Genomic DNA, 72,089 nt, shown 5'->3' with positions numbered 1-72,089 from the left:
CTAAGTCCACTCAACTGTCTCTGAAACAGAGAACTGCTCGATTCTTCGGAGATTGTTCTCTCGGGAACAAAGTAAGGCCTCATCCTGGAATCTTGCCTCTTAGGTGCAAACATCGAAGGTCTGACATTAAAGCTCTCGTGTCTGCGAAAAAACGGCTCTCTGGGTTCGGATGTGAACTCCTCTTGAAACACATCTCCCTTAAGGTCAGGCTTCTCCTCGCTTGAGTCATAAGGAATGTCGAAAGGGTTCCGCCTTTGTAACATAACAGAGGGAGCTGAACCAGGAATGGGAGGCAGTCCTGAATCGTCATAAGAATCTTGAGGGAGATCAAACGGATTCTGTCGTCTCGTCGAAATTGGAGCAATGTTAAAAGGGAGATCGGTACTCTCCAAGTCTATCAAATTCCTCTCTGCAAACAAGCTCGCACTTGTGTTTTTCCTTGCTCTCCTCCTCAAAATCAGATTCTCCAAACGTTGGTTTCTCTCTATCTCAGAGCTTCCAAGATCCATGAGATTCTTCTGGTCCTGCTCTGTCCATGTAATGACGGATTTGGTCTCCTCATCCTTATCTCCTTGTGCATCTTCTTCATCTTCGCCGTCTTCATTTTCATCATCACCAGCTTCCAAGTGCTCATGATTCTCATACTCATCATCCGTCTGATGACACGATTTTAGTGACTTTTCCGATGCTACATCTGAGCTACTACGGGAGAGACGAGCATTTTGAGGGCTGCCCTCCTCATCCAGCAACGGATGGAGCTCATCAAGCATCGGGATTATGTCAGCCATTGAGGCGTCAGGAGAGGAGCTCTCAGCGCAATCAGACCCAGAATCCGAGCCCTCCTCCTCATCCTCATCTTGCTCCTTCACTGATTCTTCCTCTTGTTCCTCCTCCCGCTCCTCGACTTGTGCCCAAGGAGAGGGAGGGGGTGAATCCAGAGAATCCACATTCACCTTTTCGGAATCGAAAGAATCTGCTTCTGATTTGTCATCATCTGATTCAATAACTTCACCATTCACCTTTGCATCCCCATTGACGAGCCTGTCTTCAATCCACTCATCTTTCTCCTTATACCTCGACTCACCCAACTCTCTCTTCCTTCTCCTCTCCTCACCATCACTCGCCTCACTTCTCCGCGATCTTTCCTCAATCAGCGGGGCAGCATCATTCAAATCCTCCCTAATATTCTCATCAAATCTCTCAACAAAGTGGCTCTCATTTCCCTCAACAACAGCAGCATCACCCAAAACACGACTCTTAATCGACAGAGCCTCTACAGTTGTCTTCTCTTCTACTTCGATTTCGGGTATATTTGGTTGCCCGAAACTTAAAAGGGTTCCAAGCAAAACAGCAGTGCACACAAGGATAGGAGATGCAGACACCAATAATTGAAAAATCAAAGGAGATGATCTGTACAAATATATCAAGAAACACAGCATGCCCACAAGAAATGGATGACTCCAAACTGTTTTAAAGCACCCCCTGATTGTAAAAATCGCACCTTTCCTCACTTTAACTCCAATCTCCAACAATTCAACACCCATTTTTCGCTTCTATTTCCACCCAACTAAAGGAAAACAAGTGTATTTCAAGCTGAATCTGCCAAAAACCCCATCATCAGATCAAATGAAATCACAACTACGGATGAGAATTTAAAGAATCAGACAGTACCTGAAAATTCAAAACAAGAAATCCCAGAAGGCTCGCAGAAATCTGAGACTGATTATGAAGTTGTTAATGAATACCAACTTGGAAAACAGAAATCTTGAATTTATTTGTCTGCTGTCTATTTTCCCTTTTCACTTATTCAAATGGCTTACTAGTGAAAGTATGTGTCTGTTTTTCAACAAGGAACATTAATGAAAAAGAAGAAAAACCTCAAATCATTTCACATGGCCTTAAAATGAAGAAGTGGAATTCTAACTTCAAATCTCCTGTTGTAGTAAAAATCAATCAGTGAAAGAGTCAATTTTGTCGATCATATTTCTCAAAGATGAAGTCAAATATTTTATGTAGCTAAATCTGATCTGATGCAATGGATTGAAGTGATTATGGAATTAATAGAATTAGACAGCTGTGAGGCTGAGTTCACGGATTTATTATTGTTTAATTGCGGGTCAGGAATGATTATGATCATTGCTTTTCTGGTTTTATTATTCCACAACAGAGGACCACAATCACTTTACAGAGCAATTGAGCATTTTTAGCACTTAATATTTCAAATATGTTTCTAACTTTGTAATTATATTTCTTGTGTAGTTAATCCCAGTTATTATCTAATTTATTCACCTCGACAAATGGTTTTATATACATGTTCATCCATTATTGTGATCTCGATTTGAAGGAGACAGGATCCTATAACAATATGTGAAGCAGATCCTCTGTTTTTTGTTTTTTTTTTTTGTTTTTAGTGCTTTTTTCATTTGATATAATATTACACAATACAATAATTGAAATGCATTACTCCATATCCATCAAGTAAAATTATCACGGTCTAAGTAATAAAAATTGAAAATCAATAATAAATTTTAAGTTGATAGAATTTAATTAAATATATAAAATAAAATAAATAAAGCTAATAAATACTAACATTCGTAGTGTTTATAGCTAATTGAGGTATATAGCATAATATTTTCTCTTATAAGATAATGACATATATATCGGCAGTATTGAATTTAAGTGATTAATTATTCAGTTTGTTCTAACAATTTAATTAAGATAAGAGTGGTAGCTGAAGCCAACTAATAAAAAAAAACAGTATACGGGTTTTGTATGAGAATTTTTGGGATATATAATTGTTGGAAGTTATCTATATGACGTGCGATGGAGTAGTAGTATAAAGAGAGTCGGCATGGGCATAATTTGTAATCAAAAGGTGATTAGGATTCAATTAATTTGCAAATATATTTATTCTTTACACGGCATATAATTATTAGCCTATCAAGAATGGAACAAATCCTCCTATTCCCCAATAATTATCCACTTTAGTTTCGATACAAGTTTTTAAAAATATATAAAAAAAAGTGAATTAAAAAAGTTAGTGAAATAGCAGTCTCACTTTTATATATTAATTTTATAATAAAATGTGAGTTAAATGAATTAGTGGAATATGTGACTTACTTATCATTTATGATAAAAATGAAAATACATAATTAATAAAGGACGGATGAAAATGACAAAAATGGATAATTAATGGGGACATGGGGAGTATAATAAGGCTAATGGCGTGGGAGTGTATGGGCATAATTATTAGACCTGTTTTTTGAAATAAATTGAGGCTTAGTCCATGAGGCCTGTTGATACTTTAATTACAATTTCCCCTTAATTATTTTCTGCTTTTTGAAATAAATTGAGGCTTAGTTTGAGGCCTGTTGATACTTTAATTACAATTTCCCCTTAATTATTTTCTGATAATCATTAGAAGTAACTGATCAGAAATTAAGCATTGAGTAAAGTGTGCACATGTACTAGTGCAAATTTTCCCTTATGGGCAAATTGCCTATAAAGTCATAAATTTCAAAATAGTTTGGTTTTTCTTGTGAATTTTAAATATTGCATAAAAAGTCATAAATTTTACTGGACTGTGTAAATTTCCTATCTGACCTGACCCGATAGATTTCCGACACAAAGTTATACTACGTGACGCGCCGAAAACGTGACTTGGCAAATGACAAATTTAGAATTCAATTCGAATAGTGGAATTAATGTTACTTTAATGCCGAATTCGATTCGTAAGTTATCGATTTGTTGAATTCAATTTGTATGTTTTTCCTTTGTGCTACTTGTATGTTTATAATAAGTCCAGGATCAGAGATTGCAAAGATAAAAGAGAAACAATAAGAATTAGTGGAGTTTTGCCCACACATCCGACGTGTCACATAGGATAAGTTTGTCTCGGAAATCTATCTGGTTGAGTCGGATGAGAAATTTACATAGTTCGGTAAAATTCATGACTTTTCAACAACATTTAAAATTCATAGAAAAACCAAACTATTTTAAAAGGCAATGAGTTTCCATACAATTTGCCCTAAATAATAAACATAGCTTATCATTATCTACATTAACTTCAAATCCAATGGTGACGATCTCGAGTATTGCATCAAATTTCCAATTATGGAGAAGTAAGCAAAGAGTGAGTGAATACGATGGATTGAAGGGAAAAACGAGATGTATTGTCTTGTCGCTGCTACATGCTTGAGAATGTATTTTCTCTCGTAAAAAAAATACCAAAACATACTACCACAATTCTAAACTCGAAATTTGTATTCCCAAATATAGTTAACTAGTGCATTTCAAAGTTCCAAATTAACATTCTTATTTTCTATTGCGTTATGTCTAGATAGATACTCTTGAAATCAAGTACTAGCTCCATCCTATATTAAGTGTCACATTTGGTGTGAACGTGAGTTTTAAGAAATGTAAAGAAAAGTGGGTTGAATAAATTAGTGGACTATGGATCTCACTTATATAAATTTGTTTTATAATAAAATATGAGTAGAATTGATTGGTGGAATATGAGGTCTACTTACTATTTATGGTAAAAGGGAAATATGACTATTATTATGGGACGGACCGAAATGACAAAATGTGACATTTAATATGGGACGAAGGTTGTATATATCCACAGTTGTCGTCATCTTAACTTCCAAAAATGATATTGTTCCAAAAATATGCTCATATAGCTAGTATTGTACTTTGTAAAATCGTGTCGAGCTCAGAGCCATGAAGATGATATTGTTTTAAAAAGATGCTTTTAACAATGTTTTATTGTACAAAAATCTAGCTAGATGAAATTATTGATTATAGTAAAATCTAGCTCGACCACGGACAATGAAGCATCCCTAAAAGTAGTCGATTTGTATGCTTAAAACAACATTGTTTCCAAACAAATTTCACGCCCAAGTGAAAGCTGACCATAGTGAAAGCTGATCATAGTACTTTGGAGAAGATTGAATTATACAATTTGCTATACATCATTTAATATAGTAACTCCTCAAACAATTTCCTATACAAAATACTAATTCTAATAGGAGTATCTTTTTTATGATTCTTCTTTTCAATAATCGTGAAGTTCACGAGACGCAGAGTTAATTTATACCAATGAAGCTAGGATTAGGAAGCTACTCATATAACTTAAGCAAGCTTAAATGCTTAAATAGAGATTTCCAAGAAATTTAATATTTTAACACTTTTTCAATTTTGAATTTTGTTTTTTGAGCAAGGCATAAGGTTTTAGCAATTACTACTTCATGAGTATACTACTATTATGAGAATAAATACAAAGTTGTACTATTAGATTAATTTTGTTGCAAATAATATAGTAAGTATAAATTTATATTGCAAGATATCGATATTAAGCATAAAGGAAATTATACAAAGAAGGGAATTTTCTCTTTAGCAGTAATTAATTAGTACATCAAGTATTTCGCCCAAAAAGAGTGCATGATTTTATAGTGAAATGGAATCTCACCATTCAAGATTCCAATAGCTAGTTCCCGTATAAAATTATATTCCACACACTATATATTACATCTATACTATACATGAAATTTATTGCCAACCGTAATTAGCACCTATATATATGTTTCACGTCCTTGATTCTATTCACCAGAATCACAATCACACAGAGACACACACACACACACTCATAATCAACTCTTTTTAGCATCAATCAATGGCTTCCCTAAGAATATCTCCCATCGCTTTCAATCAGTCGAAAAGAACATTCGGCAGCTCTCATAGTCATCGAGGCAAACACGATCCTTATTTGGGAAAACATTCCCGAATAGGGTTTTGAATGAGAATCGGCAATTGTTAACAATCTCAAAAGTAGCTGCTTCAGAAGTTGTTGCAAAGGAAGAAAGTAATGAGGAGAAGACGCATGTTGCTTTTACTAGTGTTAGGCAAGAGAGATGGCAAGGAGAGCTTCAAGTTGAAGGAGAAATTCTTCAATGGCTAGTATGTTATGTATATATATCTACTTTTAATCTTGACATTGATTGTTATCACTAAAATAAAATAAAATAGTAGTAACAAAATCCAATGTTCAATTAAATTGATTTAATGGGGGTTGGACTATATATTACTATACATAAATATATATAGTGAGAGAGGCATGCTATTTTAGTCTAACTATTAATTACAATGTACTAAAATGTTTGATGGTACAGAAAGGGACATATCTAAGAAACGGTCCGGGCATATGGCACGTCGGAGACTACAACCTCCAGCACCTCTTCGACGGGTACGCGGCCCTCGTCTGCCTCAACTTAGACAGCGGGCGCCTCGTAATGGGGCATCGACAAATCGAGTCTGAAGCGTACAAAGCCGCCCAAAAGAATAAAAAAGTTTGCTTCCGTGAGTTCTCCGATAATGGCCCCAAAAGCAGAATTTCTTAGTCTACATGGGCGACCTAGCTAAGCTCTTTTCAGGGGCTTCACTTACCGACAATACCATGACTGGTGTCGTTAAGCTAGGCGATGGACGAGTCCTATGCTTGACCGAGACCCAAAAAGGTTCTATTCTCATTGACCCCAACACTTTAGAAACGTTGGGGAAGTTTGAGTATACTGACAATTTGGGCGGGCTCATCCAAGCGGCCCACCCAATTGTCACTAATACTGAGTATATTACTTTGCTACCCGACCTAATCAACCCGGGCCGCCAAGTCGTCAGGATGGACCCCGGGACCAATGAGAGGAAACTTATGGTGCGGGTCAATTGTCGGGGGAGGCCATCCCCCGAGTGGGTCCATTCCTTCCCGATGACCGAGAACTATGTTGTGGTCCTGGAGATGCCACTTGGGTATTGCCCACAGAATTTGCTAAAGGCTGAGCTCACAGAATTGTATAAATTTCAATGGCTCCCTGACTCCAAAGCCTACATGCACGTTATGTGCAAAGCTACAGGCAAGACTGTAAGTACTACTTGGTAATTGTCTTGTTTTTTTTATGTATTAAAAAGTAAAATTAAAAGTACTAATTAATGTTTTCTTGTTTAATTAATTATAAGGTGGCGAGTGTTGGCAATTGAAAGTAAAAATATAACATATAACTGTCCCACATCGGTGTCAAGAGAAAACTGAAACTAGTATATAAGTCTCATGGGCCCCTCCTCCTATCACCAATTGGTTTTAGGATGGAATCCATGGATTTCTATCATGGTATCAGAGCGGGTCGCCGACTGTGGGTCAAATTTAACTGACCCAGCAGTATATCTGGGCCGAAACCGAAAAAATGACTGACCCAGCAGTATATCTGGACTTAAAAATTTGGGCCAAGTGGTCCAACCGATCGAAAAAAATTGGGCCGATTGTCCAATCGATTAGAAAAAAGTCCAACCCCTCCAAGGTTCACCTTGAAGGGTTTGAGGGAGGGTGTTGGCAATTGAAAGTAAAAATATAACATATAACTGTCCCACATCGGTGTCAAGAGAAAACTGAAACTAGTATATAAGTCTCATGGGCCCCTCCTCCTATCACCAATTGGTTTTAGGATGGAATCCATGGATTTCTATCAGCGAGCGTGGAGGTTCCTCCGTTTGTGACGTTTCATTTCATCAATGCTTACGAAGAGACTGATGAAGAAGGAAGAGTGATGGCTGTTATTGCCGATCGTTGTGAACATAACGCTGATCCCGCAATTCTTCCAAACCTTTCGCTCCATAATTACACGACCAAGATGTGTTGCCTGATGCAAAGTCTGATTAATATCTCTATTTAATCCTTTAATTAATTTGTTATTTTATGGAGTACTAACTAGAACATTAAAATGTGTTTGTGTTTGTGATTGTGAAGGGTTGGGAGATTTAGGATTCCAATTGATGGGATCCCAAATGGGACATTAGAGGCAGCATTGGATCCAAATGAGCATGGCAGAGGCATGGATATGTGTAGCATTAATTCTAACTTTTCGGGGAAGAAATATCGCCTACTGGTGCACAAAGGCCATGCAACTTCCCAAATACCATAACCAAGGTATTCATTAATTAATTAATTACCCTATTTAATTTCCCATAACAATATGTTCACTTGTGTTTAATACAATGTAATTTTGTTTTGTCTTCATGTGTGTAGCTTGATTTAGTGGACAAGAAGGCTAAGAGCTAGTGCGAGGAATGCTCTATCCCGTCCGAGCCCTTCTTTGTGGCTATGCCGGGTGCCACTCGAGAAGATGATGGTTAGTTTTATTTTCTCTTAAAAATTAATTTCACTATTAATTAGTACTCACTTTTTTTTATGAGAATCCAATCTCATTGTTGTATACTAATATCATATGTATGGTTGCAGATGTTGTGATCTTCATGGTTAGTCAGAAGAATGGTGATGGATTTGCCTTGGTGTTGGATGGAACTACTTTTGAAGAGATTGCTAGGGCAAAATTTCCCTATGATCTTCCTTATGGGCTGCATGGATGCTGGGTTCCCAAGAATTAATCATTTAACTAATGTAATATCTAGATTTCACAATATTGTTGCATATAATGCTATTAATTATGTATGTTGTGAAATTATTTGTCATGCATTATTCTGAAATATGAAAAAAATCTTGAGTTTTGTATTTGCATTGCTTCTGTGTCGTTCTAATTTGATTATATTGAATAATTCAAGTTTTTTTATTAGAAACCTTAGTGTTAGATAGTCTTTAAGATTATATTAGTAATATATTATTAAAAAGTTTAATATATAGTTTTATATACATAGATGAATGAAGAATGTTTGAGTGGGGACTGAGAGATAGGTTATGTGCTATATGCCGAACGAAAGTGTGATAGTATTTTATAATGTACTCCATTATTTTTTACTTTGGTAATTATCAAGGCCAAGGGTATCTAGTGGCCCACTGACTATTTCCTGCACTCATTATGAGTACTATTTTAATTAGCATGCCATCTTAACTATTATTAAGAGCTACTACTAAATTATTTTTAATATTTTTTTTTCTCTCGAATTATACCTAAAGAAATAAATTAAAAAAAATAATATTTCTTGTCTCTCGAATTATACCTAAAGAAATAAATTTAAAAAATAATATTTCTTTTTCGAATACAAGATACACTTTCCGTTCTCTCATAGTTGAGGCGAAACTTTTTGGCACGGAATTTAAATAGATGTTAAATGTGTTAAATAAATAGATAAAAAAGTAAGAGAGGGAAAAAAGTAGAGAGAATAAAATAAAAAGTAAATAAAGTAGAGAGAATAGAGTAAGAGAGAGTAAAGTAAGAAAGTGAAAAAGATTATTATGTATGGAAATGACTCAACTATGAGGAAACTTCAAAAATGGAAAAATGACTCAACTATAAGGGAATGGAGGGAGTACATATTTCCTCTGAGTTGGTGAACGGCGAATCTTTAGGGGCCGTTTGGTAGCTATGTTTCGCCTAGATAAGAGATTAATATGTGTTTATTTGTGTGTTTGGTAGTTATGTTACCATATTAGCCCGTGTTTTGTATCCGACCCGCACAAAGCCCACTGAAAATCTTATGTTTTAATCATATTTGTAACTACCCAAAATCCTATGTTATTTATCATAGAAGCCTAGTTAATTTAGCAAAATACAATTTTACCCATTAAAATTTCTAACCGATCAATTTTACTTGGTTGTTGTATTGAAAGACATCATTTTCCTATTAAATCATGTTATGATTTTTGTTGATGTCAATTTGTTGTTCTCACTATTTACATTATATTATATTATATTATACTTATAATTATGTAATACTTGAAGGCAATTGCTTTTGTTTTAAACAAAAATATACGATTTTGTTCAATCCACAAACGCTTTAAACTTCAAAAATTTTGAACGTATAAAATTTGACACTTGATAAAATATTTTCATATAGAATTTGTCCAAAATAATCTGTGATTATTCATAAAATTTGTCCAAAATTATCAATGCTCACAAAAATAGAATACCAAAATATTATAAGGAGTTTAGTTTGAAGATATGCTAATTTTTGTAAGGAGTTTAGCTTGAAAATATGCTAACTTTTGTAAGGAGTTTAGCTTGAAAAGATGCTAATTTAAAACAAAAATATACAATTTTATAGGAATTATTAGGGCAAAATGAGGATAGTTTAATAATTAACTTAAATTAATGAGGATAATTTTGGCAATTATAATTTTAATCCTTGCCTGTGACTTATTGTACCAAACACTACAATAAGATAACTCATAATTATCTTAATATACCAAACACCCATTATATGTAAATTAACTAATCGAAACTATGATTACTATCATAATGGTATCATGTCTAGTCGAAATATAACATAGCTACCAAACGAGCCCTTAAGATATATTTATGAAATGATAAATATATAGATACCGGTGGGTAGTATTGAATTTAAGTGATTAATTATTCAGTTTGATTTAACAATTTAATTAAGATAAGACTTGAGAGTGGTCGCCGAAGCCAAATAATAAAAAATTACAGTATATGGGTTTTGTATGAGAATTTTTGGGATATATAATTGTTGGAAGTTATCGATATGACGTGCAATGGAGTAGTAGTATAAGACCATCTCCAGTAAGACTGGACGTCAAATAGCCCTCACATAGCCTTTACACTGCCACATCATCAGCACTACAATTCTCCTGCCACATCAGCTTGCCACATCAACTGGACATCAAATAGCCCTCACATAGCCTTCACACTACATATCCACATCACTAATAACAATTATATAATTTAATTTACACTCGTATCAACATACGGAATTTAATTTACGAGACAAATACGGAAAATTCGAAAAATAATATTAAAACTTAAAAAGTACATTAATTTTAAAAAAAATACAATAATTTTAAAAAAAGTCGGCATGGGCATAATTCATTAATTTGTAATCAAAAGGTGATTAGGATTCAATTAATTTGCAAATATATTTATTCTTTACTCGGCAAATAATTATTAGCCTACCAAGAATGGAACCTATAATAAGGCTAAAGGCATGGGTGTGTGTATGGGCATAATTATAAGACCTGTAGTTTGAAATAAATTGAGGCTCAGTTCATGAGCCCTGTTGATACTTTAATTACAATTTCCCCTTAATTATTTTCTGATAACCATTAGAAGTAACTTATCAGAGAGTATTATACAGGTTGTTTCAGTTTTGTCGAATAATCTAAATGGTGGTAATAGTGTAAATCTAAATTCTAATGGATGCAAGAAAGTAGAGGAGTTGCAATACAAATATACTATTGGCCAGAACTGCGAATATTGCCACTGCCGCGTCAGCATAACTTGAGTAGAGCAGTGGCGGACGCAGAAATAAATTTTAGCATGAGCTTTACTAAAATTTTTCATTATCAATATTAATATATATTAATATATATATATTAAAAATCCCAATAACAATAATAAAATTGTATAAATATTTAATACATAAAGTGCCAACATAAATACTAAAATTCAAATCCAATTCAACTTCTTGCATACTGATTTCCACTAATTCAATAACAATAATTCTAGCACTTAGAGAAGATAGAAGATGAATAATTATTCTTTCGCATTTTTTCAAAAAAAATATTTCATTTCTATATAAGAAAAAATTAATAAATTAATTAAAAATGTAAACTTTACTCCTAGAAATGTGGTTCATTTTCTATAAGAATATTAGAATGTAAGTTTACTTTCTATAAGAAATTAAAATTATGAAAATCACACAAAAAAACATTTAAATAGTTCAATAAACCATATAATCTATGTAAATTAATCTTACGAATGTAATACAGTAACTATGATAAAAAGAAAAAGGGAAAAATGGACTCACCAATTAAAGTGGTAAAGAAGAGCCACAAAATCGTTAGTCAAGTATAATTTTTGAAACGATTTCAAATTTAAGTGCTATACTTATACTGTTATGAAAAGTGGAACACATTTCAATAGAGATAAGAGATTGTCTTTTCAGATTTTATTACTATTATTATTTTTATATTCATTAAACAACTTTTTTGTTATTTCCATCTTCTTCCCAACCCCAACAGCGCGGCGGCCATTGTTATATACATTTTTTCGCTGCAATTTTCAATTTCAGCCCATCCTTCCAGTTAAATTCCAACAATTTAGACATCTAACACATTAACTTGGTGAGGGCTGAAGTTGCTTTCAAATAAAATTTAAATATTTTTGAGGTAGAAATATTTTTTTTAAAATAAGTTTGGGAGGGCTTAAGCCCCTCTCCTCATGTGTGTGTGTCCGCCACTAGAGTAGAGTAATACAAGTGCATCTTCAATCATTTATATTAAGAATATAATTATTTTGTAAAAATGTTTTTCTTGATTTTCTATTTCTATTTCTATTTGTGTTATTTGAATTGATGATATGTTATTTATAGTCTTTAATATCACATGTTTGGTTTGTTATTTAAAGTCACACTATAGTAGGAAATTCCAACACTATCCTCTGACTTTTTCTATATTTCCAAGGCTGAGGGTTATATTAATAAATTCCACGTAATTTAATATTGATATAGTGTTGCACGTATTATTATCACTTATTTTTCCATGATAATAAAACACCTTTATCATCCTTAATTCAACGAGCCCTTGCCCATTGAGCGGGTCACACAGAAAATTTATCTATCAATTCAAACACTAGATTAGACCATTAAATGCACTTTAAATGCACCTATCTACCAATTCAAACACACCCAAACTCAAACTCATTTTAGCATAAATATCACGTCAGATATGATTTTACTCCAACCATTTACACTAAACTCAAATTTATAAATTTTTTACTCACAAAAAAATTTGAAAAAGTTTTTGGTTTTTAATTTAGTGTGGACCTAAAGATAAGTATTTTTTGCTTAAAAACCAAAAATGAGATTGGTTTTAAAATACTGTTAGAGCTAATTACCTATCTCATTTTTGGTTTTAGTATACCCTTGGAGATGGTCTTAGAGCATCCACAACGGTGGCGTCCGTCGCCACGGCGGTCCGCGCCACTGGCACGGACCCGCCGTCGCTGGCACGGCGCTGCTCGATGCATCGAGCAGCTGACGTGGCGCGCCCTCATTCGTCAACGGCATAGCCGTTGTGTTTAATTTTTTTTTTAAAAATCGGTTTTTAATTAAAATAACCGATAAAAAAGTAAAAAAAAAAATTTCACTTCCCAAAAAAATTATATCCGTTTATAACCGTTTTTCCCACTTTTTAATTTTTTTTAATTTTTTACCCCAAAAATACACACTTTCATCTATAAATACCCCCAATTTCACTCCCAAAAATTCTCATCAAACTACACAATTCTCATCATCATTCTCTCATCTCCATTCTCATCTTCAATCTCTCATATCCATTTTCATCTTCATTCTCTCACACCCTACAACACCACTATGTCCGGTCACGACGATAACCCAAGCTGCTCCCACGGTTGGACCCCGAATGGTTCGGTTCACAACCATTTCCTAGTCCGGAAACAGACTATTCGGCCCCTCCTCTCACCCAAGATTCGGGCGTTCCGGGTGGCTACCGGCCATACCCGGTCGACGACCAAGGTGGCTCCGATGGGCGATACGGGTGGACACCGGAGCCTAGGCCTCCCGTCCCTTCCCAAACTCCGACTCCTCCATCTCGCGCCGGTGTCCGCACACCGTACTCACCGGCGGAGATGGATAGATTGTTCAAGGCGTACTTGGAAATATCCGAAGATGCAGTGGTTGGCACGAACCAATCCGGCGATCACTTTTGGTGGCGCATCTCTCGGCGGTACAATGCAAACCGGCCGCCGGGAACGATCGAGCGCAACGAGAGTATGGTGCGCAACTGCATCGGCCGAGCCAATGACGAAATTGGCAAGTTCAATGGCTATTTCCTCCAGGAGTCGCGGAATGCCGGGAGCGGCCGGAGCAAGGTCGACATCATCACTGCGGCGCTGAGCACCTACCAATCCATGAACGGTAAGTCGTTCAAGTACGTAAATGTTTGGCAGGAAACGAGGATGCACCCGAAGTATCTGGGAGGCGTAACATCCTCCTCTAGCGGCTCCTCCAAACGGTCACGGTCGGCATCCCTATCTGACGCCGGTGAAGAAGTGGCTAGCCAACTCGCCGAAGCTAACTTGGGTAGCCCCGACGCCGGACCAAGCGGTTCCCGACGCCGACCGCAAGGAAGGAAGAAGGCGGCGGCCGAACGCCGTCGCGCTGCGACTCCATCTGCCCCCGCTCCCGAACCCGCACCCTATGTTCCACCTCCACCCTTGAACAACTCGTTGTGGGCCCTTTTGGCCCAACTCAATATGGCCGATAGGTCATCTATGACCCCCACGCAACTTCAAACGCACGAGACCATGATATTGGGTCTCCAAAAACAATTGGGGTTGGTGCCGCCGGATGCGTAGTCTTCCTCGGGTAATATTAGCCAATAATTGTGTAATTTTTAATTTTTAGGATTTTAATTATGTAATTTTTAATTTTTAGTATTTTAATTATGTAATTTTTAATTTTTAGGATTTTAATTATGTAATTTTTAATTTTTAGGATTTTAATTATGTCTTTTTTATTTTATTTGTAATTTGTAATATTAATTGTGGTTTTTTTAATGAATTTTAGTATTATGGAAATGTTTTTGTGTAATTGAATTTTAAATTAATTGTGCTCGTCCTTGCGGAAGAGCACAGCTGTGGGTGTTGTGCTCTTGCCAGAGAGCAGACAGAAAAAGTGGGGTCGGGCCCACAACCGTGCCGCTGGCAAGAGCACGGTTGTGGATGCTCTTAGTACCCGACTAATTTAATCATAGTACTTCTTTTTGAAATATCTCAATTAAATTAAGTTTTCTAATAAAAAAATAAAATATTTAATAGTACTTCCTATGTCCTATTATGTCTTATAAAAGTATGCATTTTAGTTAAACATAAATTTTAACACAAATTAAGTGAAAAATAGAAAGAAAAAGTAATTGTATTGTTAATAAAAAAAAGTTTTAAAAATTAGAAAGTACATATCAATATCATGTTTTCCTAAAAAAAATATCATTTTTTCAGTTTTTAATATTATGGTATCATGCAATTGGAATTTCATCAAAATTATCGAACTTATCTTTAATTTGAGAGAGGTATGTTATTTTGTAAAAGTGAAGATTAAAAATTTGGCAATTGCTACTGCTCTTAATATTTATAGTGTTCTCTTCACTACCACAATATTATATTATCATACTCACAAATTCAAATTCCAGAATATGCTATTAGTATTATACCATACCACGAAATCAAAATTATGGATATGCTACTGAAAGTCTGAAACCAACAATATAATCGAGATGGAATTAAGTAAAAGAGTAATATTGAGTCTTTAACATTGTTGAAGTTGAAAAGTGAATCTAGCTACCCAATTCATTTTGAATTTTGATACAGTTACAAAATCCAGCTACCCCAACAATATGGATCATGCTTGTACGAGCTTATAATATTTTGATAATTAAATATTTTTCATAATTGGCCCAGCAAAAGTCTATCCTTTAATCAGCATAATGAATTATATTAAAATATAAATTAATATGCCATAAATTCAACAATTACAATAGAGTAATTAGCAGAGTAAAGTAGAGCCACCACATTTGAAATTGAAAGAATAATTAATATCCTTGAGAAGAGAATATATATAAAAAAGTTAGAAACCTTTAGAGCATCCGCAGTGGTGCTCGCTAGGACGGACGACGTCCGTGCCGCTGGCTCGACGCTGCTCGATGCATCGAGCACGTCCGTACCGCTGAGCAGGCTACGTGGCGCGTTTCTATTGACCAACGGATTATCAGTTGGAAATTCTTTTTTTTTTAAAATCGAAAATAAAACCAAAAATTTAAAAAAAATATATTTTCAGATTCCAAAAAATATGGCCATTTTATTACCGTTTTTCTGAATTTTTTATATTTTTTTATTCCCAAAATCATCTATAAATACACACATTCATCATCCATTTTTCACATCAAATCATCTTCCATTCATCTCTCATTCATATTTTTTCATACAACTCATCTACATCTTCCTCTCTCACTCAAACCCTCTCAAATGGATTTCACCGATATCATGGCGGAAGCGGAGCGCGAAGAACAAGAATACTATGAACAATATCTTGCTGCCTATGAAGCCTATGTCGCCACCACTACCCCCGCCTCTCCTCCTCGACCAACTAGATCAATTCGCCGCTACATCCCTCGTGACCGGGAGGGAGCCAACGAAAGGCTCGTTGCCGAGTATTTTTCCGACCAGCCGCGGTTTCCGGAAGATTACTTTCGGCGCCGTTTTCGCATGTCAAAACGGTTGTTTATGCGTATTGTCAACACATTGTCCGCCCATGTTGAATACTTTTAATCAAGTAGAGACGCAAACGGTTGACAAAGTCTATCGGCGTTGCAGAAGTGTACTTGTGCCATCCAACAACTTGCTACTGAGCAAACAACTGACCTCTTTGACGAGTATTTGCATGTCGGTGAGTCAACTGGAATCTTATGCCTTAAAATTTTTTGCGACGGCGTTCGTTCTGCTTTCGGTGAGGAATTCCTCCGGGTACCCACCACCGATGATTGTCAACGATTGCTTCGTCTTCACGAAACAGCCCACGGTTTTCCCGGTATGCTTGGCAGCATTGACTGCATGCATTGGAAGTGGAAGAATTGTCCGACTGCTTGGAGGGGGCAACACTTAAGCGGCCACAAAGGCGGCGGCCCAACAACGACTTGAACATGCTCTATTCTTCACCACTCTTCAATGATGTTTTGAATGGTGTAGCACCGGCGATCGACTTCACCGTCAACGGAAATGCATACCACATGGGTTACTATCTCGCCGATGGTATCTACCCAAGGTGGTCGACTTTCGTGAAGACGTTCAGCAATCTGCAAGACCCGAGAAAGGTTCTTTTTGCGCAGCGTCAAGAGTCTGCTCGGAAAGACGTCGAAAGAGCTTTTGGGGTCCTTCAAGGCCAATTCAACATTGTGAAGGCCCCGTCTCGGCTGTGGTACGTTAAGAATATTGCCGACATCATGTACACGTGTATTATCTTGCACAACATGATTATAGCTGACGAAGGACCGAGGGTGGCTAACTTTTACAACGAGGATGAAGCCAGAAGCTCAATCGCGAGGTCTCCCCCACGCCGAGGTGTGCATACGACGGTGGGCAAGAGGATCGAAACAAGAAACACAATGCGCGATACCCGAACCCACACTGAGCTACAAGAAGACCTAATCAAACACATTTGGGCGAAATTCGGCCACGAGTAGCGGGTTTTTTTAATTTTATGAATTTAATTATGTAATTTTTAATTTTTAGGATTTTAATTATGTAATTTTAATTTTTTTGTAATTTGTAATAGTATTACGGGTATTTTTAATGCATTTTAATATTGTGGAAATGTTTTTATTTAAATTGAATAATAGAATGGTGGGACCCTTGAGAATGTCCTTGCAGAAGAGCATGGATGTGGGTGTGGATGGGGTGTTGTGCTCTTGCATAAAAGCAGGGAGTAAAAAAGTAATAAAAGTGGATCCGGACCCACATAAGAGCACGAATGAGGATGCTCTTAAGATGAACATTAGGGTATCCACTATAAGCCTGGTGCGGCTATAGCCCCGACTGGGGCGATCTCGGGGCTATCCATAGTGGGGAGCACGTCCGCCCCGAGGCGGACGAAATTTTCGGGGCGGACGATCAATCGGCGTCTTCGGGGCGAGGACGCGCCGGTCCGGGGCGGACGCGGCGAATAGGCGTGACGGCTATAGTAGGGCGGTGCCCGGCTCGCCGGTGGACGGCGAATTTTTTTTAATTCAATTTAATTCACCTATACATACACCCAATTCCATTCATTATTTTCACACCATTCCAACTCTTCATCACTCAAACTTTCTCTGACTAGAATTTGTGGTCTGAAATGGACAATTTGTGGAAAGACGTGTGAAATTCTCTGATTCAACAAGTGCAACACCAGGCCGCCCACGAGGATGCGGCGTGTATAACCGTTTTCTTCTAATTACGTATACTCCGATAAATTTAATTATAATTGAATTAGCATAAATGGAAAAAAGATTGAGGCTATTGGAAGTATCCACCATAGTGGCGAAAACAAATTTTTAGGGCAGTAGATAATAATTTTAGGGCCGTAGATAATAATTTTAGGGCTGTGGACAAAAACTGGGGCGGAGCTATTGGGGTGTCTGCCGCCTTATAGTGGACACTCTTACTTCACCAACCAAGCAGCTACCCATAACCATGGCGGCAGTGTGGCAGACAGTAACGGAGGCGATCAACAGCTAGACGGGGCTGTCACCGACGGCGTTCTTCACTATACTTTCAAAGTGGTGTCCGGCATGTTTTACGCCGCCGTCAAAAGGGCGAACGAAATTGCAGATGGGCGATGTCACCGAAGAGGATTGATTTGAGAGCATACGATGGCTCCGATCCCAACAACCCCTTCCTCATGGCTATAAAAGGACAGATCTACGATGTCTCCCGTTCTAGGTCAATCTATTTCCCTTTCCCTATTTTTTAATTTGGGGATTGCCAAAGTTTTCTCTTCACAATTGCACTTCATCCAATTTGGTAATTGTAATTTAGGGATTTTGCTATGTTCTCAAATACCACATAATCTGAATTTGAGGGTAATAATTTTGATTTTCCTCCCTTCGGTGTTAATGCAGGATGCACTGTTTGCGGGTAGGGATGCAAGCAGAGCCTTGGCTCTCATGTCATTCGACCCCAAAGACCTTACTGGGAATATGAGTGATTCAGAGCTGGAGGTTCTCCAAGACTGGGAATACAAGTTCATGGAGAAGTATGTTAAGGTTGGTCAATTATTTTCCGAGGAGTCCAAACAAACTGAAAACGTTGGTGATGCAAGCAAGCTCGATGACGATAAAGCACAAGAAAATAAATCAGAAGGAAATGAAACGCAGCAGTAAGAGACATTGGTGACCACATACTTCTCACCTTTTTTGGCTAACCGCAAAGTGTATAATGTCATGGATATTCTGTTTAGGTCGAGGTTTGGATTTTACTGATTCAAAAGTGTAAGAGGATACTATGCTGGTCAGTTACATGAAGGAATGACCACTAGAATGCTTTGTATGGTAATAAAATAATGTTTGGGGTTTGGTCTCACCGTTTCTCTATTTGCATCAATGGTTTCACTTATGTTCCTTATGATGCAACCATCATGATTTTACAGTTTCTTGAAGCAGGATGCTAATGTTCGTTGCTCTTTCTACAGATGCGTTACTGCCAGCTAAAAGTATAGAAAAAGGAATCACTTTTAGTGAACATAGGTGACTTGCAAGCAATGCATCTAAAATGTTGCACTAGGAACTGGCATTGTTCATCTCACTAAATACTTATATTCGTCGTTGGTGTATTATAAGTGTAAGGGCTCGAACTCGATTTGAACCTAGAGTGCCCTTCTCAGCATAATAGCATAAGTTTAAGCCTCATAAGCTTGAACTACTCTAGTTTCCATACAAGTATTGTGCATTCTCAAATTACAGCTCCCAGAGTCCCAATTTCATTCTTTCAATTGACCATAAAATCACCAACAGTGAAGTAAATAACAGAGACAAAATTATGCTGGTAAGCAATGAGCTATATTCACTGATCTAGTATCTGATTACAGTTTCAAGACATACATCATTAAAGCTATCAACAAAGATTTTCAGAATCAATGAATGGATCAGACCTGTAATTGCAAGAACTATTCGGGCAGAAGCATCCTGTGAAAGGCATTGAATTCATGAAAGTTACTCATGCTCCTAGAATCATCAGCAAAGTTTTGTAACTCACAGTATCAGAACATCATCAAATTGGTAGAAGCCCCGACAACAAACGGCTCCATGAACAGTCTGGTCAAGAAGTAAAAGATAACCCCCAAAGTAATCGAAATAGGAAGCGCTGGCAATGCTTGACGACAGACGGCCAGCAATATGAGCGTGCATCCAAGTCCTGATATGATTGCGAGATAACAAGCATACACCGTCATCAGATCATACATTGCAGCCCTTCCCACAAGCACGCTGTAGAAGATGAAATCCCCCATGCCAAGCTTTATCCCCCTCGGATTGAAGTCCTCCATTTCAATCCCTTCTCTCTCAGTTCTTCGCGACAACCTACTGTTGTCCACTCGACCGGAATTACTACTACCCCTTTCAGTTGAACTGCCATCTCCCATCAATGGTGCCATCTCCCCTGCTTCTTCCCTCACTTCCTCAATCTCACCCCCACTAGCCCTATCATTTTCATCAATGGGAATGACCAAATCCTCCCCTTGCAGAATCTCCATTGCAGTGCCCCTTTCCCCATTCCTCAATAAATCTTGTAACTCTACAGAGCCATTATGGTTATCACTACTCATACCAACCCCTGCTGCTACGAAAAGCCCTAAATTCGAAACCCTAGCTCCAGAATTCCTCCCTACATTTGGCCTACACTCGTATACCAATGCCGGCAATTCCTCATCCCGGCTAGATGCAAGCTCCACCAATAGCTTCAGCGGCCCGCCTGGAGCCAAGACGGCGGCCAAATCGTACAATGCCAGCGCCACCAGCACAATCCACGTCGTCCACTCCGGCAGCCGCGAAAACCACGCCGCCACAATAATCCCCAACACAACCATAGTGCTTTGCTTCACAATTATAGGAATCCCATCCGAGAACACGGAAATCGTGCCCAATATGGTGAAATTGAACAATAGAATGTAGAATGTAGCAGCATCGATGGGGATGTTGAATCTCTGGACGATGGAGATGAGAATTGAGCTGCCCATGGCGGAGAAGATCATGAAGACGGAGAATCGGGTGTAGTAGAGGAGGAAATTGTTGAAGCGGTAGTAGTAGAGGAGGACTAGGAGGAAGGTGACTAGGGTTATGATGACGACGAAGACGACGGCGTTGAGGATTGCCCCCTCGAGCTTCTGCACGGTGGAATCGGTCGGGGACTCCATGTAGACCAAATTGGCGGCGGTGCGGATGGTGGTGGCGGAGGCGGCGGAGGAGGAGGGATTGTAGACCGTATAGACGAGGAGGACGACGAGGAGCATGCATACGGAGACAGGCGCCATCACGCCGATGATCTCTTGACCGATAGTTTCCAGAACGCTTCCGCTCTCCATTTCCGGTGTCGGAGATCGGCGAGGGCGAGCCGAGTTGGGGGCGAACTGAAGGGGAAATCTGTGGCGGATTGAATTAAAAATGCAGAGGTTTTTGTCACACCGTAGGGGTTGGAAAGAAGACTAGTACACAGTTACTTTATTGGGAAATTTACAATTTGCTTATTTTCTCTTATCTTATTAAAATAATCTTTCATGTTCAATTTATCTAGTTTTCATATTTAGAAAGAAATTAAATGAGAAAATCTATAATATTCTTACACTCAACAAGTGGGAAAATAGATTAAAAAAGAGTCACAATCTTGTTTAACAACCATGCTAGAGCAAAGCATCTACAATTAGAGAGCATACGCCTCTTTGATGTTCTACTGCAGATTAACTTGATACGAAAATCAGCTATGGATACTCCTATTAGAGATATAGATATAAAAAACACTAACCGAGCATAATACAACCCATGTCCAAGATCGAGATCGGGATCGGGCCCGCATCCAAGATCGAGATCGAGATCGGGCCCGCGACCACGGGCTCGGGCGGGCGGCGGCGGCAGCGCGCACGTGTGCGTGCGTGTGAGCTCTTTCACCCATCTTGATCCACTATAATTATTAAGTAACATAAAGTCACTTAATTTAAACACATTAAAAGATGTGTTACTTCTCCAATGTGGGATAATTAACACTAGTTAATTATTCCATAAGCTCAAACTTCAAGCTTTAATTAAAAGCTAATTATGCCCAACTTTAATCCACTATTTCTCACTCACCGGAAATCGGATTAGAGAAAATGAATATACTACATTTATCTACGTAAAATGTAGATCGACGCTATATCATTTAATTTCACAAAATTAAATTTCTCGTCACATTTATTGTTTGGTCAAAATCCATTGACCGGGCATATTTAATCCATGATTTTACAATCCCCCACATGAGTGGAAATAGCCAAATGCATATGCATGCAGACACAAACTCAACCCTCGAGAGATATATAAGCATAAGGATAGGTAGTTGTTGGCTTTGAACCCTCCACAGTCGACACCATCGGATACACAGACGGCTTAGTAGCGCGATGCTTTGAACTAATCCCCCACGGCGTGCACCGAGACAATGGTGTTAACGCTTAAACACCTCAACCTCATTCGTTCTTACGTTTTGTGTCCATTGCGGTCTTGGACACGACTTTGGATTCATAAGTGCGTTTTATGAAGCGACCACACTTCGCACTTACATAGATGATTCTTAGTCAAGTACCTTGCCATACTTGGTCTCTTTGAGAACTCCATCTCTTTGAGATCCTTAAGAACCATTAAAAGTCATAGACTTAGCCTTTACCACTAGGCAAGTTCTCCAACACTCTATTGCTCTCTAGGGAATAGATATAGTTGAGTGTTTCTCATGAACTCTCATAGCTTAGTTGTCCCTTTGAACCAAGTTCTTGGGATCTCCAGTCATCATGGTTGGGTTACCACTATGACAATTCGTTAGTTTGTGGATTTCAAGCCCATTCCCTCTAGCAACTTATTCATTTGATCACGGTTTAACCCTTTAGTTAGCGGATCCGCTAGATTATCTATTGACTTCACATAGTCAATTGTAATCACGCCAGTTGTGATCAAGAGTCTCACGGTGTTATGTCGTCGACGAATGTGTCGAGACTTCCCGTTGTACAAGCCATTATTCGCCCTTCCAATAGCGGCTTGGCTATCACAGTGAATCATCACCGGAGGTACAGGTTTAGACCAACATGGAATGTCCTCGAGGAAATTCTTAAGCCACTTGGCTTCCTCACCAGCTTTGTCTAAAGCTATGAATTCGGATTCCATGGTTGATCGGGCTATACAGGTCTGTTTCGTGGATTTCCACGAGACAACAACACCCCCAATGGTAAAGATATATCCACTAGTGGAAAGTGAGTCTTTATTATCGGATATCCAGTTTGCATCACAGTACCCTTCAAGTACCGGGGCGTATCTTGCAAAATGCAGCCCATGATTTTGAGTATGTTTTAAGTATCTCAAAACCCTTACAAGAGCTTTCTAATGCTCTTTGCTTGGATTACTCGTGTAGCGTGCTAGCTTATTCATGGCGCAAGCAATATCGGGTCTCGTACAATTAGTCAAGTACATAATGCACCCGATAGCCTTCGCATAATCTTCTTGTGCGACAGGTTCGCCTTGTTCTTGCTAAGGTGAACATTTAGCCCTATAGGCGTCTTAGCTGGCGTGTTGTCATAAGCATTGAATCTTTTTAGCACTTTCTCCACATAGTGAGATTGTGTTAAGGTGATTCTCTCGGATGTTCTTAGAATCTTCATTCCAAGAATTTCATCGGCTAGACCCATATCCTTCATGTCAAAATTTCTTTTCAACATGGCTTTAGTTTCGTTAATCATTCGGGTACTACTGCACATGATTAACATGTCATCAACGTAGAGACATACTATAACATATCCGTTATTAGTATTCATAATATAGACACACTTGTCACACTCGTTGATTTTAAATCCATTTGATAACATTACATTATCAAATTTTAAGTGCCATTGGAGCGGCGCTTGTTTTAATCCATATAAGGACTTAACCAGTTTGCAGACCTTATTTTCTTGTCCAGGTACTACAAAACCTTCAGGTTGTTCCATATAGATCTCATCCTCGAGTTCACCATTTAGAAACGCAGTTTTTACGTCCATTTGGTGAATCTCAAGATTGTGCAATGCAGCAATTGCGAGAAGCACTCTTATAGAAGTGATTCTCGTTACAGGTGAGTACGTATCAAAGAAGTCATGTCCTTCCTTTTGTTTAAAACCCTTGACTACTAGTCGGGCTTTATATTTATCAACTGTTCCATCGGCCTTAAATTTCCTTTTAAGGACCCATTTACATCCTAGAGGTTTAGCACCTTCGGGAAGATTAACCAACACCTAAGTGTGGTTTATCAAAATTGAGTCAATTTCGCTTTGAACAGCTTCTCTCCAATGCATCCCGTCTGGGCCTGCATAGGCTACTTTCAAAGACGTTGCTTCTTCATCCAACATGAAGGCAATGTAGTCGGGACCAAAAGATTTTGGTGTTCTAACCCTATTGCCTCGTCTCGTTACTGCCTCATTTGGATCAGGCCTAGCACGCTTGCGAGATTTGGGCTCTTTATCTAATGACTTAGAGCTTGTTATTTCATCCTCAATTCTTGCTTTAGAATTAGATGCTACATTCTCTTGATTTTTACAAGGAAATGTATTTTCAAGAAATACAACATTTCTTGATTCAATTGTTATTCCAACAGTCACAGTCGATATTTCAGACTTATGAACAACAAATCTATATGCACTACTGTTAAGTGCATATTCAATGAAGATGCAATCAACCGTTTTAGGTCCGATTGTAACTTCTTTGGGCGGAGGAACCATTACCTTTGCCAAACACCCCCACACTTTGAGGTATTTGTAGGATGGCTTCCTTTCTTTCCACAACTCGTAGGGAGTGATATCCTTACCTTTTAGTGGAATTTTAAACAAGATATAGTTAGCTGTCAAAACAGCTTCCCCCACATGTTATGTGGTAATCCTGAACTGAGTAGCAGTGCATTCATCATCTCTTTTAGAGTTCGATTTTTGCGTTCTGCAACACCATTAGATTGAGGTGAATATGGAGCAGTTGTTTGATGAATTATACCACTTGCGTTGCATAACTCCTCAAACGGGGCTACATATTCGCCTCCTCTATCGCTTCGAATCGTTTTGATTTTACAACCAAGTTGATTCTCAACTTCGTTCTTATAATTTTTGAACGCTTCTATTGCTTCATCTTTACTTCTTAAAAGATAAATGTAGCAATACCTTGTGCAATCATCTATGAAAGTGATAAAGTATTTTTTACCACCTCTAGTTTGCACCATCTTTAAATCACACACATCCGTGTGGATTAGTTCAAGGGGTTTCGTGTTTCTTTCTACTGAATGAAACGGTAACTTGGCCATTTTGGCTTCAATACAAATTTCACATTTATCTTTAGTCTAAACTTCATTTGCCTTTATTGACTCTAGATTTACTAGTCTTTTAATGGCATTTGAACTTACATGTCCCAATCTGCAGTGCCACAAATTTGTACACTCAGTCAAGTAGGAAGAAGTAGATGCTTCATTCTTATTAGCCAATGGCTTTGGAACACGAAGTGTTGCTACACTAAGCTTGAAAAGTCTGTCGGTTACATAACCTTTTCCGAGTGACTTCTCAAACATATACAATGCAAACCTATTGGATTCAAATACAAGTTTAAAACCCTTATTCACTAGTATTGATCCTGAAACTAGGTTCTTTCGGATGTCCGGAACGTGCAGCGCATCCTTCAAGGTGATTGAGATGCCAGACGTCATCTTGAGGACTACATCACCAACTCCGAGGACTTCAGACGAAGCTTGATTCCCCATGTTAATCTTTCTCCCTTCAACGTTGTTGTAGGTGGAGAACATACTCCTATCTGCACAAACATGTGCAGTAGCGTCGGTATCAATATACCAGCCACCCTTGTTGTTAACAAGGTTGACTTCTTCGGTGACTACGGCGATGAGGTCGCTTTCATCCCAGTCCTTGAACTCCTTCTCAATGACGTGGGCAACCGACTTTTTCTTCTTGCTGCGGCAGTCCTTTGCAAGGTGGCCCGCTTTGCCACATTTGTAGCAGTCGCCTTCAAACTTCTTTGTAGGCTGCTTTCCCTTCCCTTTGTCACTTGGACGATTTGGGCGAGGGCGTTTGTTGGAGGGACCGCCCCGCTCCAACAAGTTGGCTTTTACATCCAGAGTGCCCTTAGACTTTTGATCGTTTTTCCGCACGTCTGCCTCAATGCGTAGCTTTACGATCAAGTCTTCAAAAGTCATCTCGTTTCACTTGTGCTTGAGGTAGCTTTTGAAGTCCCTCCAGCTAGGTGGAAACTTCTCAATGGTCGTGCCCGTTGTAAAGTGGTCGGGCAACGCCATTCCTTCGGCAGCAAGTTCATGGATGATCATTTGAAACTCCTGAACTTGTTCCATTGTATCGACCATTTTGTAGTCAAGGAACTTAGCTATTACAAACTTTTTGTTTCCAGCATTATCACTACGGTACTTTCTCTCTAGGTTTTCCCACACTTGCCTAGAGGTGTTTACAACTGAGTATACATTGTATAAACTATCATTTAAAGCATTTAGAATAAAGTTTTTACAAAGGTAATCTCCTCTGTGCCATGCATCATAGTGGGCCATGACCTCGATGTTCGTCTCTTGGTCACTTGGAGCGGGCGGCTCGTCTTCTGTGAGAAAGTTCACGACGTCCAATGTTGTCAGGTAGAACAACATCTTTTGGTGCCACCTTTTGAAGTCCGAACCTCCAAACTTTGGCGGCTTCTCGGTGGGTGGCATCATTCTTGGTGCCATTGGTGCCAGATTGACCCCATGGAAGGAGCCTATCCCGTTGCCCCCGTAGGAGCCAACAGTTGGGTTGGGCATAGAACCCCCCATGTTCGTGTTGGGCATAGTGACCCCACATTCATGTTGATCCCGAAAGATCCAACACTAGTATTGAGCCCGAAGGCACCAACACTCGATCCATTAAAGGATCCGAAGGAATCACTAAAAGTGGAACCAACCGAACCACCAAAGGTGGAACCAGTGGACGCCCCAAAAGGGTTGTCCCAAACCCATGGGACAGTTGATGACGCGGCTGGGAAGCCAGGAATCGGCATCATCGAGATGGTGGATGCATTGACAGATGCACCGGTGGATGGAGTGGGAAGTGTGACGGCGGCGTTGGTGGCCGGAACAGTGGATGCGGCAGTGGCCGGAGTGGTGGCAGCGGTGGTGTTGACGTTGGTCGACATTTCTAGCAAAGGTTTAAGTTTCGAAAATTTTTTAATTCGTTTTCTGAAAGTCTAAGGTCTTCTGTAGTGTATATCTCGTCTTGCGATTGTTGGAGATATAGCTATAAAAAACACCAACCGGGCGTAATACAACCCTAGAGAAGAGAAATAAAGCAGAAACGAAAATTACAGTGGAAATTCGAAATTGTAAAGATGAACTTAGCCGAGTCGAGGAAGACCTCTTTCCGCAAGACGAGATATGCTCCGGTAGGGTTCTCGGTTTTGGCGTGTCGTCCCTAAAGATAAAACGGCTACGTCTCGTTCGTTGCAACACCGCAGTTGGAACGAGCTCCGGCGAACTGGAAGAGGAAGAGGGCAGAGCTTCAAAAAGACTTATGCAGAGAGGAAATATGCTTGTGATGTTTCTGTGTGTGTAATGGCTAGCCTATTTATAGGCCAAGCCACCATGCAGGGTCAACCAAGCCATTAAGGCTCATCATGGCTCATTCGTAACCGTCGTCGGTTACAAGCTTGTGGCAGGAGTGTGCCTTTCGTGTGTGGAGCGTGTGTTTCTCACGTGGCAGCTTTGACTGTGCAACGCTTGACGATGTGTCAAGCCACTTGGATTACTGACTCAACGGTGGTCTAAAAAGATTAAGTTTGGGCCAGGGACAAGCCCAAGCACCAAGCCCCAAAGACCACCCAAAGACCAAGATCCAAGTCCAAGTCCAAGTCGGGATCGGGCCCGGCCCTGGGCCCGCGGACCGCGACCGCAGGCTCGAGCAGGCGGGCGGCGGCGGCGCGCGTGTGGGCTCTTTCACCCATCTTGATCCACTATAATTATTAAGTAACATAAAGTCACTTAATTTAAACACATTAAAAGATGTGTTACTTCTCCTATGTGGGATAATTAACACTAGTTAATTATTCCCTAAGCTCAAACTTCAAGCTTTAATTAAAAGCTAATTATGCCCAACTTTAATCCACTATTTCTCACTCACCAAAAATCGAATTAGAGAAAGTGAATATACTACATTTATCTACGTAAAATGTAGATCGACGTTATAATATTTAATTTCACAAAATTAAATGTCTCGTCACATTTATTGTTTGGTCAAAATCCATTGACCGGGCATATTTAATCCATGATTTTACAACTCCTGCAAGACAAGAGCCATCTAATGAGACCGGAATTCTAAGAAACAAAACGATAGTGAAAAGCGAAGAAACTTTGTGGCTCTTTCTTGATATACTACATGCAAAGAAAACTTTAGTACGGGGAGTAGCAGATACGGAATCAGTCAGCAAGATTAAGAAGAAAGGGGATGGGGCTTACGTTATTGAGGTGTTTGGTGCTTGCCCTGCTATAAATCCCAGAGAGCCTGTGCAAGAAAAGCATCGTGTGGAGTGATGGATATAATAGGACTGAGTTGGGTTTTAGAATTTTTGAACAGGGGTGAATGTTACCACTGGATGAGTCAAACGAAACTCCACCAGGGACGAAGGAGAGAACTAGATTTTGGGGAAACCATAATTGATTTACTCCATCATCATAAGTGGCTACCATCTGGAGATTTGGCAGAGCTGCTTGCAAAGAGCTCATGTTCCACAACTGAGACTAGATACAAATCATCACATCATTATAGCACCCACGATGGGGCGCCTGATGGCACGTCCGATGCGTGCCATCATCCTTGGGCGTGCCCGATGGCTCCATTGTGGGTGCCCGGACGATGGCACGCCCTAAGCTTCGGGTGCGGAAGAAGCACGTACGATAGACCATCGTCCGCGCCATCGGGCACCATTGTGGGCTCCGCACACGATAGGCACAGACGATGGCACACGTTTTTGATTTTTTTTCCCGAATCTTGTCTATTTAAACCTCGTTTTTCATTCACTTGTTCATACGAACATCTCGTCTTTCTCATCTCTCACATTTCTACCTCTCTTACATACCAAAATGAACCACGACGACGACACTACTAGTTCCTCGGAGGAAGGCAGTCCGACCGGGGATGCCTTATAGATGCAGCCGTTGAAGAGGCCATGGCGGAATGCTTAGCCGAACTGCAGTGTGAGGAGGCGGCGGAGCGGATCCACAGGCCTATTCGACGTCGGACGGTTGTCCGACGCGACCACGCGACAGCTCACCAACGTCTGGTTGCAGACTATTTTGCCGAGCAACCACGGTGGGGCCCGACTATTTTCTGCCGCCGGTTTAGAATGCCGCGTTACCTTTTTCTCAGTATTGTCCGGACGTTGGAGTCACGTGATGAATACATGACGTATCGGGAAGATGGCGTCGGCAGATCCGGCCTTACACCGTTGCAAAAGTGCAGACTGCACTCCGTCAGTTGGCCTACGGCACCACGGCGGACATTTTCGACGAGTACCTCCACGTCGGGGAGACAACAGGCCGGGAGTGCCTGGAGAGATTTTGTAGGGGAATTGTGGAGGCCTACGGGGACACATATTTGCGCAGGCCGACTGCTGTTGATTGCCAGGGCCTGATGAAGATGCACGAGACGGTGCACGGCTTTCTTGGGATGCTAGGGAGCATCGACTGTATGAACTGGGAGTGGAAGAATTGTTCAAAGGCGTAGAGTGGCCAATTCACTAGTGGATACAAGGGCAGCCACCCGACGATGATCCTCGAAGCCGTCGCTGACTATCGGCTCTGGATCTGGCATGCTTACTTCGGTGTAGCCGGGTTGAACAACGACATCAACGTCCTCTACTCATTCACCCTCTTCACCGAGCAATATAATGGCAACGGCCCGGCCATCGAGTTCATTGCCAACAGGCGCCAATACCACATGGGGTACTACTTGGCTGATGACATATACCCACGGTGGCATGTTTTTGTGAAGACGATCAGCTGCCCAATTGGTGAGAAGAGGGTTTTATTTGCGAACAAGCAGGAGGCGGCACAGAAGGATGTCGAGCGGGCATTTGGTGTGCTCCAAGCACGGTGGGCAATAGTGAAAGGGCCGGCTCGTCTCTGGTTGAAGGAAGTCATCGCCGATGTCATGTATGCGTGCATAATCATGCACAACATGATAGTCGAGCATGAAGGTGGGAGCATCACCGACTGGAACGATGATGAAGGTGCATCTAGCTCGTCCGGCACGGCGACCGCGTCCACCGCTAGAGGATTACCGACGGGCTTCAATGAGGTTCTATCTAGACAGGCCTCAATGCGCAACCAACAAGACCATGCTCAGCTCATGAACGACATGATTGAAGAAGTGTGGGCCCGTAACCGTCGTTGCTGAGTTTGCGTATTTTTTTAATTAGTATTATAATGTATTCATTTTTATAAATGAAATGAAATTTTTTTCCAATTTTTGTAGTTATTTTAATATTCAAATAAAAGAAAATGAATAGGCGTCTTAGGGCGCCTCATTGCAGGTGGGGGGTAGGAGGATAAAAATGATGACGTGGCGATGCATAGGGCGCGCCTAAGGGCACCCCATTGCTAATGCTCTTATAGTACACAAACTAAGAGCTAAATATTTGAGGTAAATTGGATATATCAAGATACATGAACAGAATGGTAATTTCGAAATTTATGAAATGCCTCTAATAAACCAACCATACAAAATGCACCAAGTGTACCACAAAAGTTAGTGGATTCACAATTCTAACTGTGTGTATTCATACCAGGAAGATGTATCATAATTAAGAAAGACGTACCATATTTGGAGATTCCATGTCGGAATCATAAGGCAGATCAAATAGATTGCTGGATTTATGATCAGTTGCAACTGAACCCACGCCAGCCTATATTGAAGATATCACGAACGAGTCACGACATGTCTGGACAAGATTATTAAGCTCGAAGAAAGAAAACAAAAGTACCTCTGATGGACCGATGGGGAAGTCATTTAGTGTTATATCGAAATTTGATGATAAGCTGGATAATGATGGTTCACTCTCACTTCAAGTTGTCACCCTGCCGCAGTGGCGGATCCGGAATTTTCTGTTTGGGGTATAATAAATAATTGATTATTTTATTTTAATTATTAAAAACATTATAGATATGTGCATAAGAAGAGATTGGAAAGATAAAAAATTATTACTATATGTTGTGACTGTTAGAAATCAAGGAAGAAATCAAGGGAAATTATGAAAAGATCATGAAATCAATTAGGAGTGATTCTTTCCGGATTTGTAGCTAGGGTAAATCATAGCAAATCATACCATATGTAAATATTCTCTATGCCTATTTAGGCGTGTATTTTCCTCCCTTGCTACATACTTGAGAAATATATGAAAATATTCGTCAACATGGCATCAGAGCCAAATAATCGAAGGCTCAGAAGATAACCTCATCATTGCCCGAATACCTGTCACGACCAGAAGGCGGCGACGGACGACCAGACCTGAAATGGCATACGAAGAAGATGTTAAGACCGGTGATCTCAGAGCAAGCAAGAATGTTACAGTAGCATTCAAGCTAAATGGAAGAAACTATGCATTATGGGCTCGGCTAATTAGAGTAGCCATTGGGAGCCGAAGGGCATTGCGGCACATCACCACCCCAAAATCAACCGACAAAGAATATCTGGAGTGGGAGGAGACCGATTTAGTGGTCTTCTCCTGGATCGTGGACAACATGGAGAGCGAAATCGTCGCAGATTTCGCACACCACCAAAGTGCGAAGGCGATTTGGGATAGCTTGGCCGTGACGTATCAGAGTACGTCGGATTCGTATATGATATACGATCTGGAGGACAAAGCCAGCCGGATTGTCCAAGGGGACACGGATCTGGAACCCTACTGGAGGACCCTGCACGGGGTTTGGATCGAGATTGATCGATGTCAAACCAAAACCATCACCTGCTGCGATAAAGGAATTGGTGAGTATCGAAACATCATCAATCAAAGGAGATTGTACAAGTTCTTGGCGGGATTAAACGCCCAATTTGAAGGAACCAGACGGGACATCCTCAAAGAAACTCCAACGCCTCAGGTAGATGTTGCATACGACTGGGTGAAACGAGAGGCCATACGGCAAAAGATTATGCCGCTGGCAAGTCCCGACTCAACCACTGCAGCAAATGGAGTGAGGCTCGGTTTTGGAGCCCGAAACACCAGATTTCAGACCCAACAGACGTCGATCCGTCCCGGACAACCACTCACTACCACCAACGGCCACCGCGGAGCCACCAAGCCCGATAAAATGAAGTTATGGTGCTCAAACTGAGGGATGAATAAACATACCCGAGAAAATTGCTTCAAGTTGATCGGATTCCCCGAATGGTAGGACGAGAATCAAAAAGGGAGGCCAAACTGGCCATCGGAGTGGAGGAAACCGGCAGAATAGAGAGCGCCGCTCGTGGACAGGGTGCTGACGGTGTCACTCCACGCGGCGGTGGCGGCAAGCGAGCGGAGGAGGTTGGACAGGCGGCATTCGCCGGACGGGTCGGAGGAGCAGAGAGCGGCGGGGTAGAAGGAGGTACTAGGCTAGGGTTTCAAAAACCCTACCCATCTTATACTTTGTTACCTAGTCCTCCGATTTTGCATTATTTACGTGATGCACCCCACACATCTAATTCTGACCCCCATATTTTACATAATCCGAAAAACACCCTCCAGATTGTGATAATGTTTTTTTCAGCCCCAACAGATTTCAAATATTGCATGATATGCCTATTGCGTGTAATGTGCAACGTAAATCTAGTCATAAAGATGAACGGTGGATTTTTGATTGCGGGGCGACTGACACAATAACACATGATAAAAGGGATTTTGTAAATTTTTGTGGTACTATGAAAAGTCAGATACAGACAGCAGATGGGGAATTGACTTCGGTAGAGGGGAGTGGAACGATAGAGATATCACCAACATTAAAACTGTCGAATTGTCTCTATGTCCCTAAATTATCGCACAAGTTGATGTCTATTACGAAGGAATTAAATTGTACACTCCTAATGCATCCTAATTTTTGTATATTACAGGATATCAGGACGAGGAGGATAATTGGGCGTGGCACTGAGCATCAAGACCTCTACTATGTTGATGAGATGGCTCTCACCAAGGCAGTGCCGCAATGCTGGCTCACGGATCTGCCACTCGAGACGCTTGGTTGTGGCACAGACGTTTATCTCACCTATCTCTTGGTTACTTTAACTTGTTTTTTCCTAATTTTTCCCACCTCAAGGATTTTGAGTGTGAATCTTGTGTTTTGGCGAAAAGCCATAGACAATCTTTTAAATCTACTAAAACTCGGGTTAAGAGTCTGTTTTCTTTGGTGCATGCTGATGTTTGGGGCACTGCACCCGTTACTGGTGATCATGGTTTTAGACATTTCTTGTTATTTGTGGATGATTGTTCAAGAATGACGTGGGTATATTTTTTAAAACACAAATCTGAAGTTTATTATAAATTTGTCATTTTTTACAAACTAATCCAAACCCAATTTCAGACAACCATTAAATTCCTTAGGTCTGACAATGGGCGAGAGTTCGTCAATAAAGAAATGTCAAATTCTTTCATAGATAAAAGGTTAGTTCACCAAACCTCCTACCCATATACCCCCGAACAAAATGGCGTTTCCGAAAGGAAAAACAGAATAATTATGGAAATCACTCGGGCTCTGTTTTTTTGACTCTAATGTTCCGAAATTTCTTTGGCCTGAAGTTGTTGCTACATCTGTCTATTTGGTGAACCGTCTTCCTACGAAAATTTTGAAAATGAAAACCCCGTTACAACTGTTATCTTCTCTAGCCGACGTACCCGAACCCCTTACCCTACCAGATATTTGGGTGTTCTGTATATGTTCATGTTTCCAAACACGAGAGAACAAAATTTTCCGCGTGCGCCTTAAAATGTGTTTTTTTGGGATATGGAATCAATCAAAAGGGGTATAGGTGCTTTGATCCGACGTCTAGGAAGATAATAACGACCATGAACTGTAATTTTTTGGAGTGTGAGTACTACTACACCCATCTTAGTGGTCAGGGGGAGAGTAGAAGTAGAACTGTTGATAGGTCAAGTGGCCCTAAACTGGTTTGTGTCATTACCAAACGACTCTGACGTGGAACCAACAGAGACAGTTAGTACTACAGCCGAGCCTGTCTTGTCGACGGTAGAGCCTCCTCAACTGCCTTTGCCTATCAATCATCCTCTAGTGATATCCGAGGTAATTCCTGAAACTAGCATCAATAGTACAAATGTTCCTGATGACTCTGCCGTAGAACCTACAGAAGATACAGAACCAACAGAGAATGCTGTGATCGACGGAGATACTGGACAATACACACTTCCATATCGAAGCACAAGAGGAGTCCCACCTAAACGATATAGTCCGGAACGGATCTCGAAGAAGAGCAGATATTCAGTGGCGAATCTGGCTAAGGCGAATCTGACAGAAATGGCAGGGGCCTTTATGGCGGCCCTATATGAGGAAGAAGAGATGCCCAGGTCGGCGGAGGAGGCAATGAAGATTCAGCATTGGAGAGAATCAATGCTTGTGGAAATGAATGCACTAATAAAGAGCAAAACGTGTGAAGTATGTATGAGACCAGAAGGGTCTAGATTAGTGGGATGCCGCTGGGTGTTCACCATCAAGAGGAGACCATACGGGTCTATTGAAAGCTACAAAGCAAGGTTAGTGGCAAAAGAGTATACTCAAACCTATGGAGTTGATTATGCAGAAACCTTCTCACCCGTAGCAAAGATGAACAATATTCGTGTACTGTTCTCGATTGCTACAACAAAAGACTGGCCACTGCACCAATTCGATGTAACTAACGCCTTCTTGCACGGCGAACTCACGAAACCAATCTATATGGAAGCCCCACCAGGATTTGAGGGATAACTCAAGGCAGGAGAAGTGTGCAAACTAAAGAAAACTCTTTATGGCTTGAAACAGTCACCGAGGGCATGGTTTGAGAGATTTACGGAAGTGATGAAGAAGTATGGATACCAACAGAGTAACTTAGATCATACCCTGTTTCTGAAGAAGAGAGAAGGGAAAATCACCTGTCTAATTATCTATGTGGATGATATGATCCTTACAGGAGATGATGAGGAGGAAATAAGACAGCTAAGGAAGAACCTCTTTGCTGAATTTGAGATAAAAGATTTGGGCCTCTTGAAATATTTTCTGGGCATTGAAGTGATGCGATCCAAGAAGGGAATATTCATAAGCCAACAGAAGTATGTCTTGGATTTCCTGACGGAAATAAGGATGCTAGATTGCAAGCCTGCAGAAACACCAATGATGCAAAACCATGGACTTCAATTGACGGAAGAGGCTGAACTCACTCACCAAACAAGATATCAACGCCTAGTCGGTAAACTTATCTATCTTTCTCACACTAGACCGGATATCACATATGCCGTGGGAATTGTTAGTCAGTTTATGCATAAGCTATCAAGCCGACCATTGGGAAGCAGCGTTGAGGATGTACGCTACTTGAAGGGAACACCTGGACATGGACTCTTATTCGAGAACCATGGAAACTTGGAGGTGCATGGGTTCACTGATGCAGACTGGGCAGGTAACCCAAATGACCGAAAATCGACTGCAGGGTACTTTACCTTCGTGGGAGGTAATCTTGTGACTTGGCGGAGTAAGAAGCAAAAGATGGTAGCCTTGTCGAGTGCAGAAGCAGAATTTCGCGGGATCAAGAGTGAACTGACAGAAATCTTATGGATAATGAAGTTATTGACGGAACTCGGCTTAATGACAAAAAATCCGTGCAAACTCTTCTGCGACAACAAGACAGCAATCAGTATATCTGAAAATCCAGTGCAACACGATCGAACGAAACATGTTGAGATCGATCGTCACTTTATCAAGGAGAATATAGAATCAGGGGTGGTGGACCTTCCATTTGTACGTTCGAAAGATCAGCTAGCCGATATTCTTACAAAGGCTGTGGATGCAAGGAGCTTCATTGAAGTATTGGGTAAGTTGAACATGGGAGATCTCATTGTTCAACTTGAGGGGGAGTGTTAGAAATCAAGGAAGAAATCAAGGGAAATTTTGAAAAGATCATGAAATCAATTATGAGTGATTCTTTTCGAATTTGTAGCTAGGGTAAATCATAGCAAATCATACCATATGTAAATATTCTCTATGCCTATTTAGGCATTTATTTTCCTCCCTTGCTACATACTTGAGAAATATATGAAAATATTCTTCAACAGTGCCTAAACGATATGCAACTAAAATACATTATAATATTTTTTAAAAGCTAAAATAATCAAAGATAATGAAAAATATCTTTTAAAGATTTGAAAACAGAAAGAATAAATATGTGTGAATTGTATCCATATAGAAAAAGATAAAAAGATTTGAATAAACAAAATAAGGAGCAGTAAGAAAAAAAACACAAAAGATTTGAATAAACAAATGAAGGAATATACAAGGGGCATTTGAACTCAGGACTACTATGCTAAATAAGAGCGGATTACCGCTGGACCAAGGATGCAAATTGTTATTAGGTATACCTAAATTCATTATGATGATAAGTTTTGGGGTTGTTCCGATGTGGCTCCGCCACTGCCCTGCCATAATCACTCAAAGACACAAACAAAAAGAAGTCAGTAAAGATATCGAAGAGAAGAAACAATTCTTCCAGCATTCAAAAGGCATGTGGCAACCTCATATCCACCATCTCCAAGCAACTTCTCAGCATCAGAAGCAGAGTGAAGAGCAGTTTGTTTGTTAATTTCTATAACATTTTGGGCAGGATGTCCTTCAGCAGCAGCAGGATGTCCAGCTCGCCTTATTTATGAGACAAGAGAAAATCCACCATCTAAGTTTCAACCGCAAAGCCCTTGTGTTTTAGCGTTTCTTTTCTTCATTAATCAACTACGCATGCCTGCTGCTTTGCTGGCGATTGTGGCTGCAGTCGCTCTCGCCGGCGCCAGTGTCTCCGCCGAGACGCACCACGTCGTCGGCGGCTGGGGACCTGATTTCAACCCCACCGCTTGGTTGGTCGGCCGCTTCTTCACCGTTGGTGACAAATTACGTACGTGCCCGTCCCTGAATTATATATGGGCATTATCGTCAGTAATTAAATAATGTTCATAAATTAAATACTCCACCCGTCCCTGAAAATTTGTCACTTATTTCTATTTTCGTCCGTACCTAAAAATTTGACATTTTCACTTTTACTATTTTTGGTAGTAGACCTAACATTCTAATTCATTCCTAATCACATTTTGATATAAAACTAATATATAAAAGTAGGACCTACGTGCACGTGCCACTAATTTTTTCAACCCACATTCTAATTCATTCCTAATCACATTTTGCTATAAAACTAATATATAAAAGTAGGACCTATGTGCACGTGCCACTAATATTTTTCAACCCACTTTCTATTATAGTATTTTTTAAAACCTGTGGCGGATCAAATGGTGACAGATGGAGAGAGTAAATTATACTACTACTAATATTTGGTTGAAAAATATAGTTTCATCTTTGATTCGTTCATAAAAAAATGGTCTTATTCAAAAATGGAAAGTTCATTAAATTATATAGATTATTGTATTTGATTGCCGTAGGAATATTAAGAACAAATTGTAATTTCATAATTTGTCAGCTAAATTGAAAATTTGACAAAAACTTCATGGAGTAATTCCCAACAATTTACTCTTACTAGAAATTTGGCGGCGGTTACGAAGTAGGCTTGTTTTGGAGCAGGGTTCGAGTACGGCGGAGGCGACGAGAAGACGGTGGAGGTGGGCCACGCGGAGTTCGCGACATGCGACCTCACGAACCCGATCCAGATGCTGACAGATCCCGTGAGCCACGTGGCACTCGAGGAGGAAGGCATCCGTTACTACACCAGCGGAGACCCCGAGAGCTGCCGCAAGCTTCCTGTCCACGACCACGACCATGACTTTGACCCCTCTTCTCCGTACGACCCGTGGGAGCCCGATGAGCCATCGCCATCGGAGCATGATGTGCCGTCCCCTCCCTACCCCTGATGTGCCGTCTCCTCCACACAAGGTGCCGCCTCCTCCCTATGAGCCCTACAAGCCTCCTCGCTCGCCGCCGCCCTTCTCGACGCCGTCTTCGGTTTGGCCTTGGCTGCTGCCTTCTGGATTTCTATCTAGAGGAGTAAAACTGTTTTTTACCTGTTATTGTTATTTGCTAAATTAGTGGGATAATTGATGATATTATCGTCAGATTAATTAGTAGGACGCTGGGTTTTGTGTGAAGCTCTACCAGTTTCGGACTCTGTGTACTATCTTAATTAGCCTCGTTTGCATTCTGAGTTTTATGCTTCATTACTAGCTACTATAAGTTTGTTTCAATATCGTTGTTGAATCAATCCTTTTTATTCATATGTGTGAATTTTATTGCGATGGATACTCCATAATTAAATTATCTAGACTATTTTAGTGATAGAGTTAGTATTAACAGAATGTTGGGAAAGATTAAACCTCAGTTATCCATTTTTTAATTAAACGGATAAACTAAGTTAAGTAAATTTTAATTTTATACGATGTTTATTTTTATACTTTCTGAGTTATTTTATACGGAGTTTCTTTTAGGGTCTTTATGAAATTATATACTCCCCCAGTCCTACAATATAGTCTCAGTTTAATTCGTAACGGATTTTTAGAAATTGTTTAACTTGGTATTAAATAGGTCTCAGTTTAATCCGTAACGGATTTTAAGAAATTGTTTAACTTGGTATTAAATAAATGTGTAGTAGAATAAGGGTCCCACATTAAGAAAAATGAATTTTAAGAAATTATTTGACTTGGTATTAAATAGATATGTGTAGTAAAATAAGGGTCTCACGTTAAGAAAATTGAAAGGTGTATTTAATGTCTATTTTTTAAAAGATTCCAATTGAAACAAATATTGTGGAACATATGAAAAAGGTAAAATGAGACAAATTTTGTGGGACAGAAGAAATAATTTTTTTCATTTTTTTTTCATCGAGAAAGAATAAATTCATCCAGAAAGAATAAATTAAAATGATTTTTATGGATAACGAACACTGTATTAGTTTAATGAGTGGACAGTAGAAAATACTTCCTCAGTTCTTATATCACAACCTAATATAAACAACAATAATATTCCTCCGAGGATGACACGTTAACGTAGTTAAAAATATACGCGTCTAAATCACAGAAAATCAAATTCGTAAATACTACTCCCTCCATTCTATAGTAATATAGGCATTTCATTTTGCGCACGCGTTCTGAAAAAATAATTATAAATAGTTAAAGTGGAGAAAAAGTAAAGTAAGAGAGATAATATTATAGATAAGACTCTTCTCTACATTATTCTTTCTCTTACTTTTATCTTATTATCATTTTTTTAAAACAAATGCAGAAAATGAAATGTCTCTATTACCGTGGAACGGAGGGAATACGTATTCAAACTTGACACTTATAATTCACGTGTTGTTTCCTTACTATCCCGAGGATTGATTCAACCAACATTTGCACGAGCTTAATCTGATTCTTACCAATAATCAAGTGTTAATAGGAAACAAACTATGGGTGGTAAATCGTGCGTGTCGGGTCGTTATCGTGTCGACACGATAATGACACGAACACGATAACAACAAACACGAACACGACCCGTTAAGAAAACCTCAAACACGAACACGAACACGACCTGATACCCTCAGACACGAACACGACACGAACCCATTAACGACACAAACCATTTCGGGTCAACACGACACGATAACAACATGTACATGAGATAACACGATAACGACTCGATAACAACACGACCTGATAACGGTTAAACCTATTAAAAACATCTGATCTAAACATTAAAACATCAATAATTTTTAGTAACAAAATCCAACAAAAATCCAACAAAATTTAACAAAAATGAAATAATAAAATTAATAATATTATAATATTATTTCTTAACGGATAAGACGAACCCGACACGAAATTTTCGTGTCCTTAACAGGTCGACTCGATAAGGACACGAACCCAATAAGCTATGACCCAAACCCATTAATTTCGTGTCGGTTCGTAACGTGTCAAAAATTGTCAGCCCTAAAACAAACAGCATCGTTCTGAATTTTATTTTAATAACATACGGTGGTAAATTACCACTCAATTTACAACTCATTGGTGTAAAAAAGTCTTTTATCTTTCTCAATTGCCGATCTTTATGGTTAAGAGAGATTCCGTGCGTTTTCATAGTTCCGCAAAAAGAAATTCTATTTATATAAATGAAAATATAGAATTAGTAGCCATTTTTTACTATCACGCCTCTGCACTAAAATTTCGAAAAATTACATTTACAAATTGCATCTAATTTGTAAAGATAATTATTCGGAATTTTAGCGTAAGAGAATTAAATTCATAAATGAATACCCTCTTCAATTTTTCATATAATATTTTGCGTACATGATTAAAAATTTAATATTTTTCTGTTATTATATTTGAGTGCTTTTGAAATGAGCAATACAAATCGAGTTCAAGATATATATTAGAGGCTCAATGTAAGCCTGCCCGGTACACTTTGAAGACCGAGAGCATATGCAATAGGCCGCATAAATGCTGCCCTATTGTAGGCCACATTGATGTTTATTTTTAAAATTCTTTTAGTTATATTTTATTTAATTATATTATATTACTCCCTCCGTCTGCCGTCTCATTTTTCCTTTTTTGGCTGTCCACCAATAAATGTCTTATTTCACTTTATTTATATTTGGTAAGTGGATCATACGTTCTACTCACATTTTATTATAAAATTAATGTATAAAAGTAGGCCACACATAATGTCTAACAATTTTTTAAAGAGTGAACTGCCTCAAAAGTCCCTAACGTTTCCAGTTGTGACACTGCAGGCCCCTAACAAAAAAATATCACCAGACAACCCTAACCTAAAACATAATCACATATCGTGTTTTTGTGACTATATTGCCCTTAAGCCCTAAAAGGGTATTTAGGTTAGTTCAGTGAAATGTCTGACATGGGCCAGGCTTGCATGCTGGCACGTTTACTGTGCCTGACGCAAGTGATGGTTGGGTTGGCCGGCGATTTGACATAATTTGCAGCCATTACGTATTGATCACATAAAACTTGGGGCGAGTATTTTGAAACCATTTCAAAAAATTCACAATTTAGCTCTAAACTTCCCTCCACACCACTTAACTCCCACACCCCTACTCAGTAACCTCCTTTCGTCATTGACGGCTCTTGCATAAATGGTGCCAAAACGGAAGCGAGCTGGGTCCTCTGGTGCTTCCTCCTCTTGAAATGGGTCTCGGCATAAAACACATCCCGCGCCACCGCCATCGCCACCACAACCACATAGACGTGTACCGGAGGTCATCGATGTCGACACAGAAACCTGAGATGTCCGAGATACTGATCTGGATTTTTTCTATCCCGAAGAAGAATACAGTAAGTTAGGGTTGAAAATCACAATTTACAATTTCACTGATAGATAGTCTCAATTTGTGATTTAGGGCTCCGAAATTTGTACATTTTGGTAATTTAGATACATTTCTTGGTTTGATTTAATTCCATTTCTCAATTTGTCAGAAGTTTGGTTATTTAATTTTTGTCTGATTTTGAATAATCTTAACAGGGGACGCTCCTAGGAAGTTTTCTGTTGCTTTCCATCATGGTGGTTCGTTCTTCGAAACCAAAGAAGAGAAGAAGTATTTCGGGGGGATATTTGACTTTCTTCGACGACTGCGACATTAACCACTTCGCGCTGATAGACTTGTCTAGTATGTTACTGAAGTTGAGGTATGGCAGGAAGACAATATGCGAGTTTTATTACTGTCATCCAAAGTATAGTCCTGGCGGTGAGGCCAAAGTAATAGGAGGCCCTTTGATTCCCATTGTGGAGGATGCACACCTAATTGAATTCCTCAAGGTTGCTGCTACTAGAACAAAGTTAGTTCACAAATACGAGTTGGAGATTACCCGAGCGGCCGCTATACTAAAAAAGATGAAAGATGAAGCGCAAGAGGTTCTCAAATTCTGGCCGGCGAAATCCGCAGGAATCATTATTGAAGAGATCGAAGAAGCTCAACCAACTGTCCCAAAGCATCCACCGAGAAGGAAGAGAATGCAGGAGCATGTGGTGGTGCAAAAGAAGCAGCCTTTGATGATTGGGTGGTATGATGAAGATGTAGAGTTCGATGGATTTCTTATAAAAAGTCTAGAAGTTGACCGTGCTAAGAGGAAAAGGGACGACGAGGTAGCACGTCAAAATTTGGAGAAAGCCTTTGAAGAGGTATCATCCGAAGCAGTACCGTTGGAGAAATCCTTTGAAAAAGTATCAAATGCTATACCAACGTTATCTGAGGTCGAAGTTATGCCACAAGTTGAAGCAGTCCCAGAAGTTGTTGAAGCTATACCACAAGCAATACCAAACGTTGTTGAAGCTATGGCAGATGTTGGAGAAGTTGGAGGAGAAGGTTTCCATTCACACGTGCAAGATGTAATTGGTTGTGATTTGCAATAAATGAGTATAATATAGTACCCACGTTTGTGAGTTGTGATTTACATGAATGATTTAGTACCCTATTTGTGATTTAGTTCTGTTTTATTTGGTGGTCATTTGTGTTTACTTTTGTCAGTGTGTTGATTGAGTTTTATTTTGCGTAGGATGTACTTGGTTCGTCATGCGTTGGAGATGCAACTGTCGGTTTCAATGTACTAGACGATGTGTACCAACCGGTCATGGCCGGTGGGTGTCAACCTCAAGCGGACATACGGGGTGACAGTTCATTCTTTCCGATTGTTGAGAACATTACCCATGAACAGTTCATGGCCGAAGTTGAGACCCCTGTGCAAGAGTCAGCTCCAACTACTGTAGTTACAGATAAAGCCGAACCAACTGCAGGAGAAGTACCCCAACAAGTTTCCCAAGATGATGCTTATTGTCGTACTTTCGAGTATGTTCCGGACGGATGCCATCTTCATAATGAGGGGTCTCCGAGTGATGATGATGATGAAGGGGTTGGCAGCGGAAGCGTGCGATTCTAACGGATCATATAATATTGGTCGATTTAGCAGATTATTTAGATAAATTCTATTCGCGTAATCATCACATGTATCATGCTCATAACTTGAATTTTAAACATGCTTTAGCACAAACAATTCCTAAAACATGCTTACTACGGAGTTAGCCAATTTACCTTTGTTGATTCACTTAAGAATCAAAGATGGCTTGCGTCTTCGCCACGTGAAGATCTTAAGAACTCGACCTCGGATCTTTTGACTGGTGTCCCGGACTGTAGACTGATATTTGTGTGGGCAAATCTCACCAGTGTACTAAGACTTAAATAACGAAGACAGAAACCTGCTCACGGAAGGAGAGAAACTTTTGTTTCTCTCTCTAGGATGAGGGGGGATGAAAATTGTGTATGTGCACAAATGTATTTTCTGTCTCCTTTATTCTCCTATTTATATTAAGTCACATATTGGGCCTAGTCAGGAATCTAAGGAAGAATTTGGACATGACCTCACCCAATTAGCTTTTTACTATTTAAATTGAACCCACAATTTAATACAAGCTTATATTGAAATATTACAAGCAGCCACTACAGAAGTAATATTGCACTGCCTTTCCAAATTTGAAATTACAAGTATTTCGGGTTTCCTTTTGTTTGTGTAATTCATTTCTCGTGCTTAAGATAGAAACATCCATTAATTAATCAATGTCTGCTATGGACTTAATTAATTAACATATTTTAATCTCCAAGAGTGGACTTAGCAGCAGACTCTTATTTATTATTCATAGAGTAATTAAACTCTAACTAGCTAGGTTCCGAATAATAAAACCTTGTTTCGAGCTCCTCTTGTGGATGTTATCAAACGAGACTCTCCTCGCGCACGATTCAACATAATAGCAATCCTAGCACCACCAGATAATGATTACCACTACCCAATACACCTGGATCGTTGGGTGACGAAAAACCCGCACCTTTGGTAAGTCAAAATAGTAGATACTCAATATCGTATGCTCAATGCTAACGTACATTGATAAAGAAATTAATTATCAAGACCTCGTCTTTCAGTAGATAGCATAAAGACTCGTCTTGCTGTTAGATCCATTCAGTGCTATACCACGCCAACGCCATCTTATTTCAATTAGGTTTAGAAATAATCGGATTGATAATGAAACATTTCACGATAGGTAGTCTAGGCTTATCTAGGTTGTGAAATTATTATTTTTCTTTGTTCAGGACTGACCACGTACCTTAAATTGAGCGCAGCCCACAACCGGTCTACTAAACAAAGACTTAGACTTTGTTATGTTCGCTTATACATTTAATATGCAATAAACATCCATTAAATGTAAATCATAACAACATCATGACAAAAATAATCTGTTGCATTCATTGGAAAATAATAATTAGAGTTTTACAGTATTCAATCACTCGAAAAGGTGATTTCTAGTATACAAACCTTAACAATCTCCCACTTATACTCAAAACAGCTTTCGAGTATACAAAACAGTAGTGCACACGTCTAATTTTCTCCCACTTATACCGAAAGCGAGTTGAGGTCTTGAATGAGTCGAACTCCCATCCTTTCAACGTCACCCTCGAACGGTTTCACCGCCAATGCCTTTGTAAAAGGATCTGCCATGTTGTTCTCTGACGCAATCTTGACCACTTGTATGTCTCCTCTCAGCACTATATCCCTGATGATATGATACTTCCGCTCTATGTGTTTGCTTGCTTTGTGAGCTCTCGGTTCCTTCGAATTCGTCACAGCACCAGAATTGTCACAATAAACGGTGATGCTCTTGGGCAGATTCGTAACCACACCTAAATCCATAAGGAAGTTCTTGAACCATACTGCTTCTTTTGCAGCCTCCGAAGCGGCCACATACTCGGCTTCCATGGTCGAGTTCGCGATGCATTTTTGCTTCACACTCTTCCAAATTACGGCTCCACCTCCTAAGGTGAACACATATACTGAAGTAGATTTTCTCGAGTCCTGATCAGCTTGAAAGTCTGAGTCAGTATATCCCAAAGGACAGAGCTCGACTGCATTGTAAACAAGAGCAGAGTCCTTAGTTCGTTTAAGGTACTTGAGTATGTTCTTTACGGCAGTCCAATGTCCTTTGCCCGGATTAGACTGATATCTTGCCACCATGCCAACAGCAAAGCAAATATCAAGTCTCGTACAAAGCATAGCATACGTGAGACTTCCAACTGCCGAAGCATATGGAATCCTTCTCGTTGCTTGTATCTCAGACGACGTTTTGGGGCACATCTCTTGAGATAGATGGATGCCATGTCTAAAAGGTAAGAAATCTTTCTTGGCGTCTTGCATGCTAAAACGACTAAGTACTGTGTTGATGTAAGATTCTTGAGATAAGCACAACATCTTCTTGTCTCGATTCCGAAGAACCTTGATTCCTAGGATGTGTCCCGCGTCTCCCATATCCTTCATCTCGAACTGGTTTGACTACCAAGTTCGTACTGATGACAACATCTTTTTATACGCAACTTTCATTTGGGCACTTTTTGAATCCAAACTTTCGAACAGTTTGATCGAAACACTGGTTCCATGATCTAGATGCCTGCTTAAGACCATAAATAGCCTTCTTAAGCTTCCAAACCATGTGTTCTTTGCCCTTTATGGCATATCATTCGGGTTGTTCCATGTAGATGGTCTCCTCAAGACCGCCGTTTAGAAACGCAGTCTTAACGTCCATCTGCCATACATCCTAATCCATATAAGCTGCAATAGACAATAGTATTCGGATCGATTTGAGCATGTCCACCGGGGAGAAGGTCTCGTCGTAATAGACACCTTCCTTTTGGGTATACCCCTTGGCCACTAGTCTTGCCTTGAAGACTTTAACTCATCCATCGGGTCCACATTTACGTTTATATATCCACTTACTCCCAATGGCAGTGCAGACTTCTGGTAGGACGGACAAATCGTAGACGTCTTTGTCTATCATAGATTGTAGTTCCGAATCCATTGCTTTCAACCATTCGCAATGATCGACATCTGCCAGCGCCTCCGCAAAGTTCCAGCGATCTAATACATTGCTGTCTGGGAAGTGATCCATAAATTCCCCCAAACCAATGTATCTATCAGGCTCATGAGAGACCCTTCCACTGCGGCGCGACACTACAATGCTTGTAGTAGAAGTTGAAATTTCGGGAATTGTTTGTACACTTGGTACTTGTTCTTAGTTAATGAAACTTATGACAGAAGTTAGCTCTTCAAGAGCTACTTCACTTGTGGGTTTATGATTCATTACATAGTCTTCCTCTAAGAATGTGGCGTGAGTGCTCACAATAACTTTCTTATCTCGAAGACTAAAGAATTCATAACCTTTCGTCCCTCTGGGGTACACTATAAACAAACATACCTCCGTCCTTGATCCTAGCTTAGTTGGATCATTTTCCAATACATGAGTCGGGCAACCCCAAATCTTGAGATGTGCTAGATTGGGCTTGCGCCCAGTCCACAACTCATAAGGAGTAGTAGGTACGGATTTTGACGGTAAATTATCTAATATATGGCTTGCAGAAAGCAAGGCATGTCTCCAAAACGAAATAGGTAGTCGTGCATAACTCATCATCGATCGGACCATGTTTAACAAGGTCTTGTTCCTTCTTTCAGCCACGCCGTTCTGTTGGGGCGTGCCCGACGCAGTCAGTTGGGATTCAATTCCCAACTCCGATAAGTAGTCCAAAAACTCGGCACTGAGGTATTCGCCTCCACGATCAGACCGTAGGCATTTGATATTCTTTCCATGATACTTCTCCACAAGAGTCTTAAAGTCTTAAACTTGTCAAAAGACTCTGACTTGTGACGCATCAAATAGACATATCCAATTTTTGAGAAGTCATTAATGAATGTGATGAAGTATCAAAAACCACCTCTTGCTTCAGTAGACATTGGTCCACATACATCGGAATGAACGAGCTCAAGTACTTCATTGGCCCTATTGCCCTTAGCCTGAAAAGGCCTCTTGGTCATCTTGCCTTCTAAGCTTGACTCACACTTATGAAAAGGTTCCTCCTCTATACCTTTAATAAGATCTTGTTTAACAAGAGAATGGATCCTCCTTTCATTGGCATGACCAAGTCTAAGGTGCCATAAGTACGTTTCGTTCATTGAACTTGAAGGTTCCTTTCGTTTCTTTGAAATTTTCGATGTTGTATTGAGTTCTGATATGCGATTATTAAACTGTGTAGATGTGATTGTGTACAGATCTTTTTTCATGATACCACGACAGATATAAGAACCATCTTTCTTAATAACGCAGTTGTCATTAAAAGAAATCGAATATCCATCAAAAACTAATTTAGAAACTGAAATTGAATTTTTCTAAAAGAAGGTATCAATAAAACATTCTTCAAAATCAAAAATCTATCACTACTAAAGCGCATATAATCGTCTCCTACTGCAACGGTCGCCACTTTTGTAGCGTCGCCCAACTGGACTTCGATCTCACGATCATGTAGCCGTCTTGTCACCTGCATTAAGTCAGGATCAAAACAAATATGATCAGTGGCTCCTGTGTCAATAACCTAAATGCAAGTAGACGTCTATTCCAAACATGACTTGACTACTAAAGCTTGGTGCATACCTGTAGTCTTGCCCTTTTTAGGACAGTCTGGCTTCCAATGCCCCTTTTCTCCACACTTGAAACACTTCCCCATGGGCTTCTTGTTAGCTCTCTTCTTCTTCTTCTTCTTCTTCTTCTTCTTCTTCTTTCCCTTAGCTATCTTGGCCGCTTCTGATTTCGGTGCCTGCCTTTTTCCTTTGATAGGCCTAAAGCCAGAGGAACGAGGCGCCGAAGTTATCATGGCCGCCTTAGCCTGGACCATAAGGTCCTCTGCCGACTGAAGTTCAGTCAACAGCTCTGCCAAGGTATAGTTCCTTTTGTTCATCTCGAAATTGAGTTTGAACTGCTGGAAGCTAGGGGGAAGACTTTGAAGGATAATAGTCACTTGGGACTCGGGATCGATCGTCCCTCCCAAGACCTCAATCTGGTTGAGGTTGCTCATCATCTCGAGGACATGGTCCCTCACTGACGTGCCTTCCTTCATTGTCTTCGACATGATACTCCGAAAGGCTTGAGACTTAGCCGTTCGATTCTGAGTACCAAAAACATTTTTGAGATTCTGCATGATCTCGGCGGCTGTTTCCATGGAAGAATGCTGATGCTTGAGTACTGAAGACATAGAAGCCAACATGTAGCACTTAGCCATCTCATTCGCCTTATGCCACCGTCCGTGTGCATCTCTGACTCCTACCGCAGCATTAGCCGCCGGCACTTGAGGTCGTGGGGTTGTGAGTACAAAGATGTACTCATCTGTTGTAAGAACGATGTCCAAGTTTTGTTTCCATTCTATGTAATTTTGGCCCTCGAGTTTGTTTTCTTTAAGAATTGCAGAAAGAGGATTGAACAACATCTTGACGATTTGATTTGCACTGTAAAACAGAGTATTTACTATTTGTCATAAACTTATGTAATATGTTTGTTTAGATTAACCATAAAACTTTTCAAAATCATACAACTGTAAAAATTAAAATTTTGTACCCTCCAGAGGAAGTCAATACGCATTACAATCTTACAATTTTACTGGTCACAACATCGACGAATAGTCCAGAGACCACAGAATGGCATGGCCGCCTAATGTTGCCTAAGCAAAACCACCGAATTTAGCATTACAGAGTCTCATTCCTACAACACACTCCCATAACAATGCTCATGTGTTGCTAACAAGATCAGACTATCTCATAAATCCTGTGCGAACTTCTGAATCTCGCAGTTTCTTAGGATTATTGTCCCCACAGAGCAGGTGTCGATAATATTGGAAACCACATTCTAGTTCATACTATTTATTTTTGAGAAGTCCGCCCTCATGAACTCGCTATTTCTTAGGATTATTATCCCCACAGAGCAGGTGGCGATAATATTAGAAAAAAAACTTCATGAATTGCAGACCAATTGATGGAGACCATATACAAACGTTGAGTTCGTAATTATAGCTTAGATGTTTTAGGTTATGATTTTTCTTTAATTATCCTTTACCTTGAGGCAGTTTAAGGCTTAATTAAATTCTGTTGGTATTTAATATGCTGTATAATTAAATCTTTTATTTTATTAGTATCTTCCAATAGGAAATTATTATTCTAGAATTTAATTCTTATTCATGTCTACTAAAAGATATATCTAAAATAATTAAGTTATTTAATTCTTAATAAGACATGAAAAATTAAATTCAAATTATTTCCATGTTCAAGATTAGAAAGAGAAGATTTATTATTTAATGTATTCATACATATATATCCTTATTAGGATTCTAGATATATAAATATTAGGAAACTATTAAATTATTCTCATCCATATCATCTAGAAATAAAATAATATTATTTAATTCCATAGATATAGATAATAATAAAAACATTCCTAAAATCTAGGTAAATCTTCCAAAAATATTTTATTTCCATTAAATAATAATATTTTAATGATATGTTTTAATAAAATAATTAAATAATCATTAAAATAATCTTTCATCGTTATCTCATCGCACGAGGTTCGCACGAATGATGAACGATGAAAATCCGACGAGTTCATCGCCGGATCACGACGCGTCGACCATGACCACGTCTCGGCCAGCCGCACGCGCACACGGCGCTGCTGCTCTCGGCCACGCAGTCGCGACGGGTGGCGTGTCTGTTCGGCCAGCCCGTCGCCTCCGTCTCATCGTCTCGGCACGTCGGGTGACGCGGTTTCTCGGCCAGCGGCTTGCACGTCAGTGCCGCTGCTCTCGGACGATGATCGTCGCCCGTCTCGGCATACCGAGACCCGAAGCTCCCACTGTCTAGGCCAGCGGCGCGCACGAAGGCGCGTCGCTCTCAGCCATGGCCTGGAGCCTCGTCTCGGCTGTCCTTCCACCTAGGGTTCAGGGTGGTGTCTCGCGATGTCTCGGTGGTTCTCGGGCGAACCACCACGTCGTGCCAGCCCGTCGCGTAGATCCTGGTGTAGGCGCCACCTAGGGTTTGGTCTCGATTGGCGGCGCGCACAAGCCCTTGGTCGTCTGCGTGTCGCCCCGTGACCATGAACCCTTGGCTCCCACTCAATCGACAACCCTATTCCTGATTGCACGTGGCGCGATCCGTGTCGGTACAAGCACCGACGGATCGCACGTCTCGTACGATCAAAAAATTCAAGTTCTTTGATTCGATTGTTCTTGAGTTCAACATGCATAATAAATAAACAAAACACCAAGAACATGCTTCGCAATCAAATAACACATGCATATATGAATTTCACAAAATTTAAATCCAAATAATCAGAGCCAAAGACTAGCTCTGATACCAATTGAAGGGGTTAGCAGCGGAAGCGTTCGATTCTAACGGATCATATAATACTGATCTATTTAGCTGATTATTTAGATAAATTCTATTCGCGTAATTATTACATGTATCATGCTCATAACTTGAATTTTAAACATGCTTTAGCACAAACAATTCCCAAAACATGCTTACTACGAAGTTAGCCAATTTACGTTTGTTGATTCACTTAAGAATCGAAGATGACTTGCGTCTTCTCCACGTGAAGATCTTGAGAACTCGACCTCGGATCTTCTGACTGGTGTCCCGGACTGTAGACTGATATTTGTGTGGGCAAATCTCACCATTGTACTAGGACTTAAATAACGAAGACAGAAACCAGCTCACGGAAGGAGAGCAAATTTTGTTTCTCTCTCTAGGATGAGGGGGGACGAAAATTGTGTATGTGCACAAGTGTATTTTCTGTCTCCTTTATTCTCCTATTTATATTAAGTCACATATTGGGCTCAGTCAGGGATCTAAGGAAGAATTTGGACATGGCCTCACCACCCAATAGCTTTTTAATAATTAAATTGAACCCATAATTTAATACAAGCTTATATTGGAATATTACAAGCAGCCACTACAGAAGTAATATTGCACTGCCTTTCCAAATCCGAAATTACAAGTATTTCAGGTTTCCTTTTATGTGTGTAATTCATTTTCCGTGCTTAGACCATCCACTACTGGTCTCGCCGACGTCTCGCGTCTCGTCCCGGCGAGACGGGACGCCGGCGCGACGCATTGCAGCCTCCATCTCGTCCCGTCTCATCCCGCGTCTCGTCCCGCGTCTCGTCCCGGCGAGCCACGAGACGGGCTGTCTCGCCACGCGCCGAGGCGACGTGGAGCTACCCGGCGTCGTGCGTGACGCCCACTCGTCGGCCCGCCAGTGGGCGTCGTCACGTGCTGACGCAATAAATATTTTTTTTAAAAAAAATTGAATTTAAATAAAAAAAAAATTGTAACGGTAATAATACCGTTTTTTGTTTTATTTTATAATTTTTTTGATTTTTTATAAATTTTTTTACTCTATAAATACTCCTAAACTCATCCTCATTTCACACACAACTACACATCTATTATTCCTATCATCTAAATTTTCTCTCAAATTTTCATAAACCAACTCAAGATGTCCGGCGACGGCGACGGCAACTACGGCGGTTCCGGCTCCGGCGGGTGGGATCTCAACGCGTTCGGCGATTGGGAGACCATGATCAACACATTGGGCGGTTCCGGTTCGTCAACCCCTGGGACTCAGGGTTCGGCGACGCCGGGGGGGTACCAACCACCCAATTTTGACCTTGATGCATATGTCCGTCCCTCCGCCACGCGGTATTCGCAGGGATTATCCCAGATCCGGGAGGATTTTCCCGGTGGCACTGGCGGTGGAGGTGGCCGAGGCGGTGGAGGTGGCACTGGCGGTGGAGGTGGCACTGGCGGTGGAGGTGGCCGAGGCGGTGGAGGTGGCATTGGCGGTGTACAACCCCATGCGGGCGAGGACGAGGAGGAAGAAGAAGAAGAGGATCTTGGCCGGCATCCGTACAGCAACTTCGAAACGATGGCGATGTACAACGCCTGGATCACGGTCTCGTACGATCCCATCATCGGGAATCAACAAACCCGGAAGTGTTTCTGGGAAAAGGTCTGCGAGGTCTACCACCAGATAAAGCCGAAAGGCTCCCGCAAGCGCAAAGTTAAAATGCTCCGCTCTCACTTTGACCGAGTCGACCTACAGATCAAAAAATTCTGCGGGATCTACTCGACTGAAGAGGCGCACTACCAAAGCGGCGCCACGGCCACCGACATTTGACGTCCGCTTTGCACGCCTATTACCAGGAAGAGGGTCATCAATTTAGATTTGTTGATGTTTGGCAGGCCGTCAAGGACGAGGAACGGTGGGCCGGAGGTTTCCGCTCCAGCTCGGGCTCAACCTCGAAGCGCACGAAGCATACGGCGAGTGGCCAATACTCGTCTGGTGGTGCGTCTGGTGGTGACACCGATGGCATCAGCCAACCTGAGGCTGAATCACGGGAGTTTGCGGGTACGGTCGGCGATGCTGGAGGATCTGCGCGTGGGCGTTGTCGGCCGCAAGGGACGAAGGCGGCGAAAGCGGCTAGAGCAAGGAAGGGCCGAGGCGAATCAAGCCAGCCGGCCTCGGGCTCGCGGGGAGGCTCGGACACACTTATGGTGGCGTACATGACCGCCACAATGGCGGACACTTCCCACTTCTCGTACGCCCAATTCACGGCCTGGTGGAACGGAATTGTTGCTATGGCAGCACAACTTGACCTTCCGACACTCCCTAAACCTCGACCGCCTCCAGAGGATGATTCGCCGGCGGAGTAGTTTTTTTTTATTTTGTGTGTTTTTTTATTTTGTGTCTTTTTTATTTTGTGTGTTTATTTAGTTTGTGTGTTTTTTAATAAAGTGTGGTTTTTAATAAAGTGTGTTTGTTTAAATTGAATTGGATAGAAAAAAAAATTCTAAATGAAATTGAATGAATAGTAATTAAGGGACGGTATAGAGACGGTTAAGAGACGGGGCGTTGCAGGTTCCGTCCCTTAGTTAAGGGATGGAGGAAAAAAGGACAGTGGGGCCCTCAAATAGTGCTCAAATAGTAGTTAAGAGACGGTTTAATGGACGGTATAGAGACAGCGTAGTGGATGGCCTTAAGATAGAAACATCAATTAATTAATCAATGCCTGCTATGGACTTAATTAATTAACATATTTTAATCTCCAAGAGTGGACTTAGCAAGAAACTCTTATGTATTATTCATAGAGTAATCAAACTCCAACTAGCTAGGTTCCGAATAATAAAACCTTGTTTCGAGCTCCTCTTGTGGATGTTATCAAACGAGACTCTCCTCGCGCACGATTCAACATAATAGCAATCCTAGCACCGCCAGATAATGATTACCACTACCAAATATACCTGGATCGTTGGGTGCGAAAAACCCGCACCTTTGGTAAGTCAAAATAGTAGATACTCAATATCGTATACTCAATGCTAACGTACATTGATTAAGAAATTAATTATCAAGACCTCATCTTTCAGTAGATAGACTCGTCTTGCTGTTAGATCCATTCAGTGCTATACCACACCAACGTCATCTTATTTCAATAAGGCTTAGAAATAATCGGACTGACATTGCAACCTTTCATGATAGGTAGTCTAGGCCTATCTAGGTTGTGAAAATATTATTTTTCTTTATTCAGGACTGACCGCGTACCTTAAATTGAGCGCAGCCCACAACCGGTGTACTAAACAAAGACTTAGACTTTGTTATGTTCGCTTATATATTTAAATATGCAATAAACATTCATTAAATGTAAATCATAACAACATCATGACAAATATAATCTGTTGCATTCATTGGAAAATAATAATTAGAGTTTTACAGTATTCAATCGCTCGAAAAGGTGATTTCTAGTATACAAACCCTAACAGATGAGGATGTGGTCGGCCATTTTATCTCTTTTGCAAACATGTGTCGAGATGAACAACTATTTATACCCTATTATGAGTCCCTATGTCAACAACAACTGGAACAACAAGAGAAACAGCAACGGAATGCGGATGCGAGGACCGAACAACAAGGGTCTGGACAGTAGAATGGTGAGGACAGTGGAGGGTCCAAGAAATGGCGAAAGTATTCCCCTGTTGTAGAACAAAGGAACTCGATGGATGCAAACCCCACTACAAAGATCTGCAAGATCTAAAAGATTTTGAGGGGTTAAAGAAGAAGGGTATAAAGTACACCCCCATTCACGCTGACCAATGAGTTTCCCATTTGGAAGCCTGGTGATATTTTTAAGGATCGAGATTTCTTCTACCAGGTCATTCGCCAGTACGCGATAATGACCAGCCGAAATGTCCATGTATCCAAAAATGATGGCAAGAGACTCCATGCCATTTGTAGAGGCAAGGCATGTGAATGGTATGTGTATGCGAGAAAGATCGAAACCCACAACAATACCGATTATGTGGTAGTGAATATGCAGAGAGATTATGCTCACACGTGCTCGCAAGTGTTGGATCAGAGATGGCTCATGGCCAAGTGGCTAACTGAGCGTTACATGGAGAAAATCAAAGCGAATCCCCACATTCCATTGGCATCTATACGGCAGTGTGTGGATGAGGAGTTCGGCCTGAAAGTTGGTAGGATGAAGGCATACCGCGCAAAAGACAGTGCCTTAGAAGGTATCTTTGGCAAGGCCGGACTCCAATACCGGAGACTCTTCGACTACAAAGCTGAATTGGAACGGACACATCCTGGTTCGAGTGTGCATATACACTATGAAAACTTCAGGGATCCTGAAGCTGACGGCCCGAGATTCTTGAGGTTTTACTGTTTCCTCGGGCCGTTGAAAAGTGGCTGGATGTATTTTTGCCGTCCAATTATTTTCTTGGATTCCTGTTTCTTGAGAGGTATGTACCGCGGGCAACTTATGACGGCCATGGGAGTTGATCCAAACAACGGTTGGTGGCCTATTGCGTGGGCGGTAACTGAGGCTGAGAGCTATGATCAGTGGAAATGGTTCCTCGGCTACCTAGCAGAGGACCTTCACATACATGAGAATGCCTCAAGATTTGTCTTCATGTCTGATCAGAAAAAGGTACGAGTAATGTGATTTCAGTTAAAAGTGTATATTGCAATTGTGATTTCAGTTAAAAGTGTATACTTTAGTTGTGATTTAACCCTATAGATTAATTGTGCGTTTGTGGTTATAGATTTTGTGTTGTTACTTATACATGTGCTAATGATGTGTAATTTTAGGTCTTTTTAAATCAGAATAGATATGCACTCAAGTTCACAAAATTATCTCTAATATTACCACTTCACTGCAAGAGTACAACTTCGTGTGTAGTAATTTAAGGTGTCAATCCACAGGGAAGGTAAGTTCGTTTAACTCCAAATAAATAAAAATAACAGTAAAGATGAAGGTTTTTGTTTGAAGTTTGTTTTCTGAAAATAATGAAAAATAAAGTTGAATTCAAATTAACACAAGTGAGACAATTGCTACTCCAAACACTTGTAAACAAGACACAGATTAATCCTATGCATTCAATTCTATCTCATACGTTCGGGACAATTTAAAATTATTCAACCTGCAAGCACTAAACATGCTAAGCATCAACTAGTCAAAGAATAGCTAAACACTTACTCTTTAAACCAAATTCAATAATTCTAAGAACCCTACGGAAGCGTGAGATTCAAAGTACAATTGCAATTAAGATCAAAATCCATTATCAAGTCGTCATCTAAACAATTCCAATTGATAATTCATTACCACCACAATCCATCCCAATTCAAGCTAAAGAGGCATTAAATCAAGACTATAGAATTATCACTAAAGATGCACCTAAAGTAATAAATTCATTGAATTAAATAAGAAGTAATAACGAACACGAGATAGAAACGAACATAGGATAAATCATGAAATTAACTTGTCTAACAACATGTTTGGTGCAACAATGGAGTTCTTAGCCTATCATAATTAAACTAGGAAGAACAATATTGAATGAAACCATGGATCAATTTCGGAGAAGTTGAGGATGATGAATTGTTGAAGTTCCCTTCTTTGCAAAATTAGTCTCCAGCACTTCACGCCAAGTGCTCCCAATCTATTTCTCCAAATTCCCTCAAGCAGCTCCTTCAATATCTCCAATTAATTTCTCCCCTTTTTTCTCTCAAAAGTGGCGTCCCCCTTTTTATATGTACGTTTTTTTCTTCTCCTCCAAATAGGTCATGCCACATTTTTTAAATATTGGGCTTCTTTCAAATTTTCAAGTAATTGATGGGCCCCCTTGCTAATTTGCTGCCAAAACAAATAAAATTCAATTTAGTCATCCAAAATTTAAGCTTTGTACCCACACGTAAATCACTCTACATGAAAATATACCAATTAATATATAATAATTAAACTTCAATAATTAATTGATAGATGATTTTCATATAAAAATCAGGAGAAATCTTTGAGTAGAATTAGCATTATTTGATTTACATCAGTGTTGTGTTACATGAATTTGGTAGGGTCTTGCAAAAGCCATCATTGAGGATTTCCCACAGAGTGAGCATCGCTTATGTGTTCAACACATCTACAACAACTTCAAGAAGAGATTCATCAGGGAGAATTTTAAGGAAATATTGTGGGAGCTTGCATCGAGTACAACCCACGAACAGTACGTGGAGAGGATGGATGCGTTGCGGATTATATATCCCCAAGCGCATCAATACCTACTCGGTGTTGCTCCAAAAGAAAAATGGGTGAAGACATATTTCTCTTCACATGTTTGTTGTGATGTTATCCTCAACAATATCTGCGAGACCTTTAATTCGAAGATAGCAATACCTCGCGAGTTGGCCATTATCACCATGTTAGAGGAGATCCGGACGAGTCAAATGGAGAGGATTCAGATAAGAGGCCAGTGGATCAAGACATACGATCACGCACTGCCGCCCGTTATCAAAGAGATCGTGGATAAGTTGTACGTGAGGGCTTCTTCCTGGAGATCAACATGGAACGGAGAGGATTCGTACCAAGTGTCGGGACCGTCAGACCAGTATGTAGTGAACATGCATGAATTTACTTGCTTGTCCAGATCATGGACGCTGACTGGGATCCCGTGTACCCACGACGGATGGCGGTGACAGGGCTGAGTCGTCTACCATGTTTCAAAATCAAGAGGTACTCTTTCATTACGATTATATGAATTCCCTACTAGTTGACCTGTAGTTTAATGGTTTCTTTGTTACAGACCAATCTACCTCGTCGGGGGACGACCTAGCACACGTCGGTCTACGCGGCCAAACCAAGAGGTAGTATTCGGTATCAAATTTTCACTTTTCATTTCCTCACCATTGGTAGTCAATTTGACTGGTTTGTTGTTTGTTGTAGACCAATCCCACTGGTACAAGGGCTAGCACACGTCGGTCTACGCGGCCAAACCAAGAGGTAGTATTCGGTATCAATTTTTCACTTTTCATTTCCTAACCATTGGTAGTCAATTTGATCGGTTTGTTGTTTGTTGTAGACCAATCCCACTAGTACAAGGGCTAGAACCCGTTGCACCAGGGCTCAGCCGCAACGCTGTGGCCGTCGCGGGGATCAGGATTGAATAATCGCTGTGACAAACATTATGCTTTATGGGAAGGCTCTATGTTTTTGTCTATGCTTTATGGGAAGGCTCTTGTATGTATTTGTAGTTAACTGCACTTTTTGTCTGTATTTTTGTACTATACTTTTATGTATCCTTTATGGGAGAAGGCCATTCTTCTGTTTTGATAACTACCTATACATATGTTATTAATTGAGTACTGCATATTTTAACTTTATACGTAGGATGTTATTTCACAAAAAGTCTTGTACGTCGGTTGTTATTAATTGAGTATTGCCCATTTTCACTTTGAATGTAGGGTGTTATTTCCCAAAGCATTTCACCAAAAGCTGGGTACTTAAGTCGTTATTATAAAAATTCATTCGGGAACTTCATTCGTGACTGTAAGTGCGGTGAAACTTCAAACTTCATTCGGGAACTTCATGCGTGACTGTAAAACTTCATTCGTGTACAACAATTAAAGTGTCTCTTATTTACCTACCCCTTATAAATGCAGTGAAACTTCAAACGTTTAGTACTGAAAAAGCTCCTCTTATTGATTGGAGAAGAAAAGTGTTACCATTATATTAGGAAAATAATTATAACACATAACAACAATATTATAGTCTTCATATTTCGACACATTTTGGTGGTTTTAATAATTTCTACATTAAGGCGTACTTACTCCTCGGTCTCCATGCTCAGTTTTAACTTCAGCTCTTCACATTCATCACTTTTCAAGCACAATTTATCTTCAAGAACACACCTCAGTATTCTTGCATCGGAGTTGTTCTTCAATCCTGTCTCGTTCGAGCTTGATTCTTTGAAAGTAAGTGTCTTGGCCTGGCGATAGACCCGCATCAAACCAACGAAAGAATCTGCAGTCATCTTCCTTCCATATTGGATAACGATAGTAACGTCGACCAGGATTAGCAGCCATCCTAGATATCACTAGATCAGCCTCAAGATCATGCTTACAGTTCACAATCTGTGGACGAGGCCAATCCCAATTGAAACTTAACCCGAAAGATTGAGAACTAGAAGAAGACATTGCAACAGAGACCTGAATTGAAAATTAAAACCAAAAATGTTTTCATAATCATAACTCATATGCTATTATTTGTCAAACGAATCCCCAAGAACAGGAATGACACAGCCCAAAAATTGGAACGAGGGACATAAACTCTAAACTCTAAATTGGAATGACACAACCGCAAGAACTCACAAAAAGCATCCTACATTTAACCGGTCACAAAAAAAAACATCCTAAATTATCTAAATTACGATGTGAAACTCAGCGATAGGGATGAAAACACCCTTAATTTTACCGGAACTCGCCCTAAATTGAACACAACCAAAATCAACCGCAGGAACTCACAAAAAACATCCTACATTTTACCGGTCACAGTGGAAGGACTTACCTAAATTGCGATGTCAAACTCAGCGATAGGGTTGAAAACACCCTAAATTGAACACAACCAAAATCAGCTGCAGGAACTCACACAAACCATCCTACATTTTACCGGTCACAATGGAAGAACTTACCTAAATTGCGATTTCAAACTCAGGGACAGGAATAAGTGCAGGAATGAAAATGGGGAAATGAAAATGTGCGATTTTGTGACTTACAATTTGTATATATCGTCGGGAAGGGAAAGTTGAAGTGTGAGAAATGAAATGAGTTATGAACTGTGCGATTACAGAGGGTAGGTCTGCAACACCAGTTGAGGTCTGCAGTGTAGGTCCCCAGGTTAAAGGTAAGTTGACTAAAATGCCCCTAAAGGCATTTGGGCATTTTGGTCCGAAAATGGCTACAAATATACGATATGTGATTATGTTTTAGGTTGGGGTTGTATGGCGATATTTTTTTTGTTAGTGGCCTGCAGTGTCACAACTGGAAACGTTAGGGACTTTTGAGGTAGTTCACTCTTTTTTAAAACTATGCCTGTCAAATATAAGAGATTTAATCATGGACGGAGGGAGTATATTAGTATTTTATTTATAAATATTAGTATAATTCATTCTCATCATTTACCATTTCTATTTTATTGTTTATTCCATTTACACATGTATCCTTATGCATAATATGGAATCGTGATAGACCCTTGATCTAACGGACTAGAGCACCAACGATTTGTAACGAAACGAAGAACAAGATAAACCCTAGTTGAGGTGCTAGGAGGCGATTTCCGCCAGAACCGGGAATGAGAATAAGTTTTAACTTTATTTCTCAATGAATCAAAATACTAGAGAATTCTATAATTTATAGAATTCTAATCCTAAGCCTATCTTGCTAATTAAGCAAGATAATTAAAATAAAAGATTACAAAAGATATGGAGAATAAATAAAGATAACTAACTAAAATAAAAGATACGCTAAAATATTGAAGATGATCTTCAGCGAGATTTGCTAGATCGAGGACCCTATCAAATCGCTAATGACGATGAAGTAACAAATAATTTGGCTGACGATGAAGATGAAGCTGGATCTAACTTCGGAGTAAACCAAGACACCCAACATCACGGTGCACCACCCAAATTATAGTGTTTAATATCGTATTGGTATAGTAATAATCTATGTAATTTATTTTATAATTTAACATTGGACTGGGGCTGAAACTAATTAAGGCTATTTTTAAGGACATATTATGTTTAAGGACATCATCAGGAGGATTTTTAGTGCTGATGATGTGGCAGGAGAAGTTTGTGGCTAAGCTATGGCTGAACTATGGCTGGGCGAAAGTCATTGTGGATGTCCTTATAAAAAAAATGTTCCCAATAACTCATACTCCATATGACTGAAATATTTAGATATTCGAGTTTATAAATAAAAAATAGGAGTACAAAATTTGTGAATTCAAGAGACTGGAATCAAAATTGAAGAGATAGAGTTGTGAATTAGGAAGACCGAAGACATGAAATGTAGTGAAAATTGTGTGTAAACTGATATAGATATTCAGAAGCGAAATGTTAGACCAAGTCTTCTTTGTATTTAAAAAGACATAAATGAAATTATTCCACAACTACTACCACCACTTCACAACGACGTTACTCAATAGAAATTAATGCTCACCACTTGACTTACGAAGTCTTCATATAACATTAATGGTAATAATAAATTCGTTTTTAGACACGTAAATGACGTAATCCATATGTTAGTTTCTTTTGCTTGAGTTTAACGGCTAACAATAAAAAGCAAGTTAATCATTTCTTTTACCGGAATTTATCAGTAATAATTATGTGCGCGTTAGGCTTGAATATTCGACCAACCAAAGAGGAAATATAAAGGATTCTTTTTGTAAACTGATTGTGGAACTTGAAAAGAAACTGTAAATTATAATTTTTTTTTTATTTTGTCAAATACTTTTTGAAAAGACCAATTCTTCTAAGCCTATATATAGGTGTCGTGCCCCACTTGCAATCAATGGCGGTTTAATTTCAATAAAATTTATGTTCAATTTTATTTGAACAATAGATATTTTCCAATAACTATTTATATTCCACAACTTACGATACTATTTTCCGTACTACTCGCTCTTTTCTATTTCAATCGATTTCTACTTTTTCTATTTTAAGTAAAAATTAAGATATTAAAATAATTAAATACTCTTTTTTTATGAGTAGTATTTAAATACTAATTTAATTAAATTTATTACTCAATCCTTAATTTACAACAGAAAAAAAGTGCGAAAGGAGTAGTATATAATAGTAGTGCAGAACTTCAGAATAAGCATTATAGAAATAAAGCCAAATGGAGAAACCTTCCCAAGATACCCTTCTTCCACTCCCCCTCCTCCTTCTTCTTTCTCTAGCTTCTATCACAGCAGATACCAATATCAACACAGACCGTTCTTCTCTTCTTGCCTTGAAATCCCACATAACCCCAAACCCCCAAAATATACTTATGAAAAATTGGACCTCTGAAGCCAATGTATGCACTTGGGTGGGAGTTACTTGTGATTCTCTTTATAACAGAGTGACTCGGTTGAATATATCGTCCATGGGACTTGTGGGCACCATTCCACCAGAAATCGGAAATCTTTCTTTTCTTATTTCTTTAGATATAAGCGACAATTCCTTTCATGGCCCAATCCCTTCCTCCATCTTCGATATCTCACCCTTGCAAGTCTTGGTATTACGAAATAATAGTTTATCAAGTAGTCTCCCAAATAATATATGTAAACAGAGTCTTCATGAACTCAAGAGGCTTCGTATCTCTTACAATAAGTTGTATGGAGAGATACCGTTGAGTTTGGGGCAATGTTCGAAACTTGAGTATCTTTCCTTGTATGGCAACAATTTTGGTGGGCACGTGCCTACACAAATTGGGAACATTTCACTACTTCAGTTTCTAAGCTTTGGTGACAACAAATTCAGTGGTAAGATCTTTTTCCATCTTGATCTAGATTAGTTTCAATTTGGTACTTTAAAGCTTAAATAATGATTATTTACTTTGCTTGCCATTTATAATTCTGTTTTGACTCAGCATGAATTTTAAAAATTATTTGACTATGTGAAGAAAAAAGTTAGTACAATATAATATATGATCCCACCTTTTATATATTGATTTTATTTTAGAACATGAGCGCCATGATTTACTAGTTGAATGTAAGGTCCACCTATTCAAAATAAAAAGAAAAATTAATTAAGAATTTTAATCATGAATTTATTGAAATGACAAAGTAAAATAGTTTATTTTTTCACATACGATGAAATACTTTTTTGCTGCAGTAGCATAAGGAGTTTAACCCATTCTGTATCACAACAACATTAACTTTCCAATTTAAGTAGGATCAGAATTTAGAATAAGGAGTGTAACCCATTCTGTATCACAATTTAGAGTATAAAAACCATGAGATGCGTTGTGCTGCAACGGCGAGGAGAAGATATGGTTAGGGAGAATATTAACAGAGACCACACTTGAAAGAAAGACGGAATTGCTGAACAACAGAAATAATAGAAAAATTAAAGACGAGAGAATTAATGACAAGAAAGAGGATGTAGTAATTAAGGAAAATTGATTACACGCTCATATAGCTGAACAGTTCTCTAACCGGATATATATATTTATGCATATAATTGGATTTTGATTTTATTCAATTTTACAAGCAGGTAATATTCCTAAAGAGATTGGGAACTTGACAATGCTTCAAACATTGGACCTTGGTGCCAACAACTTTAGTGGTGAGGTTTTACAGCTACATCACTTTCAACTTGTTTGCTTAAATGACTACTTTGGTTGCATGCATGTTGTATATCAGTATATATATATAATTGGGTCAATTTTGTCATTTTATAATTTCCGTAATGCAATTTATTGATTTAAGTAACATTTTTGGCTTGATTATTATTGAAATGGTCGTTTTTTTATTATCATTTCATTAATTATTTTGAAGTATCCTTATTTCCATACTTTGCATTTAGGATTTATAATTATCATTACAAAAAAAATGGTGTTTAGAGAGCACTTTTGGTGCTAGCTAACACCAAAAAGTGTCACTAATGCTCGCTAAAACATCACTACATAAATTTTTTGGTGGTATTAAAATGTAGTTTAATACATAATTCTTTGCATTTGGGATTTCTAATTATGCATCACTTTCTAAAGGCTTTTAGTTGATGTTGTAAGAAATGTTTGAAACTCTTTTCATAAGGTCTATAATGGATATGAACCTAAAAATGTAGAAAAATGCTTAATAATAGATAAAAATACAACTTGAAACATAAAAGCTCCATGTTAAGGATCTCTTGACTAATAGCATGGACGATACTTCAAAGTCATTGTGACCATAGAAGATGCAAAGAGGTGCTCACTTGCTCTTTTGGGCATGACTTGGGTGTGTGTTCCGGTTCGTTTTCCTTGCCTTCTCTCTGCTTGTGTGCTACTCTTTCCTCTTGTATGAGTGTGCTGCGTGGGATGCGTTTTACAGGAACCTCTTTGTTTTGGTAGCGCTTTTCCTTTTGTGGTGTTTAGCTCTTGTTTTGTTTGTCTTTGTTTTTTGGTTTGTTGCCAGACTTTTCTGTTGTACTCTTTGGCTCGTCATTGTTTTGACTTGAGCATTTAGATTATATATAAAAAAAAAAGAATAGAAGGTCGAAACTTATGCTGTTTCTGAAGAGACATTTTAGTTTACTAATATTTTAACTTTTTTCAATTTTCAATTTCCAATTTCAAATCGTAGTCGAACAAATATATATGTGTGATTGCATTTTGATTTAATGCAATTTTACAAATTGCAGGTAATATTCCAAACGAAATCGGTTATCTTACCAACTTACTAGGTTTGAGCATGAGAGTCAACGAGTTCTCAGGCCCTATACCCGGAACCTTGTACAGCATGACTTCATTGTTGTATTTTGACTTTACGTTGAATAATTTGACTGGATCATTATCACGAGACATTAGAAACATGACATCCCTTCGAAGATTAGGCCTTGAAGAAAATAGTCTAACTGGTATGAGTTAACCCAACTTATTCTTTTAACAATTATAGTCTAGATATATGAAACCGTCAAACGGTATGTATACTCTACTTAATACTTATAGAATATAAATATCCTTGTTGGTGAATAAATTGAGGTAAGTTTATGATTGGCCTACAGGTAAAATTCCAAAAGAGATAGGTGATCTTCCTGATTTCGAGCGATTGAGCATGTGTTGCAATAACATTACTGGTTTAGTGCCAAGAGAACTTGGGAACTTGACAAATATGATTGGTATATACCTTGGCAATAATGCATTAAGTGGTACGGATCCTTTATTGCTATTAGATCTCGTTAGGTCGTTTAATTTTGTGTCAACATGAATGCTTCACTTTTTCCTTAACATAATCAATGATGGATTAAATCTAGGAAAAAAAGCAATAGTAGAAGCGTGCATAATATATACTTTAATTTTGTGTCAACATTTTTGAATTTCTTGCAGGTACTATACCAATAGAGCTGGGTCGTCTTGTTAATTTATGGGAGCTCCAGTTGAAAGAAAATTTTCTAATTACTGGATCGATACCAAAGGAAATTGGAAACATGACATCTCTTTCCTACTTATTGCTTTATAATAATGAACTAAGCGGTATGATATTCTCTTTCATTGTTACATGCAAAATAGAACGGTTAGGGGTATCAAAACAGGTAGCGGGTATCATATAATTTCTTACTAGATCCGATGCTCCGCAGGTAGCAGGTACCTGATACCTGACATAAATTTTCCCGTGAGCATGCATGACACATGTTTTACTGCATATACAGATAATTGACACATGCGAATGAGATTTATTAAATTTAGTAGAGTATTTACTCCCCGTGTCCGCCAATAAATGTCTCAATTTTGATAATTGCGAGTTTTAAGAAATTATTTGCATATATGAAAGAAAGTGGAGAATAAAATCAGTGGAAGGTGGTCCTACTTTTGTATATTGATTTTATAATAATATGTGAGTGAAATGTGTTAGTGAAATGTAAGGTCCACTTAGCAAAGAGAGTAAAAATGAAATGATATATTTATTGACGGACGGACCAAAAAAAAAAAAGAAATATTTAATAGCGAACGGAGGGAGTAATATTATTTAGTAACGCACATTGATCATCTGTGTGTAAAATAGTCGATGTTACAAAATTTTACTTCATTCAGTTTATTTTTTTTATAATATTACAGTACTATCATTATTCCAATTAGATTATCAAAATTTCATATTCATGCAGGTCCTATTCCAAAAGAGATTGGAAACTTACCCCTCCTTCGCCATATATGGCTCAACAACAATAATTTCAGCGGTATAGTTTCATATCTCTTTCTATATTATTGGATTACAAAGTTAATTACATTAATTAACTTATTTAATCTTATATGTTCCCGTTTTTAAAATTGGTGTGTCACTATTATACTCCAGGTAGTATTCCAAAAGAAATTGGCCATCTAAGTAACTTGGATGTACTCAATATTGCAACCAACAATATTAGTGGACCATTGCCCATGGAAATTGGAAACCTGACAGCCCTTAATCAAATGTGGCTTTTCGACAACAATTTAAATGGTATCATATTCTCACTTTCTTTGTGTCTCAATATCTACTGCTATATGTTATTCTTGATCCCTAAACAAAATCAATTTTTAGGACCATTACCTTTTACCATTGGGAATTTGTGGAAGCTGAGTTATTTAGTACTCTCTCAAAACAAATTAACCCAAGAGATCCCATCATCCATTTGCAACTTGAGATCGCTTTTAGTTCTCCAATTAGGAAACAATCATTTTGAAGGGTCAATTCCAAAATGTGTTGGGAACTTGAGCACATCTCTATTGCTCCTCCATTTAAATGCAAATAAACTTTCTGGCCTCATCCCATCAACATTCACAAAGGGTTGCAGTCTTGAGTCAATCAATTTGAATGGAAACAAATTGGAAGGAACACTACCCCAAACCCTAGGCAATTGCATGGGTCTTCGGGGCATCGACATTGGTGGTAATGAAATACGAGGTGCATTTCCCTTTTGGATGGAAACACTCCCTCAACTTCGCACCCTCATCTTGGCGTCAAATAAGTTCAATGGTACAATGTTGGTGGCTTCAAACACTGAGCAATCATTTCCAAAGTTGCAAGTCTTGGATGTATCACAAAATGCGTTTGTTGGTTCTCTGCCCGATAGATATTTCAAGAATTTTCGAGGTATGATAGATGCTAAGGAAAATCGGACCGATGATGAAATGTATTGGTATCTAAGATTTATGGAGTTGAAGCTCACGGTGAAAGGATTGGAGCAACTATTGGAGCGATTGTTGACAACATTTACAACTATCGATTTGTCCTCCAACAGATTCTCTGGGAGCATACCACCTTCTCTAGGGAATCTATACTCACTTAGATACTTGAATTTGTCTCACAATACCCTCACGGGACACATACCGCCATCTTTTGGAGGTATGAGTTTGCTCGAGTCATTGGACCTGTCTTCAAACAAACTAAATGGAGAAATTCCGAGTCAATTGGCAAGATTGACATTTATTGCGAAGTTAAACCTTTCGATGAATAATCTTGAAGGACAAATACCACATTCTACCCAACTTTCTACATTTGATAATGAGTCATATGTGGGAAATGTAGGATTATGTGGATTTCCATTGACGAAAACATGTGAGGGGAGTGATGAAAAACCATTATTTCCTGAAGAAGAAGATGGTGATGAGGATGGATTTATTGATGGATTTGGTTGGCGAAGTGTGGTGATGGGGTATGGATGTGGATTTGTAGTTGGAATTGGAATTGGTTACATAATTATAAGATATGGAAGGCCAAAATGGTTAGTGAATTTTTTTCTTGGCGTTGGATATGATACTAAGGAGATGAAGAGAAGAAATAGAACAACAGCACAAAGGAGGAGGTGATTCAAGATACACATTGTGGTTTTCTTGAGCTAGATTTGGTATGTTAGGAGAAATTAATGTATGATGTTTTGTAAATTATGCATTTTAAAAATTTGCTAAGTGTTATTTCTATGTTGGGCTCATTTTAAATACAGTCTTTATAGAGACTGTATTTACATCAATAACGTGTCTCTGTTAAGGGACAATATCATGTGAATCACAACTTTGTAATTGTTTTTATTTTCTATACTATTTCTGTATGAATATTTTCTATTTCAGATATTTGAAATGATTAGGGTGAGTTGAAAAAATGAGAAATTCACACGCTTTGTATCTCCCCAACTTTTCCAACTTTTTCGTCTAGTATAAACTACAGAAATTTGATACAAACTATTAATACTGTGTAATATTATAATAAAGCAGGACTGAAATAGAAAATATTCATATAGAAATATTTAGTTTGTCATTTACCCAATGGTTAGGTAGCATACCAATAAACATACACAAAATTAGGGCTCTCAAACATTGCATGACTTCTTTTACATGTACCTATATTTCAGATCACAAATAGCTCAAGTTTACCTTCATTCTGCTTCTTAAAAACATAGACATCCTATCTAACACACACACACACACACACACACACACACACACACACACAGAGAGATGGAGATAGATATGAAGGAAGAGATAAACAATTTAATCATGGTATTGTTCACAATTGTTCTTTCATCATGCTACTGCTATGTCATAACTAAATTGGTCAGAATAGGTATAATAAGATTCTTGTTGTTCTTACATGTGCTATACCTTCTCTACATTCTTCCACTCTATTTAAAGGCTCTCATTTGCAATATTCCAATTGCATTTTTTGTAACATTGCTAACCCCATTCAAGCTTCTACAATTGGTCTTTGACACTGACCCACTCTCCAATCCATCCCTTCTCTCTCCTCTATTTTGTAACCATTTTTTGTTTTTCCATTAAGCTCCACCAAAAGCCCACCGGCCTAACAAAGCCCAATCAGCCCAATGACCTCACACACTATCCTATAAAGGTGTTTCTTTTCTTGCTCTTAACAAAAGTGGAGTATTCCAAGCACATGATTCCTCAGATGTTAAATTCATTCTTAATATGCATTTATTCTTATCTAGCATTAGAAATAACACTAGGGGCATTCGCAGTCACCGCTCGATCTTTAATAGGGATTGACACCGACCACCCGTTCGATCATCCTTACCTCTCGACATCACTGCAAGACTTTTGGGGCTGTAGGTGGAACCGTGTTGCCTCGAGTTGTTTAAAATCCACTATATTTTTTCCCTTCCTGAACGGCACGAGCCGGATATTAGGCCGACAATGGGCTGCAATCTCAGCCTCGGTGGTCACGTTTATTGTGTCGGACTTCATGCATGAGATCGTCTTTTACTATATGGACCGTGTGAGGTTTGGATGGGACTTGCCAACTTTCTTCATTTTTCAAGGAATTTGTGTTGTGATAGAGAGCACAATAAAGAAGAAAATAAAAGCTACATTGAGACTGCCTCAAAGAGTAGTTGGGCCTTTGATATTTGTATTTGCCGTGATTACATTTATGTTGTTGGTCGTGCCAGAGTTGTTGGAGCACATGGTTGATGATAGAGTTCTTGGGGAATATGTAGCTTTAGCTAAGTTTTTGAGAATTCGGGCCTAGATTGGGCTTGAAATTGGCCGACATTTTGTGTACAAATTTAAAGTGTTAAATAAATAAAACAATATCAATGTACTGTTTGTTGGATTCATACACCTATAACTTAACTTAAGAAGTTTGAAGATTTATGTTCAATTCATATATTTAAATATGTATCTGGATCAGAATCAACAAAACATCATGAAAACGCATTGGAACTAAGAAATAAAGAAACAGCATGGAAATGGGACACCAGTTTTTGGCAGAGGAACCAAGAATTAGAAATCATGTACAGAACCTGGAAAATTTGTGTTCAGAAACTGGAAACGAATCTCTAGTTAAGACGTTACGCCAAATTATCTCGTGTTCAGAAACTGGAAACGAACCTGGAAAATTCGTGTTCAGAAACAAATTTCCTGAACCAAGAATTAGAACTACGTAGTTTGTTGCACCATTGGTCTTTTGGATCTTTGATATCCTTTTTATTATACCTGAAAATGCATCCTTTTCCTGCACCCATACAAACTTGGCCAGAGTTAATATTTTCAAAAAAATGCTGAAAAACATAGGGTAATCATAGCCAAGGCTGCATCACATCAGTAGTACAGAAATGAGGCGACAAGAGCTACGTTTCTGATGCTTCTACGAAAGAAGCGTTAAATATCTATAACTAGGGCTGACAATTTTTGGCACGACACGACATGAACCCGCACGAAATTAATGAGTTTGTGTCAAAGCTTATTGGGTTCGTGTCCTTATCGTGACGACACGATAATGAGACGAAAATTTCATTTCGTGTTTGTGTTACACATTAAGAAATGATATTAATATATTATAATATTATTATTATTATTTTTATTTTAAATTTTAAATTAGGTTTAGTCAGATGGAGCATAGAGCACTTAGTATTAGCGTGAAAATAGATTTTTCACGCTAATGGGTTCGTGTTCGTGTTTGGAGTTTTCTTAACGGGTCGTGCTCGTGTTTGTCGTGTCGTTATCGTGTCGACACGATAACGACACAATACGCACGATTTGCCACCCCTATCTGTAACTATATGGCTCGGCGTAAGTCCAACACCCAGGGACGGACCTAGGCATGGGCCAAGCCACCGCTCTAGCGTGGGCTTGGCCGGTGCCGGTGCTGGTCCAGTACTTCCACCATGGTTGTCTGTACGTGCAGTGGCGGATCTAGGGGGGCAGGAGGGGGCGGTCGCCCCCTCCGTGCGACTATTTTTCCCTTATCGGGATGTAATTTTACCATGTCCGCCCCCTCCGTTTGCCTCCGGCGTCGCCCCGAATAACAAAAAAAATAGCCATGTCCGCACTAAACCAAGCTAATACTATATATTCCGCCCCCTCCATTTCCGGATCCTGGATCCGCCACTGTCTGCACGTTGCACCTTTTACATTTTTTTACATAAAGATGAAAGGATGAAGGAGAGGAGAAAGGGAGAAGAAGACGAAAGAGAGAAGGGAGAGAAATAGAAAGTAATAATGAATCCAGCTATGTGGGGTCCACAATCTATTCATATACTACTACTTCTATTGTTTTTTTATATTATATAATCCTACAACTATAAATCCTTGTTTCGAGATATTTGAGAATAGTAGATATAATGATATAATCAAGTTTGCTTCTTTTTATTTATATGCGGAGTACGTATATGCTAATCTTCTTTTTATTTATAGTATAATACTATGAGTTTTACGTAACAAATTATTTTACACATCTCCATAATGTTACAATTTTATGTGTATCTATGTTAGTATATAAAATGTTAGTAAAAAGTTAATCTAGTTAATTATTTAAAAGTAGAATATGAAATCATGATTTTTTAATTTTTATTAGACTATATACTTTTTCTTTTTTTTGTTTTTTTTCTTATTTTAATAAAAGACCATCGTTTAACTTTTAAATGTTTTCAAAAGACAACATTTTATAATTGGATGATATAATTGTGAAAATTTGAAAGTTTATAATTTAATATTATAATTTTAAATATAATGAAATGACTGGCCAAAATTTACTAAAATTTTTAATTTGAATGAATATTATTTCTTATAAAAATATATACGAATTTTTGTATTTGAAATTCTCAAATTGTGTTTTCATCATTTTATAAATTTTTAAAATAAATAAAGGAGGTAAGAATAAGAAATTATATTTAAAGTATATATATACTTTATTTTTTTATAATTTTAGCACCGGCTTATCGAAAGTTCTGGTTCCGTCCGTGCCAAGACCTCTTTGTTCAGAGTTCAGACTCCCTATAACTTGCAAGCCTGATCAGAGATTTAAATTTAATGAAATACCACAATACAGTAATGACAATTTCCCATGATAAAAACACGATAGGCCACATGAAAAGGTAGTAGCAATGACTATAACATGAGGGCGAGATGGAAGCAAATACTTAGAACCAAGAATTCACAGCCCATGAGAGAGCTCAGAGAGGCATATCATCTAAGGTAGGACATTATTTAATGCTAATTTTGAATATGTAGTTAACAGTGCCTCTCACTGTCTAAGCAGAAAAATCGGGAGTTTACCATCATAGGGCTTTCTATCTATACATTGAGCCATTACGAAGTTTGAACTGAAGAATGAATGCTCTATTCACAAGGGATTAAGGGTATCCACTATGGGACCGCCGCGCCTATAGCCCCGGCGGGGCGATCCCGGGGCTATCTATAGTGGGGAGCACGTCCGCCCCGAGGCGGATGACATTTTCGGGGCGGACGGTCATCCGGCGTCTTCGGGGTGAGGACGCGCCGGTTTTGGGCGGACGCGGTGAATAGGCGCGCCGGCTATAGTGGGGTGGTGCCCGGCGCGCCGGTCCAGATGCGAAAATAATTTTTTTAATTCAATTTAATTCACCTATAAATACATCTCATTCCATTCATTATTTTCACACCATTCCAACTCTTCATCACTCAAACTTTCTCTCACTAGAATTTGTGGACTGAAATGAACAATTTGTGGAATGACGCGTGGAATTCTCTGATTCAAGAGGTGCAACACTAGGCCGCCCATGAGGATGTGGCGCGCTTGGCGGAGGCCGCGATCCCTCGTGCGATTACTCATCGGCGGACCATCCAACGAGACCACCTCGGTGCGCACCACCGTCTAATGGCTGATTAATTTATGGATAACCCCCGTTATCCACCCGAGATTTTTCGCCGGCGATTCAGAATGTCGCAACGGCTCTTCAACCTTATAGCGACGAATTTGGCGGAGCGTTACCGGTGCTTCACCCTCCGGCGTGATTGCGCTGGCCGGATCGGGCTGTCTACGCATCAGAAGTGCACCGCTGTAATCCGGCAGCTTGCTACGCTGGACCAGCCGATATGTTCGATGAATACCTACAGATGGGTGAGACGACTAGCCTAACGGTGCTTAGGCAGTTTTGTAAAGGGATCCGGGAAATTTTCGGTGGGGAGTTCCTACGGAAGCCCACCCTTGATGAGTGTCAGACACTGCTAGATATGAACGGTTTGATCCACGGGTTCCCAGGAATGTTAGAAAACATCGATTGCATGCATTGGGAGTGGAGGAACTGCTCTGTGGCCTGGAAAGGCCAGTTCACAACTAGATTCAAAAGCAAACATCCGTCGATGATTCTGGAAGCCGTGGCTGACTACCGTTTGCGGATCTGTCATGCTTATTTCGGTGTGGCAGGTTCAAACAAAGACATTAATGTTCTTCAGTCATCGCCGCTCTTCAACGATGAATGCCAGGGGGAGGGTCCA

The 72,089-nt window shown here is 39.3% G+C and overlaps 5 protein-coding genes and 2 pseudogenes across 7 annotated transcripts in view; 5 read left to right on the top strand and 2 right to left on the bottom strand.

Moving 5' to 3' along the window:
• LOC121799457 (serine-rich adhesin for platelets-like) overlaps positions 1–2,093 on the bottom strand; it is a 5,832-nt gene extending 3,739 nt beyond the window's left edge. Inside the window, exons 1-2 of one of the 2 annotated variants that reach the window (XM_042198834.1) lie at positions 1,672–2,093; positions 1–1,599 (exon numbers count right to left, since the gene is read on the bottom strand). The exon at positions 1–1,599 is cut by the window's left edge and continues 1,132 nt beyond it. In XM_042198834.1, coding sequence (XP_042054768.1) covers positions 1–1,544 — 1,544 coding nt within the window. In that variant the 5' untranslated portion in view covers positions 1,545–1,599; positions 1,672–2,093. The remainder of the gene's footprint in view (positions 1,600–1,671) is intronic. The other variant, XM_042198836.1, reaches the window with a different exon arrangement.
• Positions 2,094–5,674: 3,581 nt separating this feature from the next.
• LOC121800972 lies at positions 5,675–8,433 on the top strand (annotated as a pseudogene).
• Positions 8,434–18,203: 9,770 nt separating this feature from the next.
• Positions 18,204–18,892, top strand: LOC121800525 (annotated as a pseudogene).
• A 588-nt stretch (positions 18,893–19,480) lies between these two features.
• On the bottom strand, positions 19,481–21,205 carry LOC121797651 (presenilin-like protein At1g08700). The gene has a single exon (XM_042196289.1). It carries the CDS (start codon positions 21,085–21,087, stop codon positions 19,768–19,770), a length of 1,320 nt encoding a protein of 439 aa, XP_042052223.1. The 5' UTR covers positions 21,088–21,205; the 3' UTR covers positions 19,481–19,767.
• A 15,538-nt stretch (positions 21,206–36,743) lies between these two features.
• LOC121800970 (uclacyanin 1-like) lies at positions 36,744–37,861 on the top strand. Its single transcript, XM_042200456.1, has 2 exons — positions 36,744–36,897; positions 37,575–37,861. Exons 1-2 carry the CDS (start codon positions 36,744–36,746, stop codon positions 37,859–37,861), a joined length of 441 nt encoding a protein of 146 aa, XP_042056390.1.
• Positions 37,862–54,066: 16,205 nt separating this feature from the next.
• On the top strand, positions 54,067–57,332 carry LOC121800969. The gene is made up of 4 exons (XM_042200455.1): positions 54,067–54,825; positions 56,244–56,773; positions 57,109–57,165; positions 57,245–57,332. The coding sequence occupies exons 1-4, from the start codon at positions 54,067–54,069 to the stop codon at positions 57,330–57,332; spliced, it is 1,434 nt and encodes a 477-aa protein (XP_042056389.1).
• Positions 57,333–61,059: 3,727 nt separating this feature from the next.
• LOC121799454 (receptor-like protein 43) lies at positions 61,060–66,950 on the top strand. 2 transcript variants are annotated; one of them, XM_042198832.1, is made up of 8 exons: positions 61,060–61,686; positions 62,420–62,491; positions 63,548–63,763; positions 63,911–64,054; positions 64,233–64,379; positions 65,009–65,080; positions 65,197–65,340; positions 65,422–66,950. In XM_042198832.1, exons 1-8 carry the CDS (start codon positions 61,212–61,214, stop codon positions 66,687–66,689), a joined length of 2,538 nt encoding a protein of 845 aa, XP_042054766.1. In that variant the 5' UTR covers positions 61,060–61,211; the 3' UTR covers positions 66,690–66,950. The 2 variants fall into 2 exon arrangements, with proteins under 2 accessions (XP_042054766.1, XP_042054765.1); XM_042198831.1 differs by having other exon boundaries at positions 65,197–66,950.
• The last annotated feature ends 5,139 nt before the right edge of the window (positions 66,951–72,089 follow it).

This window comes from Salvia splendens, chromosome 4 (genome assembly GCF_004379255.2).
Source record: "Salvia splendens isolate huo1 chromosome 4, SspV2, whole genome shotgun sequence".
NCBI classification, from domain to species: Eukaryota; Viridiplantae; Streptophyta; class Magnoliopsida; order Lamiales; family Lamiaceae; genus Salvia; species Salvia splendens.
Note: the sequence above shows the minus strand (reverse complement) of the source record. Positions and strands in the feature narration are given on the sequence as shown.

Bases quoted from the DNA above. Each gene is read 5' to 3' on its own strand.
- LOC121799454 (XM_042198831.1), top strand. From the start codon at position 61,212: ATGAAAAATTGGACCTCTGAAGCCAATGTATGCACTTGGGTGGGAGTT. The intron at 63,764-63,910 runs GTATGAGTTAAC...ATTGGCCTACAG, and splicing joins TGAAGAAAATAGTCTAACTG to GTAAAATTCCAAAAGAGATA. The intron at 65,081-65,196 runs GTATAGTTTCAT...ATTATACTCCAG, and splicing joins CAACAACAATAATTTCAGCG to GTAGTATTCCAAAAGAAATT.
- LOC121800969 (XM_042200455.1), top strand. From the start codon at position 54,067: ATGACCAGCCGAAATGTCCATGTATCCAAAAATGATGGCAAGAGACTC. The intron at 56,774-57,108 runs GTATGTAGTGAA...TGTTTGTTGTAG, and splicing joins GTGTCGGGACCGTCAGACCA to ACCAATCCCACTGGTACAAG. The intron at 57,166-57,244 runs GTAGTATTCGGT...TGTTTGTTGTAG, and splicing joins CTACGCGGCCAAACCAAGAG to ACCAATCCCACTAGTACAAG.
- LOC121797651 (XM_042196289.1), bottom strand. From the start codon at position 21,087: ATGGAGAGCGGAAGCGTTCTGGAAACTATCGGTCAAGAGATCATCGGC.
- LOC121800970 (XM_042200456.1), top strand. From the start codon at position 36,744: ATGCCTGCTGCTTTGCTGGCGATTGTGGCTGCAGTCGCTCTCGCCGGC. The intron at 36,898-37,574 runs GTACGTGCCCGT...GTTTTGGAGCAG, and splicing joins CACCGTTGGTGACAAATTAC to GGTTCGAGTACGGCGGAGGC.